We start from the raw sequence: 72,089 nt of genomic DNA on the forward strand, positions 1-72,089 counted from the left end.
CTCGCATTAGGTAATCTAAATTGATCTATCTTCAAGTTTGCCAATTCTTTCTTATGCCAGTTCAAATATACTATGAGACATCTAGTGATTTTTTTTAAAATTTTAGTTATACTTTTCAATTCCAGAATTTCTATTAGGTTCTTTTTAATAATGTCTATAAATTTATTGTCATCCTTTATTTAGTGAGGCATTGTTCTCATATTTTCCTTTAGTTATTTAGATATGTCTTCCTGATTTTGTCATATTTAAATTAAATAATGTAATGGTTTTGTTTAGAAAATAATATCTTTTGTATATGAACCATACATTCTAGTTTCTTAGCGTGTTTCATTATTTCCTGTTGAAACCTGGACATTTTAAATAACAAACTCTTGAAGTCAGTTTTTTCCTCTTCCCCAGGAATAGTTGTTGTTGTTTTTAAGTTATTTACACTTCTTATTCAAAGCGTGTATTCTTTGTTATGTGCAATCTCTGAGTTTCTGCTCATTTAGTTTAATGGTTAGTTAGTGAATGAAGAAATTTCCTTCCATTCTTAGAACCAATAAGTCTCTTGGTTTTTGCTGAGGGCTTCTCTCTGTATTGAGGCATACTGTCAATTCTCAGATAGGAATTTAGTTACAACTCTGTGTTAGCTTTCACTTCCTTTTTGTGCAGATCCTCAAGGAGAGCCAGAGCTGAGAGTTTAGGGCCTCCTCATGTCTTTCCTGAACATGCATACAGCCTTCCATGTGTGCATGGACTTCTTGATCCCCAGAAATAGGTCTTCTTTTCAAAGTCCCCTGTGGACATCTTATTTACTAGCTTTACTTTTGAAGTTTTTTGCTGAGTTTTTTGTTTGCCCCAACTGTTATCACTGCCTCAGAAAGCTGCTATATTAAACAATTTCTGCTGATTGTTTCTGACAAGCACCACTGAGAACAAGTTGTTCACACAGGAGGAGCTTCAACACAGATGAAATAAAATCAACTTTTAGGAGTGGTGGTGGTTTCAAGGAAATTTTCAGGCAGGTTAAGCAGTGACAGTCCTCAGAGAGTGGAGCTTTGGGGAGATCCAATTCATTTCTACTCCTTTCAGTGGCTGCTAGATTGCTGACTTTCACCATGATTGTAGATGAGGACAGTTTCAAGGTTACTGTGGGACTGAGGAAAGGAGGACAGAACTAGTGTTGGTTAAATGCCACAAAGTTCAGTTTTCTTAGAGTTATTTTTCTTCAAAAAATGCTCCCTGGAATTTTGCAAGCCAAGGGTTAATTTCCAGAGTTTTTAAAAAGTTTTGACAATTTTCGTCATTCTAATAGTTTCTATGAAAGGGAGATTTTTCTGGAGTTCAGACTCCATTGTTCCCTCTAACATGCCCTTATATACTTTTAAATTTCCTCCATGAGGTTCACTTCAGCATTATCAAGTAATTTTGTTTAGTTTAATATCACTTCTGTAATTTAACTTAGTTTTATCAATAATGTAGATAAGAGAGACAGTTAAGACTCCTTACCTGATGTAACAAAATGTAGATTGTGGTAAAACAATTATTCATCACTCTGATAGACAAATAATTTGAAGGGGTGTAGAAAACTGTCTTACAGTGTCACAGTTTTGACCACTAGAAATTATAAAGTTGTGGTATCATGAGATAATTATAGAAGAATTTAATTAAAAACACTGAGATAATGATTGATAAAAATTTGTGCACAGTGTGACATGGTAAAAATGAACAAAATAAGCCAAATCAGACTGAAACTGGGTCATGCAGTATCAGAACCTCAATAGTAGTGAGTGGGTGTGTGTTCCAAGAGGTATTATAGTGGAAATGTTGAGAATCAGGATATCTTTGGAAAAAGTAGCAATCAAAAGAAAAAGAGAAGGCAGAGCTACAGAAATCAATCACCAAAGTCATATTTACTGACCAAAGATAAGGGTTGAAATAATTAAAGACAGTTTTAACAGATGATCATAGAACCAGTTCACCCTAATTCTGCCATCCTATACATTTTTACCTAGGGCTGATATTAACTAAAATTGTTTATAGATAGATTCTTAAGGCACATGTCCTTTAAAAAGCCTTTGTTCAACAGACATGATACACTTATATGTTTTACCTTAAACACTTTTTAAAAATTTAGTCTACACTTTGTACAGGTGAGTGAAAACAGGAGGTTAACTCCTAGTGGTCAATCAGCATAGCACAGAGGAAACAGCATACACTTTAGTCTAATGATAATATAGGAAAATATTATATGTATTGAGCACTTATTATATGGCAGGTTATGCATTAAATGCTACCTAACTCAATCATCATGGCAAGTTCATTGGGTAGGTTTTATTATTATCTTTATTTTAAAGATATGGAAATTGCAGTTTAGAGAGATTAAATAACTTGTAAAACGTGTAGTAAATGGAATCATCATTCAAATCCATATCTGTCTGATTCCAGACCCCAAGCTATTATTTACTAATATTTATGGCCTTTCAAATGAAGCATTACAAAAAGTATATGTTTAAATCTGAATTCCTATAATTTCCAAGGGAAAATAAAATTACTTAAACCTTAGTTTCCACATCTTTCCATTGTGGTAATATTCAACCTCAGTATTTTGTTTTGGAGGAATTAAATGAGATCATGCATGTGAATTGCTAGACACAATAAAAAAGATTATAAATATTTTTAACCCCTTCATTACATGATTAGGAGCCTTAATATTAAAAACAATTTGGACTTAAAGGGGAAAAAAAGGAAGTACAAAATTCAGAAAATTCTCAGAAAACTTTGATTGGAAACTAGCAAATAACTTCAATATTTGCCTCACAAACTCCCCCAAAATGCATTTATCTGAAAAATAGCCTGCTGAGCTAGCCCCCTTATCAGGAAAATAGGTTGCTTAACTGGTCAGTCATCCTCAGTCTGATAATATTTTGCTCAACTACTCAATTATTACTCAAATATGTACTCATCAAGACTTGTTTCAACCAGAGACTTTGTTAAGAACCTTCACACTGGTGCTCAGAAGATGATTCTGATCACATCAAGACAGCAGGATAGAAGGACCCGAGCTCACCCTCTTCTTAAAAAACACAAAAATCACAACTAACTGCTGAACAACCATCAACAAAAAAATATTGGAACCTACCAAAAAAAGATACCCTACATCCAAAGACAAAGAGGAACCCACAGTGAGATAGAAGGAGGGGCACAATCCCAATAAAATCAAATCTTATACCTGCCGGGTGGGCAACACACAAACTGGAAAATAATTATGCAACAGAAGTTATCCCACAGAAGGGAAAGTTCTAAGCCCCATGTCAGGCTTTCCAGCCTGGGGGTCCAGCATTGGGAAGGAGGGGTTCCCAGAGAATCTAGCTTTGAAAGCTCATGGGTTTGAATGTAGGACTTCCATAGGACTGGGGGAAACAGAAATTTCACTCTTGGAGGGTACAAACAAAGTCTCATGTGCACCAGGACCCAGGGGAAAAAGGAAGCGACCCCATAAGAGACTGGGCCAGACCTCTGCTAGTATTGAAGGGTCTCTGCACAGGTGGAGGGCAGCTGGGGCTTACTGCAGGGACAAGGACACTGGTAGCATCAATTCTGGGAGGTGACCATTGGCGTGAGTCTTCCATTAGTTCCACCAAAGTGCCTATAGGCTCCAGTGCTGGGTTGCCTCAGGCCAAACAACCAACAGGAAGGGAACACAGCCCCAACTATATGCAGAAAAACAGATTAAAGTTTTACTGAGCCCTGCTCACCAGAGGGACAAGACCCACCACCACCAGTCCCTCCAATCAGGAAGCTTGCACAAGCCTCTTAGATAGCCTCATCCACCAGAGGGCAGACAGCAGAAGCAAGAAGGACTACAATCCAGCAGTATACAGAATGGAATTCACAATCACAGAAAATTAAACAAAATGAAACAGCAAAGGTATATGTCCCAGATGAAGAAACAAGATAAAACCCCAGAAAAACAACTAAGTGAAATGGAGTTAGGCAACCTTCTGGAAAAATAATTCAGAATGATAGTGAAGATGATCCAGGATCTCAGAAAAAGAATGGAGACAAGGATCGATAGATGCAAGAAAAGTTTAACAAAGACCTAGAAGACTAATGAACAAACAAGCAGAGATGAACAATATAATAACTGAAATGAAAAATATACTAGAGGAATCAATAGCAGAATAACTGAGGCAGAGGAACAAATAAGTGACCTTGAAGACAGAATGGTGGAAATTATTGCTGCAGAACAGAATAAAGAAAAAAGAATGAAAAGACATGAAGACCATCTAAGACACTTCTGGAACAACATTAAAAACAGCAACATTCACATTATGGGTCCCAGAAGGAGAAGAGAGAGAGAAAGGACCGAAGAAAATATTTGAAGAGATAATAATTTTTGATAAATAAAATATTTGAAGAGATAAGCTGAAAACTTCCCTAACATGGGAAAGGACACAGTCACCCAAGTCGAGGAAGCACAGAGAATCCCAGGCAGGATAAACCAAAGGAGGAACACACCAAGACACATAGTAATCAGAAGGATAAAAATCAAAGACAAAGAAAAAATATTAAAAGCAACAAGGGAAAAAAGACAACATACAAGGAACTCCCCTAAGGTTATCAGCTGATATTTTCATCAGAAAATCTGCAGGTCAGAAGGGGGTGGCACAATATATTTGAAGTGATGAAAGGGAAGAACTTACAACCAAGAATACTCTACCCAGCAAGGTTCTCATTCAGATTTGACAGAGAAATAAAAAGCTCCATAGACAATCAAGCTAAGAGAGTTCAGCACCACCAGACCAGCTTTGCAACAAATGCTAAAGGAACTTCTCTAGGCAAGAAAGAGACCAGCAACTTAAAACAACTTTGTACAGATATAGACTGCTGTATCAAAACCTCATGGGAAAAGTAAATCCAAAAACTACAATATATACACACACACACACATACACACACACACACACACACAAAAACCCCAAAAATACAACCCAAACACAACACTAAAGATTGTCATCAAAACACAAGAGAAGAGAATAAGAGAGGAAGGGAAGAAAAAAAACGCTACAAAAACAAACCCAAAACGATTAAGAAGATGGCAATAGGAGCTTACATATTGATAATTACCTTAAGTGCAAATGGATTAAATGAACCAACCAAAAAACATAAACTGGCTGAATGGATACAAAAACAGGACCCATATATATGCTGTCTACAAGAGACCGACTTCACACCTAGGGACACATACAGACTGAAAGTGAGGTGATGGTAAAAGGTATTCCATGCAAATGGAGATCAAAAGAAAGCTGCAGTAGCAATACTCATATCAGATAAAATAGACTTTCAAATAAAGACTGTAACAAGAGACAAAGAAGGACACTACAGAATGATCAAGGGATCAATCCAAGAAGAAGATATAACAATTGTAAATATATATGCAACCAACATAGGAGCACGTCAATATATAAGGCAGATTCTAACAGCCATAAAAGGAGAACTCAACTGTAACACAATAATATTGGGGGACTTTAACACCTTGTTTTCATCAATGGACAAATCACCCAGACAGAAAATCAATAAGGAAAAACAGGCCTTAAATGACACATTAGGTCAGAAGGACTTAATTGATATTTATAGAGTATTCCATCCAAAAGCAACAGAATAAGGTTTCTTCTCAAGTGCTCAGAGAACACTCTCCAGAAGAGATCATATCTTGTGTCACAAATCAAGACTCGGTTAATTTAAGAAAACTGAAATCATATCAAACTTCTTTTCTGACCACAATGCTATGAGATTAGAAATAAACTACAAGAAAAAAAAAACTGTAAAAAACACAAACACGTGGAGGCTAAACAATATGTTACTAAACAAAGAGCAGATCACTGAAGAAGTCAAAGAGAAAAATCAAAAAACACCTAGAGACTAATGATAATGAAAGCCCAATGATCCAAAACCTATGGGATGCAGGAAAAGCAGCTCTAATAGGGAAGTTTATAGCAATACAATCTTACCTCAGGAAACAAGAAAATTTTCAAATAAATGACCTAACCTTAAACCTAAAACAACTAGAGAAAGAGGAACAAGCAAAACCTAGTTAATAGAAGGAAAGAAATCATAAAGACCAGAGCAGAAGTAAATGAAATAGAGATGAAGAAAACAATAGCAAAGATCAGTGAAAGTAAATGCCCGTTCTTTAAAAAGATTTAAAGAAATTGATAATCCTTTAGCCAGACTCATCAAGAAAAAAAAGGAGAGGACTCAAGTCAATAAAATTAGAAATGAAAAGAAGAAATTACTATGGACATGACAGAAATACAAAGGATCATAAGAGACTACTACAAGCAAATGTATGTCAATAAAACAGACAACCTGGAAATATGGACAAATTCTTAGAAAGGCACAATCACTCAAGACTGAACCAGGAAGAAATAGAAAATATGAACAGACCAATAACAAGTACTGAAATTGAAACTGTGATTTTAAAACTCCCAACAGAGAGATGGGCAAGAGCTGCGGCTAAAAGCGCGGACCCAAGAGACGGGCATGAGCTGCGGCTAAAAGCACGGACCCCAGGGACGGGCGGGAGACGCTAAGGCCGCTGCTGCCACCACCAAGGGGCCTGTGTGTGAGCACAGGTCACTATCCACACCCCTCTTCCGCGGAGCCTGTGCAGCCCGCCACTGCCAGGTCCCCGGAATCCAGGGACAACTTCCCCGGGAGAACACACGGCAGGCCTCAGGCTGGTGCAATGTCATGCCGGCCTCTGCTGCCGCAGGGCCGCCCCGCACGCAGTGCCCCTCCCTCCCCCATAGCCTGAGTGCGCCAGAGCCCTCGAATCAGCGGCTCCTTTAACCCCGTCCTGTCTGAGCAAAAAACAGACGCCCTCCAGCGACCTAAACGCAGAGGCAGGGCCAAATCCAAAGCTGAGCCCCTGCGAGCAGTGAGAACAAAGAAGAGAAAGGGAAATCTCTCCCAGCAGCCTCAGAAACAGCGGATTAAAGCTCCACAATCAACTTGATGTACCCTGCATCTGTGGAATACATGAATAGAAAATGAATCATCCCAAATTGAGGAGGTGGGCTTTGAGAGCAAGATCTATGATTTTTTCCCCTTTTCCTCTTTTTGTGAATGTGTATGTGTATGCTTCTGTGTGAGAGCTTGTCTGTATAGTTTTGCTTCCACCATTTGTCCTAGGGTTCTATCCGTCCATGGTTTTTTTAAAAATTTTTTTTCTTAATAATTAATTTTAATTTTAATAACTTTATTATACTTTACCTTCCTTCTTTCTTACTTTCTTTCTTTCTTTCTTTCCTTCCTTCCCTCCTTCAGACAATGAATCATCCCAAATTGAGGAGGTGGTCGCTGAGAGCAAGATTTATGATTTTTTTCCCCTTTACCTCTTTTTGTGAGGGTGTATGTGTATGCTTCTGTGTAAGATTTTGTCTGTATAGCTTTGCTTCCAACATTTGTCCTAAGGTTCTATCAGTCCCTTTTTATTTCTAAATAATTATTTTTTAATTCAATAACTTTATTATACTTTATTTTATTTTACTGTATCTTCTTTCTTTCTGTCTCTTTTCCTGCCTTCCCTCCTTCCTTCCTTCCTCCCTCCCTCCCTCCTTTCTTTCCTTCATGCCTTCTTGCCTTCTTTGCTTTTTTCTTTCTTTGTTTCTTCCTTCCTTCCTTCCTTCCCTCCTTTCTTTCTTTCTTCATATTTCTACTAATTCTCTCTACTTTTTCTCCCTTTTATTCTGAGCCGTGTGGATGAAAGGCTCTTGGTGCTCCAGACAGGAGTCAGGGCTCTGCCTCTGAGGTAGGAGAGCCAACTTCAGGACACTGGTCAACGAGACCTCCCAGCTCCACATAATATCAAACTGCGAAAATCTCCCAAAGACCTCCATCTTAACACCAGCACCCAGCTTCACTCAATGACCAGCAAGCTACAGTGCTGGACAACCTATGACAAACAACTAGCAAAACAGGAACACAACCTCACCCATTAGCAGAGAGGCTGCCTAAAATCATAATAAGGCCACAGACACCCCAAAACACACCACCAGACGTGAACCTGCCCACTAGAGAGACAAGATCCAGCCTCATCCACCACAAGTCCCCTCCATCAGGAAGCCTACACAACCCACTGAACCAACCTTAGCCACTGGAGACAGACATCAAAAACAGCGGGAACTACGAACCTGCAGCCTGCAAAAAGGAGACCCCAAACACAGTAAGATAAGCAAAATGAGAAGACAGAAAAACACACAGCAGATAAAGGAGCAAGATAAAAATGCACCAGACCTAACAAATGAAGAGGAAATAGGCAGTCTACCTGAAAAACAATTCAGAATACTGATAGTAAGGATGATCCAAAATCTTAGAAATCAAATGGACAAAATGCAAGAAACAGTTAACAAGGACCTAAAAGAACTAAAGATGAAACAAGCAAATATGAACAACACAATAAATGAAATTAAAAGTACTCTAGATGGGATCAATAGCAGAATAACTGAGGCAGAAGAACGGACAAGTGACCTGGAAGATAAAATAGTGGAAATAACTACTGCAGAGCAGAATAAAGAAAAAAGAATGAAAAGAACTGAGGACAGTCTCAGAGACCTCTGGGACAACATTAAACGCACCAACATTCGAATTATAGGGGTTCCAGAAGAAGAAGAGAAAAAGAAAGGGACTGAGAAAATATGTGAAGAGATTATAGTTGAAAACTTCCCTAATATGGGAAAGGAAATAGTTAATCAAGTCCAGGAAGCACAGAGAGTCCCATACAGGATAAATCCAAGGAGAAATACACCAAGACGCATATTAATCAAACTGTCAAAAATTAAATACAAAGAAAGCATATTAAAAGCAGCAAGGGAAAAACAACAAATAACACACAAGGGAATCCCCATAAGGTTAACAGCTGATCTCTCAGCAGAAACCCTACAAGCCAGAAGGGAGTGGCAGGACATACTGAAAGTGATGAAGGAGAAAAACCTGCAACCAAGACTACTCTACCCAGCAAGGATCTCATTCAGATTTGATGGAGAAATTAAAACCTTTACAGACAAGCAAAAGCTGAGAGAGTTCAGCACCACCAAACCAACTTTACAACAAATGCTAAAGGAACTTCTCTAGACAAGAAACACAAGAGAAGGAAAAGACCTATAATAACGAACACAAAACAATTTAGAAAATGGGACTAGGAACATACATGTCCATAATTACCTTAAATGTAAATGGACTAAATGCTCCCACCAAAAGTCACATATTGGCTGAACGGATACAAAAACAAGACCCTTATATATGCTGTCTACAAGAGACCCACTTCAGACCTAGAGACACATACAGACTGAAAGTAAGGGGATGGAAAAAGATACTCCATGCAAATGGAAACCAAAAGAAAGGTGGAGTAGCAATTCTCATATCAGACAAAATAGACTTTAAAATAAGGACTATTAGAAGAGACAAAGAAGGACACTACATAATGATCAAGGGATCGATCCAAGAAGAAGATACAACAATTGTAAATATTTATGCACCCAACATAGGAGCACTTCAATACATAAGGCAAATACTAACAGCCATAAAAGGGGAAATCGACAGTAACACATTCATAGTAGGAGACTTTAACACCCCACTTTCACCAATGGACAGATCATCCAAAATGAAAATAAATAAGGAAACACAAGCTTTAAATGATACATTAAACAAGATGGACTTAATTGATATTTATAGGACACTCCATCCAAAAACAACAGAATACACATTTTTCTCAAGTGCTCATGGAACATTCTCCAGGATAGATCATATCTTGGGTCACAAATCAAGCCTTGGTAAATTTAAGAAAATTGAAATTGTATCAAGTATCTTTTCCGACCACAACGCAATGAGACTAGATATCAATTACAGGAAAGGATCTGTAAAAAATACAAACACATGGAGGCTAAACAATACACTACTTAATAATGAAGTGATCACTGAAGAAATCAAAGAGGAAATAAAAAAAATACCTAGAAACAAATGACACTGGGGACAAAACGAACCAAAACCTATGGGATGCAGCAAAAGCAGTTCTAAGGGGGAAGTTTATAGCAATACAAGCCCACCTTAAGAAGCAGGAAACATCTTGAATAAACAACTTAACTTTGCACCTCAAGCAATTAGAGAAAGAAGAACAAAAATACCCCAAAGCTAGCAGAAGGAAAGAAATCATAAAAATCAGATCAGAAATAAATGAAAAAGAAATGAAGGAAACAGTAGCAAAGATCAATAAAACAAAAAGCTGGTTCTTTGAGAAGATAAACAAAATAGATAAACCATTAGCCAGACTCATCAAGAAAAAAAGGGAGAAGACTCAAATCAATAGAATTAGAAATGAAGAAGGAGAAGTAACAACTGAAACTGCAGAAATTAAAAAAAATCATGAGAGATTACTACAAGCAACTCTATGCCAATAAAATGGACAATCTGGAAGAAATGGACGCATTGTTAGAAATGCACAACCTGCCAAGACTGAATCAGGAAGAAATAGAAAATATGAACAGACCAAACACAAGCACTGAAATGAAACTGTGATTAAAAATCTTCCAACAAACAAAAGCCCAGGACCAGATGGCTTCACAGGCAAATTCTGTCAAACATTTAGAGAAGAGCTAACACCTATCTTTCTCAAACTCTTCCAAAATATAGCAGAGGGAAGAACACTCCCAAATTCCTTCTACGAGACCACCATCACCTTGATGCCAAAACCAGACAAGGATGTCACAAAGAAAACTACAGGGCAATATCACTGATGAACATAGATGCAAAAATCCTCAACAAAATACTAGCAAACAGAATCCAACAGCACATTAAAAGGATCATACACCATGATCAAGTGGGGTTTATTCCAGGAATGCAAGGATTCTCCAATTTATGCAAATCTATCAATGTGATAAACCATATTAACAAATTGAAGGAGAAAAACCATATGATCATCTCAATAGATGCAGAGAAAGCTTTTGACAAAATTCAACACCCATTTATGATAAAAACCCTGCAGAAAGTAGGCATAGAGGGAACTTTCCTCAAAATAATAAAGGCCATATATGGCAAGCCCACAGCCAACATCATCCTCAAAGGTGAAAAACTGAAAGCATTTCCACTAAGATCAGGAACAAGACAAGGTTGCCCACTCTCACCACTCTTATTCAACATAGTTTTGGAAGTTCTAGCCACAGCAATCAGAGAAGAAAAGGAAATAAAAGGAATCCAAATCGGAAAAAAAGAAGTAAAGCTGTCACTGTTTGCAGATGACACGATACTATACATAGATAATCCTAAAGATGCTACCAGAAAACTACTAGAGCTAATCAATGAATTTGGTAAAGTAGCAGGATACAAAATTAATGCACAGAAATCTCTGGCATTCCTATATACTAATGATGAAAAATCTGAAAATGAAATCAAGAAAACACTCCCATTTACCATTGCAACTCAAAGAATAAAATATCTAGGAATAAACTTACCTAAGGAGAGAAAAGACCTGTATGCAGAAAATTATAAGACACTGATGAAAGAAATTAAAGATGATACAAATAGATGGAGAGATATACCATGTTCTTGGATTGGAAGAATCAACATTGTGAAAATGACTCTACTACCCAAAGCAATCTACAGATTCAATGCAATCCCTATCAAACTACCACTGGCATTTTTTACAGAACTAGAACAAAAATTTTCACAATTTGTATGGAAACACAAAAGACCCCGAATAGCCAAAGCAATCTTGAGAACGAAAAACAGAGCTGGAGGAATCAGGCTCCCTGACTTCAGACTATACTACAAAGCTACAGTAATCAAGACAGTATGGTACTGGCACAGAAACAGAAAGATAGATCAATGGAACAGGATAGAAAGCCCAGTGATAAACCCACGCACATATGGACACCTTACCTTCGATAAAGGTGGCAGGAATGTACAGTGGAGAAAGGACAGCCTCTTCAATACGTGGTGCTGGGAAAACTGGACAGATACATGTAAAAGTATGAGATTAGATCACTCCCTAACACCATACACAAAAATAAGCTCAAAATGGATTAAAGACCTAAATGTAAGGCCAGAAACTATCAAACTCTTAGAGGAAAACACAGGTAGAACACTCTATGATATAAATCACAGCAAGATCCTTTCTGATCCACCTACTAGAGTAATGAAAATAAAAACAAAAATAAACAAATGGGACCTAATGAAACTTCAAAGCTTTTGCACAGCAAAGGAAACCATACACAAGACCAAAAGACAACCCTCAGAATGGGAGAAAATATTTGCAAATGAAGCAACTGACAAAGGATTAATCTCCAAAATTTACAAGCAGCTCATGCAGCTCAATAACAATAAAACAAACAACCCAATCCAAAAATGGGCAGAAGACCTAAATAGACATTTCTCCAAAGAAGATATGCAGACTGCCAACAAACACATGAAAGAATGCTCAACATCATTAATCATTAGAGAAATGCAAATCAAAACTACAATGAGATATCATCTCACACCAGTCCGAATGGCCATCATCAAAAAATCTAGAAACAATAAATGCTGGAGAGGGTGTGGAGTAAAGGGAACACTCTTGCACTGCTGGTGGGAATGTGAATTGGTTCAGCCACTATGGAGAACAGTATGGAGGTTCCTTAAAAATCTACAAATAGAACTACCATATGACCCAGCACTCCCACTACTGGGCATATACCCTGAGAAAACCAAAATTCAAAAAGAGTCATGTACCAAAATGTTCATTGCAGCTCTATTTACAATAGCCCGGAGATGGAAACAACCTAAGTGCCCATCATCGGATGAATGGATAAAGAAGATGTGGCACATATATACAATGGAATATTACTCAGCCATAAAAAGAAACGAAATTGAGCTATTTGTAATGAGGTGGATAGACCTAGAGTCTGTCATACAGAGTGAAGTAAGTCAGAAAGAAAAAGACAAATACCGTATGCTAACACATATATATGGAATTTAAGAAGAAAAGAAGAACCTAGGGGTAAGACAGGAATAAAGACACAGACCTACTGGAGAATGGACTTGAGGATATGGGGAGGGGAAGAGTGAGCTGTGACAGGGCGAGAGAGCGTCATGGACATATACACACTAACAAACGTAAGGTAGATAGCTAGTGGGAAGCAGCCACATGGGACAGGGATATCGGCTCGGTGCTTTGTGACCGCCTGGAGGGGTGGGATAGGGAGGGTGGGAGGGAGGGAGACCCAAGAGGGAAGAGATATGGGAACATATGTATATGTATAACTGATTCACTTTGTTAAAAAGCAGAAACTAACACACCATTGTAAAGCAATTATACCCCAATAAAGATGTTAAAAAAAAAAAAAAAGGTTGGCAGGACACAATGAAGGCTTACCTTTGTTAACATAGTTAAGTCTCTCTCTCTCAGAACTAGCCCACTTAGCTCCAGGTTCTTTAGCACACCCGACGCACTTACACAGCATTTATGAGCTCTACACAACTGGAAGGTCACATCTTTATTTCTTATCGCAGGAGCACGACTTCTGTAAACTTCATTTCTGTCACAACCTAAAGCAAAATTATTATAAAATGAGTGATTTAAACCATACATTTTATCATCACTAAAAAGCACCTAAATAAAAAGAAGAAAAGCATCTGCTCTGTGCTAAGGATTAGAAACGACTCCTGCCCTTAAAGCCTTCATTCAGGAGGAAGATGGATAAACTCAAAATTTCAATCACATGAGATAAATAAACATAACCTTTATGCACAGAGGTGCCTATGGAGGCAAAAAGTTGTTTCTAAGTGACGGCTTCATGATAACCCTGAAGTAGAATCTAGAAAGATGAGGCTCTGCAGAGTTGGAGTAGGAGGTGCATTAACGGCAGAGGGAACATCTGTGAAAAGACACTGAAGCCTGACTCCTGCCGGGCACTGTTAATACTGCAGGTGGGGATGACTAAAGGCCAGGGGTCCAAGTGTGAGGAGAGATACAAAGGAAAATAGAGATGCTGGCCGAAGCAAGCCTGGGCGAGAGCGTGGCTTGAATCCCACAGGTGATGAGGCCTGGGACTACCACTGGCTGAGTGAGGGTGCCTCCACTGATTAGAAAAAGGCGACCCGCTGCTGAAGGACCAATTAGATAAAGGGAGTGATCACAAAAAGCTCCTCTTCCTCAGGGCCAAAGAGCCCCAGGACGGGGCTTCCCTGGTGGTGCAGTGGTTGAGAGTCCGCCTGCCGATGCAGGGAACACGGGTTCATGCCCCGGTCCGGGAAGATCCCACATGCTGTGGAGCGGCTAGGCCCGTGAGCCATGGCCGCTGAGCCTGCGCGTCCGGTGAGGCTTGGCCCAGCACAGTTCAGACTACACACCTCTGGGCAGGGCAAACGCTGGGCGGCTAGTATGCACTAACTCTGTGTGGGCAAGCCACTAGCAGCATTATTTGAAGCATAGCTTTTTATGTTACAAGATCACTCAACCCGAGTAGGCATATGAACTTAGAGGAGCTGAGCCCAGGAGCCGCAAAACCACCCAGGAGTTTCTGCCATAGTCCGGGCAAAATGTAATATGGATGCAGAAGCAAATTTAAGAGGAGGCCAAAATCTACAAGCTAGCCCCACTGGATGCAAGACATAAAGGAAGTTCAGTGAAGGAACTCTGAAGAGAATGGGCTCAACAATAAATTTTTCTTACATTCAATGTAAAATATGTGGCAAAATTAAGTACAGTGGCCTTTAAGGTCCCTTCCAGCTCTAATTTCTTTTGATTTCTAACTTATTACTCTGCTTAAGTAAAGTCCCTTCAGAGGTACAGAACAGTTCTTACACCTGAATGGGATGCAAAGAATAATCTGACTTCTGTTCACCAGGGGATGAATTGAACCGTCCTTGCAGGAGAGATAACAGATGGTGTGAACCCCAGATCCTAGAAAAGGGCCAGGCATACGAGAAGTATTCAACTTTTCAAAAACAAATGAACAATCATTTCCTTTCCTATATCTTCACACCCTTCCTCTGCTGGCTACTTTCTCTCAGCTTATAAACATCCTCAAATATACCCACTTAAAAAACTCTCAGACTTACGATTCTTTGGATATTCTTGTGGATAACCTAAGTCTCTCCCATGCCTTCAAACACCTGTCCTTCCAAAAAGCCCAGATCTGTATCTTGGGCCCAGACCTGGCCCCTCTACCAGGCCCCTCTAAAGCACTGAAGATCAAGTAAGATCCTCTCCCCACCCCCAATCCCTTCCTACTGTGCTCTGTATTTCACAAAAAGATGCAGCTGTAAACTGTCACCCACGCTTGCTGCCCTCGCTTTTCTAAGTGGTCACCGGGCCCCACCCATTCTCTCTCGGATCTGTAAAATCCAGTTCAACCTTTTATAACTTAAGTGGGACCCTTAGATTACAATTCATCCTGCACCCAATCAAGTGCCTTCCACATGGAGGTCTGAGTGAGTCTCTAAACTAGAAGCCCATCTCACTGTTCTTTAGGGTTTCCCACAGCCTTCAGGATAATCATCTAAACTTCTGACAGGACAAACAAGGCCCCTTTCTGTTGGGCCCCACTTGGTTTCCAATGTCAACTCTCATTTCTTTCCCAAACCCTGAGTTCCAGTCCTGTACCTTAGTTTTGCCATATTTTCTTATATTTCTCCAACTTTGACACACACTGCTCCCTCCTGCCACCCCAGGAGCTTCTACATATCCTTAGAAAGGATGGCACCTCCTCCAAGGAGCCTATCCTGAACTTTCCCTTCCAAGATTCTCTGCTCTGCATAGGGGAAGGGTGGTGGGGAGGGATACATTAGGAGTTTGGGATTAACATTTACACACGACTCTATATAAAATAAATAATCAACAAGGACCTACTGCATAGCACAAGGAACTCTACTCCATGTCCTGTAACAACTTGTACGGGAAAAGAATCTGAAAAAGAATGGATATATGTATAACAGAATCACTTTGCTGTACACCTGAAACTAACACAATATTGTAAATCAACTATGCTCCAATATAAAATAAAAATTAAATTAAAAAAAACAAGATTCTGTGCTCTGTAGCACCAGAACTCACTTCTTCCAGAGCACTGACTCCTGTGCTTGTGTTTACTTGCTGCCCAGTAGAAGGGAAGATTACCTAGGGCAGAAGCATCGTCTCCAGCAGCCCTTCGTTCTGACAACTCATTCAAGTGCCAGGATACTTTACACACATAACCTGCTTAATTAATTCTAAGAACCCACAGAAAGGGTGGTTTTTAATGTCATTTTACACGTGTGGGGATTGTAGTGCAAAAGAAATCTGCCCAGGCCACAGAGAGCATAAACTCTGGAATTCAAACCCTAAGCCGCCTTCACACCGGTGCTCTTTCCACTATAGGATAGGACTATTGAAAAATAATTTTTTTTTCCTGAGCCCTGTTTTAATGAAAAGGAAATGAAGCTGGGATATATCAATTTCCTAATCGCTTTGGTGTGTAGCAGGCAAAGTCATTCAACAGACCAGGTAACATCTGTGGAACAATGAACGATGCTCCTAAATGTGCTAAGTGTTCTACATTGTAGAGTGTACAAGCATTAACAGAGTGTGACCTTGTAACCGCCACACAGAGTGAGTCCAGTTAAGCCCATGCTACAGATGAGAACACTGAGACCTAGAAGCCTTAAGGCACTCGGCCGGGGTCACCGAGCCGGCAGGAGTCCTAGGCCGCACGCCCCGTCTAGTGCACACACACCCGGGCACTGGGCACCAGTTCTAGTGCCCACCCTCCACCTTGTACCATCTAAAACCCCGCTTCGCAGCGCCCACACGAGAGCCCCTGGAAGCGTAAGTACAAACCCGTCTCGCCAAGCCATGGCTGGAAGAAGCTCTGGATACAGATCGGGGGCAGAGGGTGCTCAGGGGCGGCACCCAGTCCACCCCGCGCAGGCGGTGGGCGTTGAAGTCTAGCAGGCCCTCCCGCAGGGAGTCGCCCACGGCGGGCAGAGGCACCGAATCCTGCAATGTGCACAGGTCCTCACAGCGCCAGAAGAAAGTCGGCCGCGCTGTCGTGGCGTAGCTTCACTCAGTGATGATGGGCCGAGCGCGTCCTCAGGGACACTGGCTGCAGACACGATGCAGACACACACGCCTGGAAGCCCCGGCTGGCCTCCCGGCCCCTCGGGCGGCCATCGCAGTCCAGGGAGTGGTAATAAGGATCAAAGTGGTAAAGGTCCTGCATTCTTCATCTTGCATTATTTCGAAACCTGCATCGCTGGCGTCAGGCAGCGTCAGGCAGTCCGGTAACTGGGACCGGTAATTGGGTTCATTTGCCTCTGCTTTATCTGCCTGCCATCTGCTTCCTGAAATGCAAATAGCTACACAGGGTGATTTGCTACAAGACAGTGCAGGGAGCTTAAGCACAAGATGCAGGATGTAATTTACATTGACAGCTAGGGAGTGATAGGAACAGGATGTAATTTAGTTTTGTGAAACATACATCTAGTTACAGACACTACAGATTAGTAACAGTTTAAATAAAACTAGGATCGATTAACCCTTTCAGGCCAGTTTATGTGTCTTCTCTAGCCTGTTCACTGTCCCCTTTACTTTCCTTATTTTCAGGAGAGGAAAAACTTCATTTCTATTTTTGCTGCAACACTATTATGCTTAGTGAAATGAGTCAAACAGAGAAAGACAAATACAGTATGTTATCACTCGCATGTGGAATCTAAAAAATAAACAATAAATGTAACAGAAAGGAAATGAACTCACAGATGTAGACATCAAAGCAGTGATTACCAGTGGGTAGAGGGAAGGGGGGAGGGGCAAGATAGGGGTAGGGGAGGGGATGAAGAGGCACAAACTACTATGCATAAAATAAATAAGCTATAAGGATAGCCAATGTTTTATAATAACTTTAAATGGAGTATAATCTATAAAAATATTGAATCACTGTGTTCTAATATATTTTTATTACAATATAATACTGTAAATCAACTATACTTCAATTTAAAAAATGATCACCACAGTATGTCTAGTTAACATCCATTACCATACATGGTAGAAATCTTTTTTTCTTGTGATGAGGACTTTTAAGATCTACGCTCTTAGCAAATTTTAAATATGCAATACGGTTTTATTAACTATAGTCACATCCCCAGGACTTATTCATCACTGGCAGTTTGTACATACTGACCACCTTTACCCATTTCACCCACCCGCCACCCCCTGCCTCTATGAGCTTTTTTAAAAATTCCATATAAAGTGAGATCATACAGGATTTTTCTTTCTCTGCCTGACATATTTTATCTAGCATAACACACTCACAGTCCATTCATGCTCTCACAAATGGCAGGATTTGCTTCTTTCTCATGGCTGAATTATATATATATATATAAATAATTTGGCATATATATATGCCAAATGTCCTTTATCCATCGATGAACACAGGGGTTTCCAAGTGTTGGCTACTGTAAATAATGCTGCAATGAATATGGGGGTACAGATTTCATATTGAATTAAGAGTTTCTGTTTCCTTCATACAAATACCAAGTAGTGGAATTGCTGGATCGTATGATAGTTCTATTTTTAATTTTTTGAGGACCTCCATACTGTGTTCCATACTGGCTGCAACAATTTACATTCCTACCAACAGTGTCCGAGGCTTCCCTTTTCTCCACACCCTTGCCAACACTTGTTAGTTCCTGTCTTTTTTTTTTTTAACATCTTTATTGGAATATAATTGCTTTACAATGGTGTGTTAGTTTCTGCTTTATAACAAAGTGAATCAGTTATACATATACATATGTTCCCATATCTCTTCCCTCTTGAGTCTCCCACCCTCCCTATCCCACCCCTCTAGGTGGTCACAAAGCACCGAGCTGATCTCCTTGTGCTATGCGGCTGCACGAATTTGCGTGTCATCCTTGTGCAGGGGCCATGCTAATCTTCTCTGTGTCGTTCCAATTTTAGTATATGTGCTGCCAAAGCGAGCACGTTCCCGTCTTTTTGATATTAGCCATTCCAACAGGAATGAGGTGACACCTCTTTGTGGTTTGATTTCTCTGCTGATTAGTGATTTTAGGTGCCTTTTTAACTATCTGCTGGCCATCTCTGTATCTTCTTTGTAAAAATGTCTATTCAGATCCTCTGCCCATTTTTTAGTTGGATTTTTTTCTATTTTTTTTTTGTATGAGTTCTTCATATAATTTGAATACTAACCCCTTATAGGATATATGATTTGAAAAATTTTCTCCCATTCGGTAGGTTGCCTTTTCATTTTGTTGTTGGTTTCCTTTGTTGTGCTTTTTAGTTGGATGTAGCCCCACTTTATTTTTGCTTTTGTTGCCTTTACTTGGATCAACGTCTTTGCATAAGTTCTGGAAACAACTCTTTCATAGTTTCCATGGATCGTTTTTAGGGGAGAGGGTGAGTTGAGATGAACTACTAGTGAAAGGAGGGTCAATGGGTCGAACTATAGCTTCTGTTACTGTAGGTGGCCTCAAGGCCACAACTGATAGTCATTGTCTCCCTCCTGTGCTATCCACTCTCAATTCCCCTCATCCTTGGATAATATCTCTGCTAAAATGGATGGCTTACTTCGTGCGGTGACCCTCATGCTCGTCCCCGAGTGAGTGTTCTGAGCCCTGGTCATCATTTCTTTCTCAAACCATGGCTGCTGTACTTGACCATTTACTGTGTACTTGACCATTTACTGTCAAAATTGGGAAAGGCAGTACCAAGAAATACCCCACAGACTTGTTTTTAAACAATCATTTTCCAATTAAAAATTTTTTCCCCCAGACATTTTTATCACCCCAAAAGGAAACTCTGTACCCATTGAGAAGATACTACTTCGCTCTCTCTATCAGGCCCTGGAGACCACCAATCTGCTTTCTTTCTCTATGGATTTACTTATTCTGGATATTTCAGATAAATGGAATCATACAGTGTATGACCTTTGTGTCTGGCATCTTCAACTTAGCATGATGTTCGTGAGAGTCATCCACACTGTAATATGTATTAGTATTGCATTCCTTAAAAAAATGTTTTTGGCCGTGTAACTGATATTTAATTGCTCCATTCCTTTTTATGACTGAATTACTATTCCACTGTATGTATATACCACAATTTGTTTATTCATTCATCCAATGATGGACATTTGGGTTATTTCCATGATTTTTCTATTGTGAATAGTGCTGCTATAAACGTGTGTACGTAGATTTGAGTGTTTGTTTTCAATGATTTAGGAGTGGAATTGCTGAGTCATATGGTAATTCTATGTTTATCCCAAAAAACACACCTCAAGAAACTTCCTGAAACTCTGTCCTTGTCTCAGAAGCAGCTTTTCAGGAAACATGACATGCAACAGTATGGACAGTGTCCCATGAGACCTTATTTGTGATGCCTGAGGGTCTGGAGTTGGAAAGGGCTTCCCTTAGGAAGTGGCAGCTAAACTGAGAGCAAATTCAATGTTTTTTCCTTCCTTCCTTCCTTCCTTCCTTCCTTCCTTCCTTCCTTCTTCCCTCCTTCCTTTCTTCCCTCCTTCTTTCCTTCAGAGGGATGACATAGATGTTTTACACAGTATATCCTTTGAAAACTTTTGCATTTGAACCCTGAACTTATTCATAAGACGAATGATTATTTTAAGCAGGGTATTAGGGCTCAAATTACTAATATCATAGAACCATTACAGTGACAACTTGGATTGGAAACAATTTATTAGGAAAAAATATGGAAGCTTTTTTTATAACAATTTTGATAAATAAAAAAGTTGACAAATCAGTGTATAGAAAGAATATTGGTTATTTGGGAAATTGTATCATAAAATGGATGGGTTCCACAAGTTCTTTGATGTACTTGAAGAAAAGAGTGCTAAGTCAGTTTGGGCTGCTGTCACAAAGTACCATAAACGGGGTGGGGTGGGGGCTTGTAAACAACAAAAATGTATTTCTCAGTCCTGGAGGCTGGAAGTCTGAGATCTAGGTGCCGGGATCATCGCCTTCTGGTGAGGACTCTCTTCCGGGTTGCAGACTGTCCACTTCTCATTGTGTCCTCACAGGGCAGAGAGCAGAGAGAAAAAGCCAGCTCTCTCATAACTCTCACAAGGATAAGAATCTCATCATGAGGGCTCCATCCCGATGAGCTCATAAAATCCCAAAAGACCCACCTTCTAATACCATCACATTGGAGGTACGGTGTCAACATGTGAATGCTGGGGGGACCCAAATATTCAGTCTATAACAAGTACTAATGGGGAAATGAGAGCTTCTCTTGAGGATGTTAAGGGCTGCTACAAAGATCAACGGTACATGTGTTTCCAGAGAGAACTACAATATAGAATAAGTTCTATAAGGCATTCACAGAATGGATTCATCTTTCTTCCCGAAAACAGTCCTTGGTAACCAGGGACCCATTCCTGGAAATTCACTCTTGCTCAAGGAAATCCATCCTCTCATTAAAAAAAAAATCTTACGAAGCTACATGAATGACACAAAGGACTTTTCCCAGCTCTAAGATTCTGTGTGTAAAACCTCTTAGCCTAAATTTATTTCCAAAAGATAGACCCTCCGCGGCGTCTGCTCCTGCGGGGAAGGTGGGGCCCCCGCTTGTGTCCCGGCCCCCAGGTGTGGCTTCAAGTTTGGGGTGAAGCCCCCAGCCCCCTTGGGCTCTGCAGCGGGGCGGTGGGCTCGGGGGAAGGAGCACGATCTCCGGGGTTTCTCAGCAGGAGATGCCGGGGCTGCCACGCAGAAACCCAGCGGCCCTGGGTGGGGCACAGACTCGCCAGGCCTGGGTGTCCCTTGAAGCTCTGCCTGGCAAACGGGGACTGTGGGCGGCTCCATCCTCCCCTTCCGTCGGCACAGGCCCATCGCAGCCCTCCCTTCCAACAGGCAAAGACTGTGACCTGCGGCCGGACAGCTCCACACCCTCACGCCCCGGTGCTCGCCCCACGCCGGGAACAGGCACAAGCCCTGGGCCGGCCTCTCCGGACGGCTCGAGCGGGACGGCTTCTTCGGCGTGCCCGTCACCCACTCCGAGCCCAGGGGCCGGCAGGGAGGTCTGAGGGCCGCTCGGGCCGGGCGGGGCGGAGGCACGGGCTTCGCGGCTGGGCCGGCCCTCCTCGCCGCCTCCTGCCTCTCCGCCCCGGCCCGGGGTGGGCTTCCCGTGGCACCGTCTCCTTCCCACCCCCGTCGCGCCTCTTGCCCCCCGGCCGCGGGATCCACCCGTAGCAGCACCGAGTCGTGAGGGTGCGGGAGGGCGCCCGCTCTCGGGGCTTCCCCGACACCTAGCCCCTGAGGAGGGGCCGACCGGCACCGCGCACGAAGCGGCCCTGGCGGGAGGGAGACCGGGGGGAGGGGGTCGATGGGGAGGTTGACTCGCAGTCACTTCCGAGGGGACGCTGAGCCCCCAGGGCTGGGGGTTGACCGGCCTCAGCACTCCCACGAGGGGGTGGTCAGGAAGGAGGGACCCTGTCCCTGGGGCTCAGGGCGCTCCCGGGTCAGGCGGAGTCGCCAAGTGTGTCGGGTGCCGTGGACAGCTGAGGCACATTTTGCCCAAAGGTAAGTTCCAGCGCATCGCAGAGAGCAGACGAAATACACACACAGTGGTGAAAACTCCCTGTTGCTAAGGGTTGAAACGAACCAATAATTCCTCTCGTTTCTCAGGGTGTTCCGTTTGGCTGTTAATGGAATGTATTTCCAAGGAATGCAGGCATGTGGCTAAAAAGGCCAGCAGTGCCTGGGGTGGGGGGGGGGCGGTCACAGCGAGACCCTCCAATCTCGCCCCCCTGGGCCATCCTGTGCTCTGGGAACAGAGCTCTCAGCCAGAAGTGAAACATAGCAGCTTCCATATCCGGATTCTAAGATTTTCTAAAGCCTTTTAAAGGCCCCTTTCTCTGAGTGGTGCTTGACCTGCTGGTGTTTGGGGCGGGAGGGTGGACTGGGTGGAGGGTCTGAGCGCCACCCCGAGGGAAGGGCTTTGGAGGACTGTGTGAGCCTGAGACCGGGGACCCAGTGCCCATGGCCGAGGGGAGGCTAGCGCTGACTCCAGCCATGCTGAGCCAGACGTCGCCCTCCTTCCCGACAACCCAGCAAAGCCTGTCGCTCGCATTCCTGGCTGTGCTGCTTACACTTGCCCTCTGGGAAGGCCAGCCTGGCAGAGCTCTGTTCCTGCCCTCTGGGCTGCTGGGAACTGAGTACCTAGCCTGGGTGCTGGAGGGGAGGAGCCATAGATGGTGGAGGCCCAGTCCCCACCCAGGGTGCTGCCTCTCTGCTGAGCTGAAACTTCTAATCAATGTCTTAATAAAACCAAAAAGGACGTGATATTGTTCTACCACCTGTGCCCGACCAATGTTAGCCCTTTGTCATATGGGGCAGTGCTGTCTAATGGTAAAGCTTCCACTATCAGATCCCCAGTAACTTCTCCTACCCCCTCCTATGGGGGTTCAGTGGGTACATCTGTATTTCATTGAACCTGAAACTCTGATTTTACAAAGGAGCTGGAGGTCTGGGGAAAGAACTGGTCTGTTCTCAGTTAAGAATGCAACTTTACACCTGGACGATACTAGAGCACTTTAGCACCTCATGTGTTTGAAAATGAGATCTTCACAAAGACCTCATGGGCAGGAGATGCAGACAGGAGAGGGGACAGACTGAAGCTCTGTGACTGACTGATCAAGTCGAAGAGGTCCAGCTGACTTCCAGGCCTACCGCTGATTTACTATCACCAGAGCCACGTAACACACCTTCCACATAGAGAACCAGCAGAAAAATGAGTTTGAAGAGGATTTTAGCTAAATTCAAGGTCATTTTGATCATTAGTGAATGTCATTCTGTTCCTACATGCTGCCCACACCCTGACCCCCCCCTTCCTAGAAACAAATGGGTTCTGAGATTAAAGTGGAAGTGACAAACCTGGGGGTGACCAGGCTTTACTTTATCATCTCTTTCTTCTTCTTCCACATGTGTTCCTGGTGTTACTCTTCCTGGTTCTTCTGCAGGGAGCAGTCCAGCAACCCTGTCAAGCAAAATCACATACCCTAAGGATGACTTTCACAGACTCCTCCCGTGGAGGCAGTTTTCAAAAGGTCTTCCTTCTTACCTACACACCTCCCCACCCCCCAAAAAATCAATCTTCATCTCAGGAGCCCTAAAAGGCACATATTACCTCAAGATTTAATATTTAATACAACCTTTAGATCTAGTTCTGGTAACTGCCAGTTGCCCCCAATTCACTCTTTGCAAGAGAATTCTACCTGAATCACAAGGTTAATAACCTGACTGCAAACCCAGCATCCTTAAGGTATCTATGGTCACCCTGGCAACTCACTATAAAGTTCTTCTTTTTAAAAGATTTCAGAAAAGTAATTTCAGTCATCAAGATTACATATTGAACAGAAAAAAAAGCTTTATTATTCTTACCGTTCTCCGGATGTAACTCTACGTCTCTTTTCCTCCTATGTGGAAAGAAGGGAAAAAGAGAAAAACAATATTTCAAAAGAAGATCAAAACCAAAAGCAAAGGGCTTCCCTGGTGGCACAGTGGTTGAGAGTCCACCTGCCGATGCAGGGGACGTGGGTTCGTGCCCCAGTCCGGGAAGATCCCACATGCCACGGAACGGCTAGGCCCGTGAGCCATGGCCGCTGAGCCTGTGCGTCCGGAGCCTGTGCTCCACAACGGGAGAGGCCACAACAGTGAGAGGCCCGCGTACCACCAAAAAAAAAAAAGCATGAGTCAAAGTATTAAATAAATACATTTGACGTGGTTAAAAACAGGGGTTGGGGGTAATCTCGGTTTGGGGGAGATCTGGGCAACCTTCAGTCTGCTGTTGATGTCCCACCACCCTCAAAACAAAGAGAGGCCCAGGAACTGTCCCGGCACACGTCTGTGCACTACAGGTCATCTAGTGATGCTACGTAAAGTCAAAGATCCACCTCATGTCAGGAATTCGTTAACACTAGAAAAAAACCAAAGGAGTAATTTGGGATTCACATCAGGAAGTGATGATGACAACCTAAACTGGACACCAGCTCTTCTCTGATGAATACCTTAGTACACTACTTCCCTAAGTTCACAACACTTGCCATCTCCAGGATATCTGTATTTATGTATTTAAGAGGGATAAAAATATTGTCGTGATGAAACCGATCTATGTCTTGTCTGAGGTGGAGGTTACAAGAATGCATGTGTGCATACACGTGACCATACATGCACAGTGAATAAAGTCTGCAGATTATGCCGATGTCCATTTTCTGGTTTTGCTATTACAGTTATGTGCGACGTCACCATTGGAGAAAGTTGGGTAAACTACACAGAACCCCTCTGTACTATATTATATGGAATTAATCTGTATGTGTATACATAAAATTCTGCCTCCAGACTGCTTTTGGACTTGAGCTACAACATCAACTCTTCCCTCGGTCTGCCTCTCTTGGCCTGTCCTGCATATTTCAGACTCGCCAGCCTGAAGTTGTGTGACTCAGCTGCTTAAATTAATCTCATATACACAGACATCACTGGGTCTGTTTCTCTGGAGAACCCTACGATAGATTTTATACTAATATACTACAGTAATATATACATACATATAATCTGAAACAATACAGAAGAAACTGATACATGCTCGCCTCTTGCAGGAAGGACAGGACGGAGAGGGGGGAGCACCACCCCTATGTACCAAACAGCCTTTTGTGCTGCTGCCAGCCCGGCCGCCCCAGGTTCAAGCAGATATAATGGCGTGTGGCCCAGGCAGTGGCTACACAGCTAAGGATTTTAAAGCACAATGCAGCGAGATGCCAGGGCCACGGTCACACACATGAAGCAGTCGCAGGATTCTGCGCATGGGCCCCCGAGGGCACTCTGGAGGCCATCGCAGACCCTCAGGTCCCACGTGAGGAGACAGCCCACTAGAACACAGCAGGCAGCCCTCCTCCCAGATCTCACCCTCACCCAGCCTCCTCTGCACAGCACGGGGCAGGCTCACAGAGGGAAGAGCGGCCCAAACCCAAAGGTCACACCAAACCCCACAGGAGAAGAGTAAACCAAGGTGATGAGGGGAGAGGGGAGGGGTCCCTCTGGAAGCTGGCCACTCAGGACTTCCAGCCTCTTCCACAGGAAGTCAGCTCACGAAGCACCAAGGCCTGTCCTGGGTCACACTCAGAGGACTTGACCCCTGACCCCACAGCCCCGATTCCCAAGCCTCCTCGATGCTGACGATGCTGACGCGGATCGGCACGGAGGAATGGGGGACTGCACGGCTGGGGGGGCTGCTGGGAACTCAGGACTGCCCCACCCCGAGGCCCCGCGCCAGCAGGCGCCACACTCACTGGATGGTCTCGATGATTTCGTGAGCGGCATCGTGGGGTTTGTCCTGAAAGACAACGGGACAGGGTTCAGAGCCGTCCCTCCCCGCTCCGGTGATGGGGGCGACCAGAGGAGGCGGGTGCTGCAGCCCCCGGACTCCCCGACCCGCAGGACCTACCAGAGAGCTCCACCCACAGCGCTGGGGCCATGTCCTGCCACGTGGGACACGCTGGCTCCGGGAGCGCCTGTTCCTGCAACGCCCTGCCACCCAGCGGGCTGCGGGGAAGGGACCGGGAAGGACTCTAAGTCCCCGACCCGCCTGCCCCAGGACTTCCCCCAGGCGTTCCTGCAGCCTGGAAGCCACAGGCCTGCCTCTGAGTCCCTGAACCGCCGCAGGCCTCGGTCTCCATCTGTAAAATGGGGAAACACCACGCGTGCAACCACCGGGAACGGGCGAGCAGCGGTCCTCCCTCCCGGCCACGGCGGCGCTCTCCTGGTCTCCACCCGAGGGCTGGCCTCGCCGCTTTCCCCGAGGAGCACGTCAGGGGTTGCTCTGGCTTTTCGCCAGGGTCTTGGCGGCCAGCTAACCCAAGACCCCGCAGAAACCAAGTGAGGACGACGCATCGTGTGGACGGTCTGTAACTCTAGACTGCACCTCCGCCCCGCCGGTGAAGGTTCCTATCGCGGTGAGGAGGGGCCTCGAAGAGGATGCACAGAGAGAGGAGGGCCCGCGAAGAGCACGGGCTGAAGCCGGAGGTGAGATGGTCAGGCCCAGAGCTGCCAGCCCTGCCCCGGGACAGCGACTGCCTCTCTCACTCCAGGCCACCATTTCCACACTTCACAGTGGAGGACGGCAACGCGGGCAGAGCCCTACGGGCCAGGGCACGGATGCCCGAAAGGTCCCAGGACAGGGTCCCCCACGGTGCAGCGGTCCTAACAGGTCAAACAACTCCGGAAACACCCTTTGTGTCCTAAGCCTCATCTTTGCAACAGCAGCCCTACTGGGCTCTAATTCACACAGAATGGGCCGCCGCTTCAAGTATACAGTTCAGTGGGTTTTAATACATTCAGAGCTGGGCAACCACCCCCTCTATCTAGTTCCAGAACATCCCATCACCCTATTAGCAGACGTGCCCCAATCCCCTCCCCAGCCCCTGCCCACACTAATCCACTCTCTGTTTCTGTGGACTTGCCCGTTCTGGACGTTTGTAAATAGAATTATGGTATGTGACCTTTTGCCCAGAATCTTATTTTTTAAGGCAAAGGAAAAAAACAATCTTCTATCGTTCTTAATAATATCCTCCAACTTACCAAGGACGGAGCAGTAAATATCCATTGAACTCATATTACTTAGACAAGGCCGGAGGCGGGAGATGGAGCATGTGCGGTCCAGCACAGGACAGCCCTGCAGACCAGTGGTTCCCGACACGGGGGAACCAACCCGCAGCTTCAGCACCACTGCTGACCCAGAAACCCTGGGGAAGAACCACTGATGGGAACAATCGGCCCCAAGGCCTCCTGGCAAACGGCAGAAAACAGTGAGGACAGCTGGGTTTGGAAAACAGTCTGGCAGCTCCTCAAAAGTTAAACAGTTAGCAAATGACCCAGCAATTCCTCTCCTGGGTGTCTGCCCAAGAGAAATGAGAATATTCGTCCACACAAAACCCTGAACATTGGGCTTCCTTGGTGGTGCAGTGATTATGAATCTGCCTACTAATGCAGGGAACACAGGTTCGAGCCCTGGTCCAGGAAGATCCCACATGCCACGGAGCAATGAAGCCCATGCGCCACAACTACAGAGCCCACGTGCTGCAACTACTGAAGCCCACGTGTCTAGAGCCTGTGCTCCGCAACAAGAGAATTCACTGCAATGAGAAGTCCGCGCACTGCAACAAAGACTAGAGCCCACTCACCACAACTAGAGAAAGCCCGCGCATAACAATGAAGACCCAACGCAGCCAAAAAAATACCACACCAAAAACCCGAACATTAATGTTCACAGAGGCATGATTCACAACCGCCAAAATGTGGAAACCACCCAAATGTCCATCAACAGATGAACGAATAAACAAATGTGTCCCTCCACACACTGAAATATTATCCATCCACGAAAAAGAGTGAAGCAATGACACTCGCTACAACGTGGGTGGACCCTGAGAACACAATGCTCAGTGAGAGAAGCCAGATGGAGGACACACAGGGTGTGTGATTCCATTGATGGGAAACGTCCAGAACAGGCAAGTGCACAAGTGCACAGAGACAGAGAGTGGGTTCCTTGTTGTCAGGGGCTGGGGAGGGGGATGGGAGGGATGCTAATGGGGATGGGGTTTCCTCTCGGGGTGATGGAACGTTCTAAAATTGGTAGTAGTGACGACTGCACTCAATGAATACACTACAAAGCAGGGAACGGCACGCTTTAGGTGGATGAGGTGAAGAGTGTGGGAATTACACCTCAAAATAGCTATCAACAACAACAACAGCAACAGGGATTTCCCTGGCGGTCCAGTGGTTAGGACTCTGTGCTTTCACTGCCGAGGGCCCAGGTTCAATCCCTGGTTGGGGAACTAAGATCCCACAAGCTGCACGGCGTGGCAAAAAACAAACAAAAAACCACAACACAATCTATAGGAGGAAATGTGAGGCATTGTTAAAAGCACCTCCACCTCAGTAGGAAAATACTGAGCATCTAAGACACTCATGTGGCCGACGGACTCTGTTCCTGGTCCACAACATTCAGTGAGTCCAGACAGACAGTCCTGGCAGCCCTGAATTCCCTAGGCTCCTGTACCCACTGAAAGCAGAGAAGATGCCACACTTCCCGCAGGGTCTGCTCAGAGACAAACGCACACAGCACAGTGTACAAGATGCTGAGGTAGCCACAGGATGAGGAGGAGGGTCTAGAACTTTCCACCAACGCTCTCCCGCGTCACATTCCTCCTGAGGAGAGCCGGCCCCCGTGCACTGAGGAGCCTCAGCAGCCCTGCGGGGCCTACGTGCAGAGGAGCCACAGGAGGAGCCTCCTGGAAGCCAGGCATCCCGCCCGGTCCGGCCATGGGATGGGGAAGCCCCGGCTGAAGCCCCTACTGCAGCCTCCTGAGAGACCCTCGGCCGGAATCCCCTGGCCCTCCTGCTCTGAATCCCTGCCCTCAGAAACCACGGGAGGTCATCAGTGTGCGTCGTCTCAAGCTGCTAAATTCATGTCTGCGTTTAGGCCGATACCCTATCCTGCGGGCACGGCCCGTAAGAACAAGTCTTAGAGCCACGGGAGGACGTGACAGTACCCAGGAGAGTCTCATTCTGGTCACCACTGTGGAGTTACAAAACAGCGTGCTCGCTCTGAAAGGACCACGTGAGCACACGCGTGTGCCTGAGCGTGAGCCGCGTGGCAGCCCCGTGCCGGCTCGTTCTGCGCTCCCTCCCTCGGCTCCCTCAGGAGGCTGGATGTGCCCCAGAGACGCTCCTCCTGCAGGGGCAGCAGGGGCCCTCATGACACGCGGGCCGCAGCCCTGGCTGAGCCACTGCGTCTCAGGCCGCATCACACAGACCTGGGAAGACAGGGGCCTGTCTTTTGTGCCAGTATGGTACTGGCACAAAAACAAAAATATGGGTCAATGGAACAGGATAGAAAGCCCAGAGATAAACCCACACATATATGGTCAACTTATCTTTGAAAAAGGAGGCAAGAATATACAATGGAGAAAAGACAGCCTCTTCAATAAGTGGAGCTGGGAAAACTGGACAGCTACATGTAAAAGAATGAAATTAGAACACTTCCTAACGCCATACTCAAAATCAATTAAAGACCTAAATGTAAGGCCAGGCACTATAAAACTCTTAGAGGAAAACATAGGCAGAACACTCTATGACGTAAATCACAGCAAGATCCTTTTTGACCCACCTCCTAGAGAAATGGAAATAAAAACAAAAATAAACAAATGGGACCTAATGAAACTTCAAAGCTTTAGCACAGCAAAGGAAACCATAAACAAGACAAAAAGACACCCCTCAGAATGAGAGAAAATATTTGCCAACAAAGCAACTGACAAAGGATCAATCTCCAAAATATACAAGCAGCTCATGTAGCTCAATATCAATAAAACAAACCACCGAATCCAAAAATGGGTGGAAGACCTAAATAGACATTTCTCCAAAGAAGATATACAGATTGCCAGCAAACACATGAAAGGATGCTCCACATCACTAATAATTAGAGAAATGCAAAGCAAAATCACAACGAGGTTACACGTCACACTGGTCAGAATGGCCATTATCAAAATATCTATAAACAATAAATGCTGGAGTGGGTGTGGAGAAAAGGGAACCCTCTTGCACTGTTGATGGGAATGTAAATTGATACAGCCACTACGTAGAACAGTATGGAGGTCCTTAAAATTCTAAAAGTGGAACTGCCATATGACCCAGCAGTCCCACTACTGGGCCTATACCCTGAGAAAACCATAATTCAGAAAGAGACATGTACCTCAATGTTCATTGCAGCACTGTTTACAATAGCCAGGACAAGGAAGCAATCTACACATACATCGACAGATGAATGGATAAAGAAGATGTGGCACATATATACAATGGAATATTACTCAGCCATAAAAAGAACCGAAATTGAGTTTTTGTAGAGATGTGGATGGACTTACGGTCTGTCATACAGAATGAAGTAAGACAGAAGGAGAAAAATAAATACTGTATGCTAACACATATATATGGAATCTAAAAAAAAAAATGGTACTGATGAACCTAGTGGCAGGGCAGGAATAAAGACATAGACATAGAGAGTGGACTTGAGGAGATGAGGGGAGGGGGAAGCTGGGGTGAAGTGAGAGTAGCATGGAGTTATATACACTACTAAATGTGAAATAGATAGCTAGTGGAAAGCAGCAGCACAGCACAGAGAGATCAGCTCTGTGCTTTGAAAGACCTAGAAAGGTGGGATAGGGAAGGTGGGAGGGAGGCTCAAGAGGGAGGGGATATGAGGATATATGTATACATATAGCTGATTCACTTTGTTATATAACAGAAACTCACACAACATTGTAAAGCAGTTATATTCCAATAAAGATGTTAAAAACTAGAAAACATTTATCATAACTATTTTCCTTTCATCTGCAGAGTTCTACACCCGTTATTCCAAATAAGCAGGGTTAGGGAAGAATTTTATTGTAAGTTTTGAATCATTCTGTTAATATAACCTTAATTATCCAGTGCAAGTTTTCAATCAGTGTATTTTAGATGATTTCAAAGTATTTTGTTTAATCATAAACAATAAGCATTCAGATTGGGGTGAGAGTTGGAAGACAAAAGTCAATTGCTGTATTGGCAATTTATATTATGCAAATCAGAGGAGAATAAGGCAATTAAGAAACAACGCTGTGAACCAGAGAAAATGATTTAAAAATATAGACAATAGGACACAATGAGGTTCAGACCCTTATGAGGGAGATACTCATACTGGCACAGACACTGAATAGGGTCTGTTCAAGAGCTATGCTGATGTTAGCTGTCTGCCATTGTGGCCTTTTTACATGTGGGCTTGTATGTCTTTCCAGATCTTGGTTGAGAAAGACTCTGCATCTAAGGCCTACTGATAATTTATTTTGATATGTTTTCCCTTAATTTTAGGATTGAAGAAGCTGCTTTTGCTTTTTCTTGATCTATGCTTACATATTTGTGGAACACGCCTCTGGGAGATGGGTGTGTAACAAGTCCTTTTGTGATTCAAGCTATTTCAAAAGCCACTATACCTCTTGAATGTGTTGTGTAGTCTTTTGAGAGGAAGATAAAAATCATCCTTCAGAATCTGTAGACTGGTAACATGAAATCTGGTCTGGCCCAAGACCAGGGACAATCTTGCACCAATGTTTCTCTATGTAAACTGAAGGAGGTGATTATTAAAACTGATAGAAACACTTTAGGCTCATGTTCATGAGGACATAGGAGCTTCAACATGAACAGGGCTCTGAAGAGTGTTCCTGAGGCAGGCTGGGACCTGGGACCATTTGCTGCAGTGCTGGCACCGGGACAAACATTTTCTTGAGCAACAAACTACAAAGAAACTATAAGGGCTTAAAAATAACTGTGTGCATGCTCAGTTGGGGCAAATTATGAACAACAAGATACAAAAAGATCAAAAACTCTACCACTTCTGAGGAGCCGGGAGCAAAAGCAGGGCACTGTACAAGCACCCTGCACACAGTATCACCAATGGTTTGGGCAAACTACCTAAGTAGACCTCCAGCTCGACTCCCAGACCCACCCCTACCATCACCCCATATAAGGAGGCAGATCAACCCACCTCAGGGAGCAAGCGAGCAAGGGAACCTGTTAACATGTTGCTTGTTCTCCTTCCCTCCTGCTGCAGCAGGAGTCCCAATAAAGCCTTGCCTGAATATTTTGCCTGGTCTCTTATCAATTTCTATTCATTAAGGAGGCCAGGAACCCTGGTCAACAACATTCCCCATGCCTCCTGGTAGCTTTGAAACATTGGGCCTCAGCCACTTGCTCTAAATTCATTGATGCCCTAACTGCTCAAGGATCTGGAATTCTCCTAGCAACAGTCAAACTCACATTCCTGAGCCACTTTGGATATCATCTACCGTGTTGACACAGAGCAACAGGCTTGGCAAAACCCAGTCCCTGCCCTCTCATTCCTGTAATAAAGGGAACTGACAGAGCTGGAATTTAAATGATGCTGGCCTCCTTTCCTCTTTTGTTTATGGTACTGTGGCTGGTCAGACTCAGATCTCATCCAGTAAATATAACACTGGTGAGTAGGAATTCTACCCTCTAAGATTCATGATCACAAGGAGACAATCCATGGTTCTACTGGAACAGGGACGGCATAAGGAAATTTGTGATTTTAGACATGATTGACCATGGCCTGCCTCTTTCTTTAGTAGCCAATTCTATTTCACCAGAACATGTATTAAGATAGAATTGAGCTGAATTAATTTTCCCTTCAAGACATTTATAAGTATTATGGGAACCCTGAGTTCATAATAGGAAAGGGGTAAACAGAGACAGTGGGTAAATAGAGACAGTGGGTCTTCTTGATATTTTTGGAAGCAGGTGACTCAAGCATTGCACTCTAGGGAAATCTCATACTCTGTTATTTGCACCTTAAACTTTTTGGATATATTCTCCAGCTCTGTATGTTTGAAGGCTTAGCACAACAGAATTAACACTATACCTCTATTTCTAGTTTGGTAAATTTTATGCAAAGGTAATCTTTCATTACTGGTCAATACTTTGATCTAAATTTGTTTTAAAAATCGCAGTACTTTGCTATTAAAACACCTTTTAAAAAATGGAAGTACATTGAGAAAGTGAGTGTTAACTTTTAAGCATTTTTAAGACAAACGATACACATTTGTGCAAATGAGTGGAAGAAAATCATTTGTATTAAATTAAATAACTTGATTGGGACATCAAGATTTGTATCTTTTTTTTTGCGGTACGCGGGCCTCTCACTGTTGTGGCCTCTCCCGTTGCGGAGCACAGGCTACGGACGCACAGGCTCAGCGGCCATGGCTCACGGGCCTAGCTGCTCCATGGCATGTGGGATCTTCCCGGACCGGGGCACGAACCCGTGTCCCCTGCATCGGCAGACGGACTCTCAACCACTACACCACCAGGGAAGCCCTGTATCTTTTCTTTAGAAGAAATAAGAACATATGAAGGGTAGCAATGAAGGTTCCAGGTCTGACTCTCCCATAAATAAATATGTTCCCTTAATCTAGTAAATTAAACCTTCTACATCTGATATTTTGGGAAGTTGATTTTTTTCAGTTTCTTTTTATTCCTTAACAGTCTGTGTTTTTAATTCTAAAGTCTTTCTTGTAGTTCAGGTAGTATATTCATCTACTAGTTTGATAAATGTGCTGAATAAATTTTGCAAGGTTAAAAGTCAATGTAATGTGCATACAAATTGCTTAGCTGTGCCATATTATAGGGACATAGGGAATGGCCTATTTATACTTTCTGGCATTCTTGTTCTATAAATATCAAGTCAGCTCTAATACACAAAAGGTTGAATTATTATTTAAATCATTTGTATTGCCCTAGACTGTCAAACAGGTAAATTTAAACAAAAAAAGTCCTTGGTAAGTGTAAGAATTATTCACATGTCTATCTAAACTATTCCAAATAGTTGTTTATTTGAGCCATGTGTCTGCTTTGAAAACAATGTGTCTAATTTGAAAAAGAAATTTCTCAATTTTCTTTGATAAAAGAAGCTAGAAGCCATAAGTCAGATAAAAACTGACTGACTGCCATCACCACTTACAGAAAATGTTTTTGTTAATGTTATTTTCTGCTAACTACTATAGCCAAAGGCTAAAATTGTGTTTTATTTAATTATCCTAAAGGTCTTAAGTGTCTCTAACAGTATTGACTCACGCTATTCCTAAAAGTCTTTTTTCTACTCTTTGTTTTCAAAGTAGTTTTTTTCTCCTTTACTTCAATACCTCTGACTATTCTACCATGGTCTCCCCTTCTGTTCCTCTACCTCTGCCCACCCTTTCAAGGTGAAATTTAAGGTGAAATCTCCCACTCCTCTGTTTTTACTCTTGGTTCTTCTTGGAAGATGTCATCCACTCCCATGGCTGTGATTATATCTCAGTATCCAATCTTTATCCCAAATTTCATTGTCACATAGGATTAACTGTCCCTATTTACTTAAATGTTCTATATAGGGACCTCAAACTGAAATCAAAAACCAAACTTATTTTTCTCTCACTGAAGCATTTTCTTCAGTTTATAATTTCAGTTATACTAGTAAAGTGATCATTCCACTCTCTCCTATGCTGGAAAAACTGGCTGCATCTTAGATTCTCCATTCCTCATTTCTACTTCCTACATCATCAAATCCTATCTAGTCTACCTCACTAGGAGCCTTAGAATCTCTTAATCCCTATTTATTGCCTTCCTAGGCCCTCAATCTCTCCAATTTACAATCTTGTTGAGGTCAGCAGTTTCCTAAAATTTTTCTTGGTTACTAATCTTTTCTCAGGTCATTTTTCATATAGCCACCAGAATGGTTAATACCCTACCTTATAATCATGCTGATCACCTCCAAGTTAATATCAAATCCCATTAATGCAGCAAAGAGAACTATTCATATTCTACATTCAGCCCACCTCTTTATCATAAACTCTTTACCATGCCATCATCCTCTCTTCAACTTGCCACTCACAGAGTCACCCCACCCTACTGAACTTCTCATCACCCTCACAAACCTACCCAGTACTTCATGAATCTGGATTTACCACTGCAAAGCCTGACTCAGCTCAAATATCTCCTCCCAGATAATACATTTTGTGACTTCACAAGGAAACTAAGAAGGTGTTGGAAAATGGTACATATCTCTTATTGGGAAGCCACAAATATGGATCCAAGACAAAATGAGAGTCAAGGATTAGAATTTGTGTTCATGTATGAGGCTTCCTGTACTATCACAGTCATTTTCTCTGCTGATTTAACATCAGCTTCTACTATTGAACTGAAACAGAAAAAATGGACTCAAGTGAAGGCAGACCTTTCATCTGCAGGTGGACATGTGAAATGGATTCATCAGTGATTACTTGGGATGCTCAGAAATGGAGGCTTTGCTACTTTGTGTTGTCTGGTACCATGCATAACTGTACCCTACTGAGCTTGAAAGGATCATATAAGGTGCATGTATCTTTATAATTAATGTGGCTACTATCTATATTCCTAACGAAATGAAAATGTAATTCACCTTGAAAGTATATTTCCCTTGTTAAAATGATCAGAAAACATTAAAATATTGGTTCAGTTCATATTTATAATGAATTAATGTGTTAATATAATTTTCTTACTGATTAGTATTAATTAGCTAGTTAAGTTTATTGGGTTCTGTTAAATATTCAATTCAAGGCACAATACAGGTGAATTGAAATTGTAATGTTACTACTATAATGGTCAATTATGTTCTGCTTGAATTATTCATAACCCAAATACCAATGCCTCATTCTGTAGCACATATCCATGGGAAAACCAGGTTTTCAAATACATATTTGGTCAGTACAAAGTATTAGCTGGTTACTGATAACTCTGCTATAGGAGCCACAAATAAAATTACCATGACAAATATGCTTAATGGTTATTCTGCAGATGTTCCATTGTAAAACCTTACTCATGCTATTAATCTTCTGAAGCCTATTACCATTTCTGCAGACAAGACCATCAACTATACTAATGCTGTTACTTGTCTAATTCCAGGAGTCTTGAAAATAGAGGTTAGAAGTAGCCTTAGATAAAACCAAAAAAGCCTGACAATAGCCCTAATAGATAGCTTTAAGTTACAAAATGAAAAAACTCTAGACAATTTATAAAGTGAGCTTTCTGAATTTACACACTGAATTGTCACTAATGCTGGACATATCACTGTAAATCAGTTTCAAAAAAATTGTACTTTACAATTCCTAAATTAATAAAAGTTTAAAATTGTAATATTTTATTCCCCAAAACATAGTGAATAGATAAGTTTTTTTTCTTATCAGCTAATTCAAATGACAGTTTTCCCTTCCTGAAGTCTGCATATATCTATGAAATGTTGCATACATCTCTCTATATGATTTTATATAAATAATATACATTATATATAAATGAATTATGCATATAACTATAAAAACAAGAATAGTGGAGGGTTCGTGGAGGAAATAAATAGAATCCAGGAGATAAAAAATATCTTTTTTCTAATTGCCTTTTTATTTGCAGAAGAAAAAAATAATATAAAAAAATGTGAAAGAAAAATGTGTTGATCTGGGTACTAGCATGCCTAGCTTTTTTCTAAGAATTTTCTTCTATTGTTTCCATCTTTCTCCTTTGGTACCTCTAAATATAACTTTCAGCTTTCAAAGACTGACCTAAGCTCCTGAAGGGATATTTTTTTTCCCACTTAGCAATGTAGAATGCTGGATAGATGTGTGTTTTCTCAATGCCAATGTGATATTTAAATATCATGTGTAGTACATGTATCACAGACACAAGTGGCCCAATGTGTGTACCTGTTAGCTGAATGAAAGGTCATAGTCTCCTAAGTTCCTGTGTATTTAATTAATCGTTCCTGCCTTAAAGTCCATACAAAACAATTGTGATCTGGCCCTTGCTCTTTGCCTTCACCATTTCCTCCATAAAAATCCAGATTTAAACCATAGTTATCTTTCTTTGTGTCTTCCCGCTTATTGTTTTATTTTGAGTTTTTGTTTTTTCTACCTGAAACACTCTTCCCAAGCATTGACTATCTAGAATCCTAGTAATCCTTCAGTTGCCAACTTAGACTCCTCTTTCTTTGGTCAGCCTTTTGTGATTTCCAACAGTCATTTTGCATATTTGCTTCTATAGCACCCTTGAATTTCATTATTACGTATACTGCAAACTACCTGCTTGTTGAGTTTGCTTACACTTTTATATCAGAAGCTGCATGAAAAAAAAGAGAACTTGACAGCCTAATTTTTTGTCTCCTTCGTGTTTGGCACAATTCCTGACACAGAGTGGCCACCCAAGATATAGGTGCTTGAATAAATTAATGGAAGACTAAGTGGAAGAATGAATGAATACCACCGTAGGAAATGATAGTGTTTATGCTACTTATGTTCATTGCATTGAATTATATCAAAGATAAACATTTGATTTCAATTCAATGACTCAAAAAAGGCATGACACAATAAGAAAAATCAGGAAAACCTTCCAAATTCGTTTTGAAAAATATCTGCATTCTTTAATATTGGACTATATTAGATGTTTGAAGAATAGCAGAGAAGCCAATTTAGAAGAGAAAAAAAAAAAGCTTTTGCAATACTTTCTCCCGGATCCATCTATGAATCACACAAGCCTTCTTGAATTTAACTATGTTAATAATTTATTTTGGGACAGGGAGCTGTATATCTACTGTAATTTGCATTGTTCACTTGAAAATTAATAGTATAATTATGCATTGTGTAATATGTATAATTCTAATATATGTATAATTTATAATATATCTAGGATTAAAAAAACAGTAAAATCTCTGGAACTGTCTTGCAGAAACATAGACCTTTTGTCCAGTTTTATTTTCAGCTTGTTGGTCTGCACTGAGGGTATGACCATTCAATCATGATAGAGAATGACACCAAATGACCTTATAAGTTTAAGTTGCTTCCATGGTGTTGGCAATTTAATGTTAAAAATTATTTTAACACATTGGTAATACCCACTTTTTCTAAAAATGTTAATCCACGGGGAATTTTACTTTTAGCCTTTATTCTGTTTGTCAATTATGGCCACGTTCTTATAAAAATGTCAAGAGAAGCCTCTGAAAACACTGGTTTTTAATGATTAAAAAATTGATAAAGGAGGTAGGTGATCTCAGGATGCATTTCTTTACCACATTTTTCTCTAAAACAGATCAACCTCAAGTGAACTTATCTGGAATCCTGCAGTGAACCTGTTTCAATTTTAATGCTTAAAAATAAGGCCTTAAATATTTTATATCAATAAATGATGGTTAGCTCTTTCTTGAACTTCTATTTTACCACAGAAATATCGTCTCCATTCAAGCATATAAACCCCTTCTGTCTTGCAGGTTATCATCAACCCTAAGAAAAAAATAAGAACACTTTGAAGAAAACTAAAGGCAAAAAAGCATTTTTATGAGCACTTAAATAAAATTCACGCATAGAATTATTCTAACCACTTGAGAGATGTATACATACAATAAGTAGCAGAAAGTTCTAATGAAATATTAAAGGTTCAGTGGGCCCCTTTCAAAGGCAAATTCTAAGACCAAATCCTAACTAAGAGGCACTTCCTTTGCAAATGCAGATCAAAAGGTCAGCAAATGTATAGAGTCAAATGGCTCTTGTTTTATTGCCCCATGGAGGCAACACACATTTAATTTATGTCTTTCTGGATCTTAAAACCCTTTAATTTGTTTTATTGGGGAGACTTTAGTTCGGAACTTAGATCAACGAGGTACAGGGGGACAAATGATAAAAAAACTAAGTGTAAGTGGCTCTGAAGCAAGTCAGTGTTTTGAACACTGAGGAGGGAAAGGAGACTTCCCTTGGGGGCTGTATAATAAATAAACAGGTGATGAAGGACAGAAGGGGTAGGTGAGCTTTTCTTTCTCCAGTTAGTGATAGCATTTGTTTGCAAATGTAATCAAAACAACAGTAAAATAAGTTAATTAATAAGCATATTTTTTTTCTGATTCTGTTGTGTCATGAATAAACAATATGAAAACATAGGATGGCATTTATTTATGAGGTCCATGTTCTAAGCACAAAGAGAGGGTACGAACCAGTGACAGTAAAGGACCTGAGTCCAAGTTTGGAGTTTGCATTCGTTAACTCTGAATTTGTCATTAATCTCCCCAGTCTATGACTCAAAGAATGAGGCAACACTCGAAAGCATAATGACTATAACCTGATTGGTAGAGCTAAAAATGCCCCATGATCTTAAAACACTTTCAGGTAATATTTTAAATCTTTTTAATTAATTACTTAAATTCTTCTCTTTTCTTTTTATTGCCACATTCTTTACTCACGGTAGCCCAGGCATCTGCTACTCCTGCCCAGGCATCTGCTACTCTTTTTCTGTCTCCCACAATACGATTGCCTTGACTCTAGGACAGATAGGATTCCTGTTTTGATCTAGGACCATTTGCACACTGAGGTCAGGGAAGGGAGTGGGAGCAAGACTCAGTGGTCTACGTCTGGGAGAGGATGGGGGCCAGGCGTGGGGTGTGGAGGCACCATTTGTCATCTGTACAGAATTGAACAACAACAATAAAATCAGGGAAAAGCTGGTCTGCTTTTCACCTTGACCTGGTAGTTTAAAACAATGTCAGTAATAAAATACTCCTCCTCCAGAATAATCTTTTGTTGGTTTAAGTTCTAAACAGTTGCCTGCTGTGTGCTACCCAGCCATTGTCTGGGATTAGCTTTCCTTCCGTCATTTCCCACTTCAAATGTAGAAGAGAAAATATCACACTGCAAAGATGAAGATGTCTCATATAAAAGTACAATGTGAAAGGAATTAATCAGCTAGACAAGTGCAGGAAAGAAGATTACTTTGTATTTAAATTAAGTCTAATAAATATGGGTTGTTATTTTAAAATAACATAATTTAATGAAGTATATAAATGTGATTAAATTTATCTTTTCTAGTCTTTATTGTTCATGAAAATGCAACCAAAATAAGCGAGATGGTAATGAGATGAGAGTTTTGATCCTACCTGTTTATACATAGAACTTCCTGAAAGTTAATCACTAGATGGAAATAGATATTTAGCCATAACTACTTTTGGATCCAAACGTAAGTCCAACCTTAAATAATTTAATTTCAGCTTTAATTTTGAGATCACTGTGGATACACATGTACTTTTAAAGTTTATAGAGATCTTGTATACCCTTTACCCAGTTTCCATTGATGATGACATCTTGAAAACCAGTACAATTTCATAACCAGGATATTGACATTGATACAGTTGACAGATACCAATCTTGTTTAGATTTCCCAGCTTTATCTGTACTCATGGTATGTGGTGTATGTGTGTGTGTGTGTGTGTGTGTGTGTGTATACTTAATTCTATGCATATTTGTCACATGTTTGGTCCATGTATGTATATCCACCACCACAGTTAAGATAGAGAACTGTCCCATCACCATGAAACACACCTCATTCTAACCCATTCCTTAAACCTAGAAGTCACAGATCTGTTCTCCATGTGTATAATTTTATAATTATATGAATGCTATATAAATGGAATCATACTGTAGTTAACCTTTTGAGATTGGCTTTTTTCACTTAACATCATTCTCTGGTAATTCATCCAAGTTGTTCCACACATCAGTAGATTTTTCCTTTTTATCCCTGAGTTGTAATCCATGGTATCTTAGTTACTTTTAAAATAACACTTTTTGGGGGGCATGAGGATTCTCAGAATATTTTATTTTTATATTAATATTTTAAATTGGGGAGAAAAATCCTTACTGCTTTATAGAGCAGCTTTTTCCATGTTAATGATAATAGGAAATACTTCTATGGCATGTATTACTGCTCGGTGTTGTCTAAGCTCTTTAAATAAATTAATATTTTAAGTCTGATTACAATTCTAAAAGATAAAGACTATCATTATCATCTTTTTATCAATAAGAAGCAACACAGAAATGTTAGGAAAATTGACCACCTAGAGACGAGTGGTCAGTATTTTCACCGAGGCCGTCAGGCCCTGGAGCCTGTACCTCCTACACAAGCAGAAAGCCTGAGGATGCAGATTTTACATTATACAGCCTCTTCTCCTCTCTGTCTCAAATCTATTTTGATGCATAAATTACTGTACTATTATATCCTTGTCCTATATCAGAAGTTTATTAAACACTATCATGTGCCCAAGATTATGTTCAGTGCTGGGAAACTGTAATGTGAAATGTGAGCTGGACATTTAAATAAGTAAATATATAGCAAAAGGTTATAATAATTAGAATTAGATAAAACATTTATGAATATATAGAGAACAACTAATTTTTGGAATCGAAACATGAACAACTTTTGAGAAAACAATCTTTGAACTAGATCTTGAAGGGTTAGTAGAAATTCAAGAGGGTTTCTGATTTCAAGAACTAGAAGACAATTCTTGAAGATATGATTGTATATGCCATGACTGGGGATTATTTAGTAGTTTGGCTAGAGCTCAGAATGCATTTTAAAGGTCAGGAGCTCTTGAAAATTCAAAGAGTTAGACTGGCACTAAGGAATAAATAATCCTATATATTATTCCAAGTTGATTGGAACGTCTTATATACAATGAAAATCTATGATTATTTTTTTTACAAGACATCTCATGGGCCTGACAGTGTACCTGAAATCTTCTATTATAGTTATGCTTTTAGAACGGGAACCAAAATCTACTCAGAAAGCAACTGTTTAAATGCATGTATGTTACCTGTTATATGAAGGAGAAAAGATATTCGTTAATTGAGAATCCAAGAATTCCTAGAGGTACACAGAAGTATTTTTGTAACCCCTGAATTTTCAAGTAACAATTTAGGAACTATTTGTCAAATTATACTTTTTAAAGTGAAAATGTAGGCACATCACTTTTCCTGGAACAAAAAAATTTTGAAGAAGTGTATCATGTTGGATAGATTTTAAATAAGAGTCACAGATTTCTGTTCCTAAGGGGGCCTAGAAGTTACCTTGATATTAAGTGCACAGAAATATTGTTCACTGACACAAATTCATAAGCTGTTTCTCATTTTTCTGCTACTGTGTTTTCTTGATCATTCATTTTTGAGAGAGACACAAGGACAGAGAAAGAATTCACTTCTCTAGGGAAGAGTAACACCACTAATGTGATAATGTGATAACTGACATATAGGACCATTTTCAGAAATCCAAAAAGCAGTTATAAGAAGTTTGAGGAACTAGTCAGACATACTTAATCTAAATAGGGCAGCAACTACTCAGCTCTAAGCTGATAGCTGCTGTGCAGAAATCAGACTTGGCATTTTTATAGATAATTTTTTAATTAAAAACGATAAACGAGGATTATTACATTATTTTTATCTGCAGCATTTACAAGATGGACTGAAATATGCCCAGTGGTTAATGGTCTGCATTATGAGCCACTGATTCAAAGTTTGAAATTGTCAACAGGATGGGACATTGCTGCAGAACAGAAATATGGGGTGAGAATATAGTGCTGGCTTGGAGGTATCTGGAAATAGTGATGGGAGAAAGACAAAATAAAATAAAGATAAAAAAGTAAGAGGAGAGTTAGGTATAAAGGCGGGTATTGCCAAAGACAAATAAATTTCAGTGCTTTTTATTCTACATTTATGGGATAAAACCTAGTTTAAATCTAGACCCACCTCATTTTTAATAGGCCGTTGTTTGTAATACTTCCGTTAAGCCCTAGTTTGTTGGCTAATTAAATATAAACATTTGAAATGGAATATTATATTTTAATACTTATTGTTTACTTGAAGGTTTTATCAGAAATATAGGGCAATATACATACCTCTATCAGTATATTAATGATACAAATATCATTTTCACATGCTCAATTGAACTAAAATAAAATTAAACACCTTCTTATTGAAATTAAATGTAAACTTATCAGGAAAGTATCATAAGTATGTAAATGAGTCTCATCTGTTATATCATAGAGTGTAAACTCTGAAATATACCCTATTTTTTACTACCTATTTTTGCCCAAACTTCTTTGTCAGAACATTGACCAAAGCTGATCAATTTGTGAATATTCTTGTCCATAGAGAACATAAAAATATAAAAAAGAAACTTCTTGAAAATTTAAAACATCCTGTTTTATGAGAGTATACAATAAAAAAAAGAACTAAAAAAAACTTGCTCTAGAATGCATTGGATAGTTCTCATAAAAAAAAAAACCTCTTGCAATAATTTTTCTTTTATTCTTGAGGATAATATCAATGAACATATTAAAGAAATTTAATTGGCAAATGAAAAAAAAATCCTCTCAAGAACCTCAGATTGTACACTGTAAAAATTTTAAACATCTAAAATTTTATATGAACAGACCTGTGAAGACAATTAAATGGAGTAAGTTAATCATGAATTATAGATATGTGTCAAAATGAGGAATAATTTAAAAAGAGTGGAAGAGTCAGAAAATATGAAATTCATATTTACTTGAGACAAAGGCCTGCCCTGGAAGTGTAGCCTGACACTTTCTCCATTTCACTCACATTTCTTCCCAGCAGGGTCACGGGTGCATATTGTACCCAATATGAAAATGTTACAAAGCCCTTCTATGCTTTGAAACAATTACTTATGCAATGCTGCATATAAAATTATTGATATAACATTAAAATCATTTCAAACTTTTTGTACATTCATAAGTCACTTCCACATAATAAATCCTTTCATTCTTTTTATGAACATTATACATAATACAAATAATATATATAGCACATGTAAATACAGTATATAGTATATTTTCCCGAATATTTTTAATAAGAGAAAACTTAGCAAATGATTGCTTAGCTGTTTAATCCTCTTTCCTAAGTGTTCTTGTTCATGCTTTTTAAAAATTTAAAAGCTGAGAACTATTCCTTCTATTATTTACTGCTTTATGTCTAGGAAACTTAAGGTCCCAGTAACTTCAGTCCTATATTTAGAAGTTGATATTTATACAGAAGTTGGAAATTATTCATAATATTTGGGTATGAAAAAGACTGAAAAGAGCAAAAACTTAAAACTGCCAGGAACACAACTATATGAATGATATTTAATATTAGTTGATTGTCTACCTCCATCTGGTGGTAGTATGTGGTATTACACAGTTGAGACACCTGATATCGTTACTAATATTTCAATATATAAGCACATTTTAAATGGATTATTTAATTTGATTATTTTTGAAAAGGTAAAGTTTCCCCCTCAAATATTTTTTCATTTTTTTCAAGTTCCAGTAACTGAAACAAAAATATACTTAAAAATTCCTTTCTTTTAACTTATTTGAAATATAATTTGGATAAATTGGCATTCACATTGTCCAAAAACTGTTGCTTTAAGTGATTTAATTCATGTTTAAGTTTTAAAATGTTGTATACTTTGATAAATTGTCTATCAGAACAAAAGCTTAAGCTTAAAAAAAAGTTTTTTGCTTTCATTTGCTTTCATTGTAATAGCTGTGGAAATCAATAAAATAGACTCTTAGCAATGTATATGATTACAATCAAATTTAACCCTAAGAAAATATTGCTTTTAACTTACTAACCTACTCTGGTGGGTGACTTTTAATAATAACTGTATGACGCGTATTATTTAGTGCACAAATTATATTATCATCTTACTATTTGATTCCTCCACACTGTAAGGAAACAGATTCAAACAAATGTTGCCAGGATATTGATACAAATTTCAAACCTATCAGTGTTATTTTTTCCATTGGAAAGGTTTGCCCTCTTCTTTCCCCTGCCCAGCTTCCCAAAGTAACATATAGATTCAGAAGAAAGTTTATGTAGGTTCATAGAGGGACAAGGGAGAGGCATGGATCATCCACTTATTGTATTGCTGTTTTGAGCCTCTGCTAAAATATGCCTCAGGCCACTCTATCAGTGTTTCTGGTGCTGGATTACAACAGTGTAGCAGATCCTGCCTAATATGGGGGCATTGTGATGGCAGCTGTTACTGAAATCTGAAAGCCCTGTGGAGTCTTTATTCAAGAAATTTCCCAAATTTGATCCATCTTATCTCAATTCCAGGCTTATTCCAATGAAGATTTTCTCTGCATTTCTGAGTTCCCTCTACATGGCACATAGGAACTTCTGGATCAGTTGCATTGTTGATCTTAGACTGTTAAGAATATAGAATTACTGGGACTTCCCTGGTGGTCCAGTGGTTAAGACTCCGTTCTCCCAATGCAGGCGGCACGGGTTCAAACCCTGGTTGGGGAACTAAGATCGCACATGTCTCAGAGTGTGGCCAAAAAAAAAAAGTAAGAATATAGAATTACTGCTCAGGACACTCTCTAGAGACATCCTCTAGAACACTCCAATGATGATGTCCTGCCCGGTGATAATTTGGACAATCCTGGAGACATGCCTCATATCCCAGTGACAGGTGAGCAAATGGAGAGCTTTGCCACGTCTTCTAAAATTTCCCTAAATATGCACTTTTTTTTTTTTGGCGTTACGCGGGCCTCTCACTGTTGTGGCCTCTCCCGTTGCGGAGCACAGACTCTGGACATGCAGACTCAGCGGCCATGGCTCACGGGCGCAGCCGCTCCGCGGCATGTGGGATCTTCCCGGACTGGGGCACGAACCCGTGTCCCTTGCATCGGCAGGAGGACTCTCAACCACTGCACCACCAGGGAAGCCCCTAAATTTGCGCTTTTGTTGAAGACCAAATAACCATAATTGTGTTGGTCTATTTCTGGACTCTTCTGTTCCCTTCACCTATATGCCTATCCATGTGTTAATACCACACTATTTTTTTTAGTCAGTACCTTTATTCTTAAATATTCTTAAAATTGGGTTTTGTGTTTCTTCAAAGGTTGTTCTATTTCAAATTATTGTTGCTAGTCAAGTTCCTTTGTTTTCCATATAAATTTTAGATTCTATTTCTATATATCTATTAAAAAAATCATCCTGAGATTTGGATATGTACTGCGTTAAGTCTATCACTTGGGGAAAAGCTGACATCTTTGTTATGTTGAGTCTCTCATGGAATCCTTCTCCATTTATATAGGCTCTGTGATTTCTGAAATATTTTGTCTTGTATTGTTTAGTTATTGTGAAGGGAATATATATTTTAAAATTCTGATTTCCAATTGTTGATTGCTTGATTATAGAAATATGACTATTAGAAATATTAATTTTTGAGTGTTCACATTGTATTTCATACCCTTATTGAACTCACTCATTATTTCTAGGAGGGTTTTTGTAATTCCTGAAATTTCTACATGGAAAATCATGTCATTTGTGAATAGGAGCAGTTTTATTTTTACCTTTCCATTCCCTATGCTTTTAAATCCTTTTCCTTGTCTATTAGCCTGGTTAAGGCATACATTGCTGTGTTAGATAGGAGTGGTGAGAATGAATATTCTTGTCTTACTCCCAATTTCAGGGGGAAAGCATTTATTTCGTCTTTCACCGTTAAGTATGATATTTGCTGTAAGAATGTTGTCAATACCCTTTATTGGGTTAAAGAAGTTTCTTTCTAAATCTGGATGCTAAGAGTTTTTATCATGAATTGATGTTGAATCTTCATCAAATGTTTTTCTGCATCTGTTGATATGATATGTGCTTTTTCTTCTTTAATTTGCTAACATTGTGTATCATATTGATTGATTTGTGAAAACTGAACCAGTTGTACATAACTGCAAGGATTTCAATTTGCTGAGGTGCATTCTTTTTATATATTTCTGGATTTTATTTGTTAAGACTTTGTAGAAGATATTGGTATCTATATTATTCAAAGATATTGGCCTATACTTTTATTTTTTGTACTGTTTTAAAATTTTGATATCAGGGTAAATCTGGCTTCATAAAATGTTTTTGGAAATGTTCTTTCCTCTTCTACTTTCTGGAATAAATTGCATATAACTGATACTATTTTTTCCCTAAAGATTTGGTAAAATTTACCAATGAAATCCTCTATACTCGGAGATTTTTTTCCCAGATCTTTACCTATGAATTAAATTTCTTTAACAGTTTAGGGTTATTCAGATTATGTATATTTGTACTTTTTAAATTATTGCTCTCTATTTTATCCAAGTTGTTGAATTTATGTGTGTAGAGTTTTTCACAGTATTCCTTTATCATTCGTTTGATGTCTCTGGGTCTGTAGAGAATTTTCTCAGTCTTGGTATTGGGAATTTATGTCTTTTCTTCTATCAGTCTTGCTAGAGGTCTTATCAATTTTATTGAATTTTTTAAAGAATCCACTTTTGGTTTCATTGATTTTCTAAACTGATTTTCTGTTTTCAACTTCATTAATTTATTATCTTAATGATTTGTGTTCTTAAGTTTCATGTTCATTTATTTTACTTTTCCCAGGTTCTTAAGTTGCAATTTTAGGTTATTGATATTAGACCATTGCTTTTTCTAACAAAAGCACTTATTCCTATAAATTTTCTTGAAGTACTGCTTTATCTATGTCTCACAGATTTTGATATTTAATGTCTTTCTTTTAAGTTAGTTAAAAATATTTTATAATTTCCTTTGGAAATTCCTTCACTTGTAGCTTATATAGAAAGCAGCAAATTGAATTAATGCTACTGAATTGTATTGTTTAAAAGAATAAAATGGCAAATTTTATAATATATAATAAAATAATTATAATATATATGAAACATTAAAAACAAATTGTATTTCTATATTCTACCAGTGAACATGTAGATGTGAACATGCAATCATTCAATAAATCAAATACATAGAGGTGAATCTAAAAAAACATATGCAAGACTTGTAGGCTGAGCACTGTACAACACCAGTGAAAGAAACCAAAGATGATCTAAACAAATAGAGAGACATACAGTGTGCATGAATTAGAAGAGTCAACATAAAAATGGATGTCAATTTCTTGAAGTTGACATACAGTTTAATGCAATTCATGTCAAAATCCCAGCAAAGACTGTTGTAAGTATAGAAAAGATTATTCTAAGCTTGACATAGAAAGGCAAAAGAACCATTCTATTTTTTTTTAAATTTTCATTTTTTGACACATGAACTATTGTTCTTTTTTATTTTTATTTTTTTTAAACATTTTTATTGGGGTATAATTGCTTTACAATGGTGTGTTAGTTTCTGCTTTATAACAAAGTGATTCAGCTATACATATACATATGTTCCCATATGTCTTCTCTCTTGCGTCTCCCTCCCTCCCACTCTCCCCATCCCACCCCTCCAGGCTGTCGCAAAGCACCGAGCTAATATCCCTGTGCCTTGCGGCTGCTTCCCCCCAGCTATCTACCTTACTACGTTTGTTAGTGTGTATATGTCCATGACTCTCTCTCACCCTGTCAAAACTCACCCTTCCCCCTCCCCATATCCTCAAGTCCGTTCTCCAGTAGGTCTGCGTCTTTATTCCTGTCTTACCCCTAGGTTCTTCATGACATTTTTTTTTCCCTTAAATTCCATATATATGTGTTAGCATATGGTATTTGTCTTTTTCTTTCTGACTTACTTCACTCTGTATGACAGACTCTAGGTCTATCCATCTCATTACAAATAGCTCAATTTCATTTCTTTTTAAGGCTGAGTAATATTCCATTGTGTATATGTGCCACATTTTCTTTATCCATTCATCCGATGATGGGCGCTTAGGTTGTTTCCATCTCTGGGCTATTGTAAATAGAGCTGCAATGAACATTTTGGTACATGACTCTTTTTGAATTTTGGTTTTCTCAGGGTATATGCCCAGTAGTGGGAGTGCTGGGTCATATGGTAATTCTATTTGTAGTTTTTTAAGGAACCTCCATACTGTTCTCCATAGTGGCTGAACCAATTCACATTCCCACCAGCCGTGCAAGAGTGTCCCCTTTTCTCCACACCCTCTCCAGCATTTATTGTTTCTAGATTTTTTGATGATGGCCATTCTGACTGGTGTGAGATGATATCTCATTGTAGTTTTGATTTGCATTTCTCTAATGATTAATGATGTTGAACATTCTTTCATGTGTTTGTTGGCATTCTGTATATCTTCTTTGGAGAAATGTCTATTTAGGTCTTCTGCCCATTTTTGGATGGGGTTGTTTGTTTTTTTGTTATTGAGCTGCATGAGCTGCTTGTAAATTTTGGAGATTAATCCTTTGTCAGTTGCTTCATTTGCAAATATTTTCTCCCATTCTGAGGGTTGTGTTTTGGTCTTGGTTATAGTTTCCTTTGCTGTGCAAAAGCTTTGAAGTTTCATTAGGTCCCATTTGTTTATTTTTGTTTTTATTTCCATTACTCTAGGAGGTGGGTCAGAAAGGATCTTGCTGTGATTTATATCATAGAGTGTTCTTCCTATGTTTTCCTCTAAGCGTTTGATAGTTTCTGGCCTTACATTTAGGTCTTTAATCCATTTTGAGCTTATTTTTGTGTATGGTGTTAGGGAGTGATCTAATCTCATACTTTTACATGTACCTGTCCAGTTTTCCCAGCACCATTTATTGAAGAGGCTGTCCTTTCTCCACTGTACATTCCTGCCTCCTTTATCAAAGATAAAGTGTCCATATGTGCGTGGGTTTATCTCTGGGCTTTCTATCCTGTTCCACTGATCTATCTTTCTGTTTTTGTGCCAGTACCATACTGTCTTGATTACTGTTGCTTTGTAATATAGTCTGAAGTCAGGGAGCCTGATTCCTCCAGCTCCTTTTTTCGTTCTCAAGATTGCTTTGGCTATTTGGGGTCTTTTGTGTTTCCATACAAATTGTGAAATGTTTTGTTCTAGTTCTGTGAAAAATGCCAGTGGTAGTTTGATAGGGATTGCATTGAATCTGTAGATTGCTTTGGGTAGTAGAGTCATTTTCACAATGTTGATTCTTCCAATCCAAGAACATGGTATATCTCTCCATCTATTTGTATCATCTTTAATTTCTTTGATCAGTGTCTTATAATTTTCTGCATACAGGTCTTTCGTCTCCTTAGGTAGGTTTATTCCTAGATATTTTATTCTTTTTGTTGCAATGGTAAATGGGAGTGCTTTCCTGATTTCACTTTCAGATTTTTCATCATTAGTATATAGGAATGCCAGAGATTTCTGTGCATTAATTTTGTATCCTGCTACTTTACCAAATTCATAGATTAGCTCTAGTAGTTTTCTGGTAGCATCTTTAGGATTCTCTATGTATAGTATCATATCATCTGCAAACAGTGACAGCTTTACTTCTTCTTTTCTGATTTGGATTCCTTTTATTTCCTTTTCTTCTCTGATTGCTGTGGCTAAAACTTCCAAAACTATGTTGAATAAGAGTGGTGAGAGTGGGCAACCTTGTCTTGTTCCTGATCTTAGTGGAAATGCTTTCAGTTTTTCACCATTGAGGATGATGTTTGCTGTGGACTTCTCATATATGGCCCTTATTATGTTGAGGAAAGTTCCCTCTATGCCTACTTTCTGCAGGGTTTTTATCATAAATGGGTGTTGAATTTTGTCGAAAGCTTTCTCTGCATCTATTGAGATGATCATATGGTTTTTCTCCTTCAATTTGTTAATATGGTTTATCACATTGATAGATTTACATATATTGAAGAATCCTTGCATTCCTGGAATAAACCCCACTTGAATGGTGTATGATCCTTTTAACGTGCTGTTGGATTCTGTTTGCTAGTATTTTGTTGAGGATTTTTGCAACTATGTTCATCAGTGATATTGGCCTGTAGTTTTCTTTCTTTGTGACATCCTTGTCTGGTTTTGGTATCAAGGTGATGGTGGCCTCGTAGAAGGAATTTGGGAGTGTTCCTCCCTCTGCTATATTTTGGAAGAGTTTGAGAAGGATAGGTGTTAACTCTTCTCTAAACGTTTGATAGAATTCACCTGTGAAGCCATCTGGTCCTGGGCTTTTGTTTTTTGGAAGATTTTTAATCACAGTTTCAATTTCAGTGCTTGTGATTGGTCTGCTCATATTTTCTATTTCTTCCTGATTCAGTCTTGGTAGGTTGTGCATTTCTAAGAATTTGTCCATTTCTTCCAGATTGTCCATTTTATTGGCATAGAGTTGCTTGTAGTAATCTCTCATGATTTTTTTTATTTCTGCAGTGTCAGTTGTTACTTCTCCTTTTTCATTTCTAATTCTATTGATTTGAGTCTTCTCCCTTTTTTTCTTGATGAGTCTGGCTAGTGGTTTATCTATTTTGTTTATCTTCTCAAAGAACCAGCTTTTAGTTTTATTGATCTTTGCTATCGTTTCCTTCATTTCTTTTTCATTTTTTTCTGATCTGATTTTTATGATTTCTTTCCTTCTGCTAGCTTTGGGGTTTTTTTGTTCTTCTTTCTCTAATTGCTTGAGGTGCAAGGTTAGGATGTTTACTCGAGGTGTTTCCTGCTTCTTAAGGTGGGCTTGTATTGCTATAAACTTCCCCCTTAGAACTGCTTTTGCTGCATCCCATAGGTTTTGGGTAGCTGTGTCTCCATTGTCATTTGTTTCTAGGTATTTTTTTATTTCCTCTTTGATTTCTTCAGTGATCACTTCATTATTAAGTAGTGTATTGTTTAGCCTCCATGTGTTTGTATTTTTTACAGATCTTTTCCTGTAATTGATATCTAGTCTCATTGCGTTGTGGTCAGAAGAGATACTTGATACAATTTCAGTTTTCTTAAATTTACCAAGGCTTGATTTGTGACCCAAGATATGATCTATCCTGGAGAATGTTCCATGAGCACTTGAGAAAAATGTGTATTCTGTTGTTTTTGGATGGAGTGTCCTATAAATATCAATTAAGTCCATCTTGTTTAATGTATCATTTAAAGCTTGTGTTTCCTTATTTATTTTCATTTTGGATGATCTGTCCATGGGTGAAAGTGGGGTGTTAAAGTCCCCTACTATGAATGTGTTACTGTCAATTTCCCCTTTTATGGCTGTTAGTATTTGCCTTACGTATTGAGGTGCTCCTATGTTGGGTGCATAAATATTTACAATTGTTATATCTTCTTCTTGGATCGATCCCTTGATCATTATGTAGTGTCCTTCTTTATCCCTTTTAATAGTCCTTATTTTAAAGTCTATTTTGTCTGATATGAGAATTGCTACTCCACCTTTCTTTTGGTTTCCATTTGCATGGAATATCTTTTTCCATCCCCTTACTTTCAGTCTGTATGTGTCTCTAGGTCTGAAGTGGGTCTCTTGTAGACAGCATATATAAGGGTCTTGCTTTTGTATCCATTCAGCCAATCTGTGTCTTTTGGTGGGAGCATTTAGTCCATTTACATTTAAGGTAATTATCGATATGTATGTTCCTATTCCCATTTTCTATATTATTTTGGGTTTGTTATTATAGATCTTTTCCTTCTCTTGTGTTTCTTGTCTAGAGAAGTTCCTTTAGCATTTGTTGTAAAGCTGGTTTGGTGGTGCTGAACTCTCTCAGCTTTTGCTTGTCTGTAAAGGTTTTAACTTCTCCATCAAATCTGAATGAGATCCTTGCTGGGTAGAGTAGTCTTGGTTGCAGGTTTTTCTCCTTCATCACTTTCAGTATGTCCTGCCACTCCCTTCTGGCTTGTAGGGTTTCTGCTGAGAGATCAGCTGTTAACCTTATGGGGATTCCCTTGTGTGTTATTTGTTGTTTTTCCCTTGCTGCTTTTAATATGCTTTCTTTGTATTTAATTTTTGACAGTTTGATTAATATGCATCTTGGTGTATTTCTCCTTGGATTTATCCTGTATGGGACTCTCTGTGCTTCCTGGACTTGATTAACTATTTCCTTTCCCATATTAGGGAAGTTTTCAACTATAATGTCTTCAAATATTTTCTCAGTCCCTTTGTTTCTTTCTTCTTCTTCTGGAACCCCTATAATTCGAATGTTGGTGCATTTAATGTTGTCCCAGAGGTCTCTGAGACTGTCCTCAGTTCTTTTCATTCTTTTTTCTTTATTCTGCTCTGCAGTAGTTATTTCCACTACTTTATCTTCCAGGTCACTTATCCGTTCTTCTGCCTCAGTTATTCTGCTATTGATCCTATCTAGAGTACTTTTTATTTCATTTATTGCATTGTTCATCGTTGCTTGTTTCATCTTTAGTTCTTTTAGGTCCTTGTTAACTGTTTCTTGCATTTTGTCCATTCTACTTCCAAGATTTCGGATTATCCTTACTATCAGTATTCTGAATTCTTTTTCAGGTACATTGCCTATTTCCTCTTCATTTGTTAGGTCTGGTGGGTTTTTATCTTGCTTCTTCATCTGCTGTGTGTTTTTCTGTCTTCTCATTTTGCTTAATTTACTGTGTTTGGGGTCTCCTTTTTGTAGGCTGCACGTTCGTAGTTCCCGTTGTTTTTGATGTCTGTCTCCAGTGGCTAATGTTGTTTCAGTGGGTTGTGTAGGCTTCCTGGTGGAGGGGACTAGTGCCTGTGTTGTGCTGGATGAGGCTGGATCTTGTCTCTCTAGTGGGCAGGTTCAGGTCTGGTGTTGTGTTTTGGGGTGTCTGTGGCCTTATTATGATTTTAGGCAGCCTCTCTGCTAATGGGTGGGGTTGTGTTCCTGTTTTGCTAGTTGTTTGGCATAGGTTGTCCAGCACTGTGGCTTTCTGGTCGTTGAGTGAAGCTGGGTGCTGGTGTTAAGATGGAGGTCTCTGGGAGATTTCCACCATTTAATATTATGTGGAGCTGGGAGGTCTCTTGTTGACCAGTGTCCTGAAGTTGGCTCTCCTACCTCAGAGGCAGAGCCCTGACTCCTGGGCTGGAGCACCAAGAGCCTTTCATCCACACGGCTCAGAATAAAAGGGAGAAAAAGTAGAGAGAATTGGTAGAAGTATGAGGAAAGAAAGAGGGAAAGGAGGAAAGGAAGGAAGGAAGGAAGAAGCAAAGAAGGAAAGAAAGGAGGGAGGGAGGGAGGGAGGGAGGAAGGAAGGAGGGAAAGAAGGAAAAAAGACAGAAAGAAAGAAGATACAGTAAAAATAAAATAAAGTATAATATAGTTATTGAATTAAAAAATATTTAGAAAAAAAAAAAAGGGACGTATAGAACCTTAGGACAAATGTTGGAAGCAAAGCTATACAGACAAAATCTTACACAGAAGCATACACCTTCACAAAAAGAGGTAAAGGGGGAAAAAATCATAAATCTTGCTCTCAGAGACCACCTCCTCAATTTGGGGTGATTTGTTGTCTAAAGGAGGGAAGGAAGGAAGGAAAGAAAGAAAGAAAGAACGAAGGTAAAGTATAATAAATTTATTACAATTGAAATTAATTATTAAGAAAAAAAAATTTTTTTAAAAACCATGGACGGATAGAGCCCTAGGACAAATGGTGGAAGCAAGAGTATACAGACAAGATCTCACACAGAAGCATACACGTACACATTCACAAAAAGAGGAAAAGGGAAAAAAATCATAGATCTTGCTCCTAAATTCCCCCTCTTCAATTTGGGATCATTCCTTGTCTATTCAGGTATTCCACAGATGCAGGGTATATCAAGTTGATTGTGGAGCTTTAATCCGCTGCTTCTGTGGCTGCTGGGAGAGATTTCCCTTTCTCTTCTTTGTTCTCATAGCTCACAGGAGCTCAGCTTTGGATTTGGCCCTGCCTCTGCGTGTAGGTCGCTGGAGGGCGTCTGTTTTTTGCTCAGACAGGACGGGGTTAAAGGAGCCGCTGATTCGGGGGCTCCGGCTCACTCAGGCCGGGGGTTGAGGGATGGGGGAAGGAGGGGCACTGCGTGCGGGGCGGGCCTGCGGTGGCAGAGGCGGCGTGACGTTGCGGCAGAGGCCGGCGTGACGTAGCACCAGCCTGAGGCCCGCCGTGCGTTGTCCCGGGGAAGTTGTCCCTGGATCCCGGGAACCTGGCAGTGGAGGGCTGCACAGGCTCCGCGGAAGAGGGGTGTGGAGAGTGACCTGTGCTCGCACACAGGCCCCTTGGTGGCAGCAGCAGCAGCCTTAGCGTCTCCCGCCCGTCTCTGGGGTCCACGGTTTTAGCTGCGGCTCGCGCCCATCTCTGGGGTTCGCGCTTTTAGCCGCGGCTCGCGCCCGTCTCTGGGGTTCGCGCTTTTAGCCGCGGCTCGCGCCCGTCTCTGGAGATACTTTAAGCAGCGCTCTTAAACCCCTCTCCTCGCGCACCAGGAAACAAAGAAGGAAGAAAAAGTCTCTTGCCTCTTCGGCAGGTGCAGGCTTTTCCCCGAACTCCCTCCCGGCTAGTCGTGGTGCACTAACCCCTTCAGGCTATGTTCACGCCGCCAACCCCAGTCCTCTCCCTGAGCTCCGTCCAAAACCGAAACCCGAGCCTCAGCTCGCAGCCCCACCCGCCCCGGTGGGTGAGCAGACAAGCCTCTCGGGTTGGTGAGTGCCGGTCGGCACCGATCGTCTGTGCAGGAATCTCCCCGATTTGCCCTCCGCACCCGTCGCTGTGCACTACTCCGCGGTCCCGAAACTCCCCCCTCCGACTCCCGCAGTCTCCGCCCGCGGAGGGGCTTCCTAGTGTGTGGAAACTTTTCCTCCTTCACAGCTTCCTCCCACTGGTGCAGGTGCCGTCCTTATTCTTTTGTCTCTGTTTTTTCTTTTGCCCTACCCAGGTACGTGGGGAGTTTCTTGCCTTTTGGGAGGTCTGTGGTCTTCTGCCAGCCTTCAGTAGGTGTTCTGTAGGAGTTGTTCCACGTGTGGATGTATTTCTGGTGTATCCGTGGGGAGGAAGGCGATCTCCGTGTCTTACTCTTCCGCCATCTTCAAGGTCCCCCTATTGCTCTTTTTTAAAAAAATAATTTATTGAAGTATTGAAAAAATTTTTATTGAAATTTAAAACATTTTTTTAAATTAAAAAAAATTTATTGATTTACAATGTTTCAGGTGTACAGCAAAGTGATATATATATATATATATAAAATTTTTTTCAGATTCTTTTCCCTTATAAGTTATTACAAGATATTGAATATAGTTCCCTGTGCTATATAGTAAGTCCTTATTGCTTATCTATTTTTCTAGTGGTGTGTATCTATTAATCCCAAATTCCCAATTTATCCCTGCCCCTGCTTTCCCCTTTGATAACCATATTTTTTTTTCTATGTCTGTGAGTCTATTTCTGTTTTCTAAATAAGTTCAGTTGTATTACTTTTTAAAATTCCACATATAAGTGATATCATATATTTGTATTTCTCTGTCTGCCTTATTTCACTTAGTGTGATAATCTCTATGTCCAACCATCCTATATAAATGGATGCCAAGTTTTGCCTAAAACTTTGTCAAGTATCTGAGAAATCAAATCCATAGCAAATGTCTATGTCAGACATAGGCTGAAATACATCTAGAACAGTATGTGAGTATTAGTGTGAATGTTGAATTATCAAGTAAGCAATTTAAATTCCCTTGGTAACATGAACTCCTGTAGCCCCCATTATTCAGTTTCCCCCAGTGGTAACATGTGGTAAAACTATAAGACAACACCACAACTAGGACATTGACAGTGATACAGTAAGCTAGAGAACATTTCCATCAGGACAAAGGTCCCTCATGTTGCCCTTATAAGCCTTATCAATTTCCTTCCTACCCCTATTCCTTCCTTAACCACAACAGCCACTACACTTTTATCCATATCTGTAATTTTGTCCTTTAATAATATTATATAATTAAAATCATACATTATGTTTCTGTTCCAGATTGCTTTATACTATTGAGTGGTAATGCTTAATATAGATGTACCACAGTTTGTTTAAACATTCACACATATAAGAACATCCTGTTCATTTCTTCTAATATTTTTACTATTATGAATAAAATTGCTAAACACATTCACGAGCAGATTTTATGTAAACATAAATTTTGATGTCTCAGGATAAATATCCAAGAGTGCAATTACTGGATCACATGGTAGTTGCATGTTAAGTTGTATAAGAAACTATCAGTTTTCAGGAATAACTATACAATTTTATATTCCCATAAGCAAAAATCCATTTGCTCTACATTTTCACCAGTATTTAGTGTTATCACTAGTTTTTATTCTATCTCTTTTCATAGGTGTGTGGTGATATCTCATAGGTGTGTGGCTTTAATTTGCATTTCCCTAACAGCCAGTGATACTGAGGATTTTATCATGTGCTTATTTGCCATATGTATAATTTTTTAGTGAAATGTCTCTTCATGTATTTTGCCCACTTTGTAATTGGATCTTTTGGTTTTTTATTGGTGAATTTTGAGAGTTGTTTATATATTCCAGATACTATCCTTTTGTTAAATATGTGATTGTGTATATTTTCTTCCAGGCTCTTTACAGAGTCCTTCGGAGAGCAAAAGTTTCTAATTTTAATTAAGTCAAAACCATCAACTTTTTCTTTTTTCTTTTTTAATTAATTATGCTTTAGTGTTAAGTCTAAGAACTTTTTGCCTAGAACTAAATTCCAAAGATTTTTTTTCTATGCTTTTTATAAAAAACTTATAGTTTTAAAATTTACATTTACATTTTATAGTTTTACTGTTTGTACCTGTGAGCATGATTCATTTTGAGCTAATTTTTACATAAGGGGTGAGACTTCTTGTATTATTACCCTTTCTAGTCCCTTTGTTTCTGTCATCATTTCTTCCTGTGAACATTTTGGTGTGCAACAAAATTTTAATATCTTTACTTATGCCATCATTACTTTCTACAAAAACACTTCAGCTGTGTGACAAAGTTCACTTTACCATTTTACCATTACACATCTTAACCAAGATCTGATTCCTGGGATTCAGTTCTAATATCAAACATCTGCAAACTAAGACAGACCTGAGCCAAGTACTCCCTAAGAAACTCAGGTTTCTCCCCCTCCAAGAAGCTTACACTGAATAGCCCACTTGGAAAGAAGATCTTTCATTCAAAAATCTATAACAGGGCTTCCCTGGTGGTGCAGTGGTTGAGAGTCCGCCTGCTGATGCAGGGAACACGGGTTCGTGCCCTGGTCTGGGGAGATCCCACATGCCGCGGAGCGGCTGGGCCCATGAGCCATGGCCGCTGAGCCTGCGCGTCCGGAGCCTGTGCTCCGCAATGGGAGAGGTCAAAACAGTGAGAGGCCGCGTACAGCAAAAAAAAAAAAAAAAAAAATCTATAATACATTTTATAGCTTTCATTGGATACATCTTTAACCTGTTTGAAATCAGGATTTTATTTATATAAATTTATAAAAAAACATATATCTTATCTTTCCATGTAACCTCTGAACTATATGATACTTGAGATCAAATCTTGTTTCATTTTATCTTTCATAGTACTTTTCATAGACATCAGAGCAAATATTTGATTATTTACAAATAGTTATCAGAGATAACTTAAATCCATCTTAGATCAGTTCCTCACAAACACCACCAATCATGTGCTTGTATTTCTTCTAGCATATTTTTTGACAAATCCAGCCCATTCTGAACACTTACTGAGATGTAAAACACAGTTTCAAATATAGAACTTTATCTCTTAACACCAGTAATATAGTTCCAGTTTTTTCATTTTTAATAAAACAATTATTCAAAGTTAGGGCCTTTTCATTTCAGGGATATTTTCCATATATAAAAATAAAAATAATAATATAGATAAAACTAAATAAACGATACAGTAAGAGAGTTAACTTATGCATATTAAGCAATTTTATTAGGATAAGACCACACTTAGGCCGTTAAAAGTGCCTCAAATTGGATTTGAATAGGAACTACTCAGTTGGATAAAGAAAGTTAACATTTATGAGAAAGAGGATAATTGATAATTACTTGTTAACAACAGCTTAGAGTAATGAAATGTTTATGATTCAGGAAAGAACTTGTTAGGAACTAAATTTAAAATCAAAGTAACTCCATAAAGATTCACCCTTGCATACCTAGCAAATAGGAGTATGATTAAAAGCTAGACAGATCTACTTAATAAGATTTCACATAGGTTCTTAATTTGGGGAATTATTTCTTTATGTAATACACAAGCTCTTATATAAAATGGTCCACACTGATAAATAGTTAATATTATTTAATAAAGCAGATATTTTGAGAATTCTAAAGAAAGTTCAAAAAATATCAGCTATACAATATTTAAACTTGAAATGTTCAGAAATTAAAGTCTTAGGTGAATTTCTTCCCTTCCTTCCTCCCTTCCTCCTTTCCTTCCTCCCTCCCTTCCCCCTCCCTCCCTCCCTCTCTCCCTCCCTCCCTCCCTCCCTCCCTTCCTTCCTTTCTTCCTTCCTTCTTTCTTCTCTTCCTCCTTTTCTTCCTCCCTCCCCTCTGCCTCAGTTTCTCTCAGTGTCTTTAACTCTTGTTTTTTTCTTTCTTTCTCTTTCTAAAAACAGTTAAGAGCTTGGACAATAATGTAACATTTTATTTATATATTTTCATTATTATTTTAAGTTACTCTGCTTACAGTTATTAATTTTATGTAGTTAAGCAAATATAATAGTGAAATGTCACCTAATGAATAAATCAAGTTTATACGGTAATTGATTTTTCTGTATTTTTGTGCTTACTTTCTTTTGACAGATGCTGGTTTTATACTTTCATTTGTTTCCTCATTTTCATATTATTGATTGAGACTGCTAGAAAAATTGGAATTGTTAGGCTATCGTTTTAAGGTATTAATTAATTTGATTTATATATGGATTACACTTTGAGTAATTACAGTGTGAAGAAGCAATGCTAATGTAAATAAATCACTTTATTTGAATACACTACTTTTGGTGGTTATAGTAAGTAAATCTCTCATTCCATAAAGAATATTTGTGATTAGAACAAAATCAATACCATAATTTTTCACCCTTTCCCTCACACCACAAGATTTTGTCTCTTTTTACATAGCTCTTAATCAGGGTCAAATGAAGAAAAATAGAAAAACCTAAAAATCCAGCAGGGATGATCCTAGACCCTGTATTTAACATTTTAATCAGTAGCCCAATAAAAGAGTAAACATCTTCCTTAGTATTAGGTATATTTCACAAACACTAGATTATGGGAAAGGTACATTCTGAAGTTTTAAAAACATGTTGAATTGGTAATAAGCAAGAAAGCTACCAATGAAAAAATCAGGGCTGAATATCTGCATATATATATATATATATATATATACATATACATATAAATGATAAAAGAGAATGACTTTCAATTTAGATTTCTAAATCCAGAGAATAGGGGAGTTCAGATCAAGATGGCAGAGTAAGGGCTTCCCTTGTGGCGCAGTGGTTGAGAGTCTGCCTGCTTATGCAGGGGACGCGGGTTCATGCCCCGGTCTAGGAAGATCCCACATGCTGCAGAGCAGCTGGGCCCATGAGCCATGGCCATTGAGCCTGCACGTCCGGAGCCTGTGCTCCACAGTGGGAGAGGCCACAACAGTGAGAGGCTCGTGTACTGCAAAAAAAAAAAAAAAAAAGATGGCAGAGTAAAAGGACATGGACCTCACCCCACCCACCCACCAAGAACACATCAAAATTACATCTACAGGGGCTTCCCTGGTGGCGCAGTGGTTTTGAGTCCTCCTGCCGATGCAGGGGACATGGATTCGTGCCCCAGTCCGGGGGGATCCCACATGCCACGGAGCGGCTGGGCCCGTGAGCCATGGCCGCTGAGCCTGCGCGTCCGGAGCCTGTGCTCCGCAACGGGAGAGGCCACAACAGTGAGAGGCCCGCGTACTGCAAAAAAAAAAAAAAAAAAGGAGTAGCCCCCACTTGCCGCAACTAGAGAAAGCCCATGCACGGCAACGAAGACCCAATGCAGCCAAAAATAAATAAATAAATAAACTAATTAATTAATTACAGAAAATCTGGACCAATAAGGCAAGCTTTCATAACATTAAAAAAAAATTACATCTACATGTGGAACAATTCTCACTAAAAACTAACTAGAAAGTCACAGAAGGATTCTTGTACGACCAAGGCTGTAAGAAATATATGCACGTAATCTGGTTGGATGGGAAGAAAAGGGATCAGATTGGCACATGTGCCCTGGGACGGGACTCTGAGGAAAAGGAAGGCTGTGGTGGGGACACCTTCCTTGGGGAGTGAGTGGTTTGAACCACAGTTTAGACACCCCAGTCCTGGGGTCCTAAGTGGGGTAGACAAAACCCCTTGGCTGGTTGGAGGACAGCTGGAACTAATAGGGCTGTGGGGAGCCTGGACTCCACCTGTGAGGAGCATGTGTGCATTGGCTTGGCCCCAAAGTACAGTGGAGAAAGACCTGCTCTAGATGCTGCCAGGTTTCTCAGGCTAGCCTCACTGCAAACCCCTGTCTGAGCCGAGTGAACACTCAGGCCCCAACTCACTCCACACCACAGAGCAGCACAGAGCAGCACTGGATCTGGGGAAGCTAAGATTCTTCTTCTTGGGAAAAGAATCTACCAGGGATGAATCCGGGTGGGACTTCAGCAGTCATTGTTGGCCCTTATTCAAGCAGTGTCTCAGAAGCAGCCCAGAACTCTGACTGTGGGTGGTTCCTCCACCATAGCTCACCATCCCTCCATACATGATGAGAGACCACACAGGCCCTCCTGCCTGACCTGTTGAGTGATTCCACAACAGGGCAGCAGAGGCTGGTGATAGTGATTGGTTGTGAGGAACAAAGGGGACTTGGACCTGAGGCTGTGTTTGAACACAGGCACTGTGCTGAACAGGCACTGCTTTGGACCTCTGTCTGTTGCCACCATGAGCCGAGAGCTTACACAGACCTCACTTGCTTCAGGATTCCCACCTCTCTGAGGCAAAGGTCTCAGTGAAGGGAGAGGGGAAAACACACACTTAAAGGGAACAGAGCCAGCTCAGGCCCAGACTTCATGGTTTCTGCTCCAACAACTTGGTATCAGACCCCACCCCTGATAGGGCAGTGATGGCCACTAAGGAGAAGAAAGTCCTACTTCACACTGGGATCCATCTCTAGGCCCTGAATCTCCAGCCCCACCTCCTATGAAGGTGGTAGCTACCCGTACACTCTCAGGAAGGACATGACTTCATCCACATCAAAATCAAATCTAGTTCTCCAACCAAAGACATTAGTTACACCACACAAAGTCTGTATAAGTATGTACTGATGAAAGATCACCCTTTCAAGACTGTAATAGGTAACTATTGCATCATAGTAACTGAACATCCATCTGAACATGCATGGGTCATGTAGAAAGGTTGAGGTGGTGGTCTGTTGTGAGTTGTCAGAGTGTAAATGGGCTGAAAAAAGTAACTCTGGGTGGTAAGGAGAAGGGACAACTTCAGCAAGGGGAGATTGAATAAATAGAGCTGGATTGATGAATAAGTAAATATATTAAGGATAATGGGAGCCAGGTATTTTACTACTGGAGTTCCATATATAGAAAAGAAAAAAAACAAGAACAATTTCTGTCATGTTGCATTAGAGTTAATCAGTTAGAACTCATGTAGATCAATATATATCAATATAGAAATAAGCACAGATGTTAATGTAGATGTATATATATATATATATATATATATATATATATATATATTCCCTTGCTCTGCCCACTAAGAGGACAGAGGAGAACTGATAGTCCCACAACTAGCATCCAGATATTGGTTTCTAAATTTGATTTGACATACTAAAAGTAAACAGCACTTCTGAGAGAAATGACTGATTCCTAGGTTAGGGAAAAAAAATATAAGATGGACCTGGAAAATGTGCACCAGAAAATAAAGTGCTGAAAGAAAGATGGAACCTCATCTAAATAACATAGAGCAGATTTTAAAAGGCCTCTAGGAGGAGCTTCAAGGTGGCGGAAGAGTAAGACATGGAGATCACCTGGCTCCCCAAAGATACACCAGAAATACATCTACATGTGGAACAACTCCTACAGAACACCTACTGAACGCCGGCAGAAAACCTCAGACCTCCCAAAAGGCAAGAAAAACTCCCCACAAACCTGGGTAGGGAAAAAGAAAAAACAGAGACAAAAGAATAGGGATGGGACCTGCACCAGTGGAAGGGAACTGTGAAGAAGGAAAGGTTTCCACACACTAGGAAGCTCCTTCACAGGTGGAGACTGTGGGTGCAGAGCGGGGAAGCTTCGGAGCCGCGAAGGAGAGCACAGCAACAGGGGTGTGGAGGGCATAGCGGAGAGATTCCCGCACAGAGGATCGGTGCTGACCGGCACTCACCAGCCCGAGAGGCTTGTCTGCTCACCCACAGGGGAGGGGTGGGGCCTGGAAGCTGAGGCTTGGGCTTCGGAGGTCGGATCCCAGGGAGAGGACTGGGGTTGACTGCGTGAATACAGCCTGAAGGGGTTAGTGAGCCACGGTTAGCTGGGAGGGAGTCCGGGGAAAAGTCTGGAGCTGCCGAAGAGGCAAGAGACTTTTTCTTCCCTCTGTTTCCTGGTGCGGGAAGAAAGGGGATTCAGAGCACCGCCTAAATGAGCCAGAGATGGGCGCAAGCCGCGGCTATCAGTGCGGACACCAGAGATGGGCATGAGATGCTAAGGCTGCTGCTGCAGTCACCAGGAAGCCTGTGTGCAAGCCCAGGTCACTCTCCACACCTCCCCTCCTGGGAGCCTGTGCAGTCCACCTCTGCCAGGGTCCTGTGATCCAGGGACAACTTACCTGGGAGAACACACAGTGCCTAAGGCTGTTGCAATGTCATGCTGGTCTCTGCCACCGCAGGCTCACACCACATCTGTACCCCTCCCTACCCACGGCCTGAATGAGCCAGAGCCCCCAATCAGTTGCTCCTTTAACCCCGTCCTGTCTGAGCAGGAACAGACGCCCTCAGGCGACCTACAAACAGAGACGGGGCGAAATCCAAAGCTGAACCCAGGAGCTGTGCTAACAAAGAAGAGAAAGGGAAATCTCTCCCAGCAGCCTAAGGAGCAGTGAATTAAATCTCCACAATCAACTCAATGTACCCTGCATCTGTGGAATACCTGAATAGATAATGAATAATCCCAAATTGAGGCAGTGGACTTTTGGAGCAACGATATATATTTTTTCTTTTCCCTCTTTCTCTTTGTGTGAGTGTGTTAAGTGTATGCTTCTGTGTGCGACTTTGTCTGTATAGCTTTGCTTTTACCATTTGTCCTAGGCTTCCGTCTCTCTGGTCTCTTTTTCTTTTTTTTTTAGTATAGATTTTAGTGCTTGTTATCATTGGTGGATTTGCTTTTTGGTATGGTTGCTCTCTTCATTCTTTCTTTTTTTTTAATGACTTTTTAAATTTTTTAAAATTTCTAATAATTATTTTTTATTTTAATAACTTTTAATTTTATTTATTGTTTTCTTTCTTTTTTTCTCCCTTTTGTTCTGAGCCATGTGGATGACAGGGTCTTGGTGTTCAGCCAGGCATTAGGGCTGTGCCTCTGAGGTGGGAGAGCCAAGTTCAGGACATCGGTCACCGGGGACCTCCCAGCTACACATAATATCAAACAGGGAAAATCTCCCAGAGATCTCCAGCTGAACGCCAAGACCCAGCTCCACTCAATGACCAGCAAGCTACGGTGCTGGACACCCTTTGCCAAACAACTAGCAACACAGGAACACAACCCCACCCATTAGCAGAGAGGCTGTCTAAAATCATAATAAGGTCACAGACACCCCAAAACACACCACCAGGTGTGGACCTGCCCACCAGAAAGACAAGATCTAGCCTCATCCACCAGAACACAGGCACCAGTCCGCTCCAACAGGAAGCCTACAGAACCGACTGAACCAATTGTATCCACTGGGGGCAGACAACAAAAACAACAGGAACTAGAGGCCTGCAGCCTGCAAAAAGGACACCCCAAGCACAGTAAGTTAAGCAAAATGAGAAGACAGAGAAACACACAGCAGATGAAGAAGCAAGGTAAAAACCCACCAGACCTAACAAATGAAGAGGAAATAGAAAGTCTACCTGAAAAAGATTTCAGAATACTGATAGTAAAGATGACCCAAAGTCTTGGAAATAGAGTGGAGAAAATAAAAGAAACGTTTAGCAGGGACCTAGAAAAACTAAAGAGCAAACAAACGATGATGAACAACACAATATTTGAAATTAAAAATTCTCTAGAAGGCATCAATAGCAAAATAACTGAGGCAGAAGGATGGATAAGTGACCAGGAAGATAAAATAGTGGAAATAACTAATGTACAGGAGAATAAAGAAAAATGAATAAAAAGAATTAAGGAGAGTTTCAGAGACCTCTAGGACAACATTAAATGTACCAACATTCGAATTATAGAGGTCCCAGAAGAAGAAGAGAAAATGAAAGGGACTGGGAAAATATTTGAAGAGATTATAGATGAAAACTTCCCTAATATGGGAAAGGAAATAGTTAATCCAGTCCAGGAAGCACAGAGAGTCCCATACAAGATAAATCCAAGGAGAAGCACTTCAAGATATATTAATCAAACAATCAAAAATTAAATACAAAGAAAAATATTACAAGCAGCAAGGGAAAACAACAAATAACCTACAAGGGAGTCCCCATAGGGTTAACAGCTGATCTTTCAGCAGAAACTCTGCGAGCCAGAAGGGACTGGCAGGACATATTTAAAGTAATGAAAGGGAAAAACCTATAACCAAGATTACTCTACACAGCAAGGATCTCATTCAGATTTGATGAAGAAAGTAAAACCTTTACAGATAAGCAAAAACCAAAAGAATTCAGCACCACCAAACCAGTTTTATAACAAATGCTAAAGGAACTACTCTAGGCAGGAAGCACAAGAGAAGGAAAAGACCTACAATAACAAACCCAAATCAATTTAAAAAACGGTAATAGAAACATACATATTGATAATTACCTTAAATGTAAATGGATTAAATGCTCCAACCAAAAGAACTAGACGGGTTGAATGGATACAAAAACTAGACCCATATATATGATGTCTACAAGAGACCCACTTCAGACCTACGGACACATACAGACTGAAAGTGAGGGGATGGAAAAGCTATTCCATGCAAATGAAAATCAAAAGAAGGCTGGAGTAGGAATTCTCATATCAGACAAAATAGACTTTAAAACAATGACTATTACAAGAGACAAAGAATGACACTACATAATGATCAAGGGATCGATCCAAGAAGAAGATATACAATTGTAAATTTTTATGCACCCAACATAGGAGCACCTCAATAAATAAAGCAAATACTAACAGGTTTAAAAAAGGAAATTGACAGAAACGCAATCATAGTAGGGGAATTTAACACCCCACTTTCACCAATGGACAGATCATCCAATATGAAAATAAATAAGGAAACACAGGCTTTAAATGATACATTAAACAAGATGGACTTCATTGATATTTATAGGACACTCCATCCAAAAACAACAGAATACACTTTCCTCTCAAGTGCTCATGGAACATTCTCCAGGATAGATCATATCTTGGGTCACAAATCAAGCCTTGGTAAATATAAGAAAATTGAAATCGTAGCAAGTATCTTTTCTGACCGTAATGCTATGAGACTAGATATCAATTACAGGAAAAAATACAAACACATGGAGGCTAAACAATACACTACTCAATAACCAAGAGATCACTGAAGAAATCAGAGGAGGGACTTCCCTGTTGTCACAGTGGTTAAGAATCTGCCTGACAATGAGGGGAACACAGGTTCGAGCCCTGGTCTGGGAAGATCCCACATGCCGTGGAGCAACTAAGCCCGTGAGCCACAACTACTGAAGCCCGTGTGCCTGGAGCCCATGTATCACAACAAGAGAAACCACTGCAATGAGAGGCCCAATCACCATGACGAAGAGTAGCCCCCGCTCGCTGCAATTAGAGAAAGCCCGCACCCAGCAACAAGGACCCAATGCAGCCAAAAATAAATAAATAAATTTATTTTTAAAAAAATAAAGGAAATCAGAGGAAATCAAAAAGTACCTAGAAAGAAATTACAATGAACCCAAGATGACCCAAAACCTATGGGATGCAGCAAAAGCAGTTCTAAGAGGGAAGTTTATAGCAATACAATCCTACCTTAAGAAACAAGAGACATCTCAAACAATGTAAACTTACAGCTAAAGCAATTCGAGAAAGAAGAACAAAGAAAACCCCAAAGTTAGCACAAGGGAAGAAATCATAAAGATCAGATCACAAATAAATGAAAAAGAAATGAAGGAAATGATAGCAAAGATCAATAAAATTAAAAGCTGTTTTTTTGAGAAGATAAACAAAATTGATAAACCATTAGCCAGACTCATCAAGAAAAAAAGGGAGAAGACTCAAATCAATAGAATTAGAAATGAAAAAGGCGAAGTAACAACTGGCACTGCAGAAATACAAAGGATCATGAGCGATTACCACAAGCAGCAATATGCCAATAAAATGGACAACCTGGAAGAAATGGAAAAACTCCTAGAAAAGCACAACTTTTCCAAGACTAAACCAGGAAGAAATAGAAAATATAAACAGACCAATCACAAGCACTGAAATTGAAACTGCGATTAAAATCTTCCAACAATCAAAAGCCCAGGACCAGATGGATTCACAGGGAAATTCTATCAAACATTTAGAGAAAAGCTAGCACCTGTCCTTCTCAAACTCTTCCAAAATATAGCAGAGGGAAGAAGACTCCCAAATTCATTCTATGAGGCCACCATCACCCTGATACAAGAACCAGACAAAGATTTCACAAAGAAAGAAAACTACAGGCCAATATCACTGATGAACATAGATGCAAAAATCCTCAACAAAATACTAGCAAACAGAATCCAACAGTACATTAAAAGGATCATACACCATGACCAAATGGGATTTATCCCAGGAATGCAAGGATTCTTCATTTTACACAAATCAATCAATGTGATACACCATAGTAACAAATTGAAGAATAAAAATCACATGATCATCTCGATAGATGCAGAAAAACTTTTAACAAAATTCAACATCAATTTATGATAAAAACCCTCTGGAAAGTAGGCATAGAGGGAACTTACCTCAACTTAATAAAGGCCATTTATGACAAACCCACAGCTATCATCATCCTCAATGTTGAAAAACTGAAACCATTTCCACTAAGATCAGGAAAAAGAAAAGGTTGCCCACTCTTAGCACTATTATTCAACATTGTTTTGGAAGTTTTAGCCACAGCAATCAGAGAAGAAAAAGAATTAAAAGGACTCCAAATCAGAAAGGAAGAAGTATAACTGTCACTGTTTGTAGATGACATGATATATCTATACATAGATAATCCTAAATATGTTACCAGAAATCTACAAAAGCTAATCAATGAATTTGGTAAAGTAGTAGGATACAAAATTAATGCACAGAAATCTCTTGCATTCCTATATATTAATGATGAAAAATCTGAAAGAGTAATTAAGGAAACCCTCCCATTTACAATTGCAACCAAAATAATAAAATACCTAGGAATAAACCTACCTAAGGAGACAAACGACCTGTATGCAAAACTGTATAAGACACTGATAAAAGAAATGAAAGATGATACAAACAGATGGAGAGATATACCATGGTCTTGGATTGGAAGAATGAGTATTGTGAAAATGACTCTACTACCCAAAGGAATCTACAGATTCAATGCAGTCCGTATCAAACTACCAATTGCATTTTTACAGAACTAGAAAAAAATATTTCACAATTTGTATGGAAACACAAAAGACCCCGTATAGCCAAGGCAACCTTGAGAATGAAAAATGGAGCTGGAGGAATCAGGCTCTCTGACTTCAGACTATAATACAAAGCTACAGTATTCAAGACAGCATGGAACTGGCACAAAAACAGAAATATAGATCAATGGAACAAGATAAAAGGCACAGAGGTAAACCCACTCATATATGGTCATCATATCTTTGATAAAGGAGGCAAGAATATACAATGGAGAAGAGACAGCCTCTTCAGTAAGTGGTGCTCAGAAAACTGGACAGCCTCATGTAAAAGAATGAAATTATGACACTCCTTAACACCATACAGAAAAATAAACTCAAAATGGATTAAAGACCTAAATGTAAGCCCAGACACTATCAAACTCTTAGAGGAAAACATAGGCAGAACACTCTATGACATAAATCACAGCAAGACCCTTTTTGACTCACCTCCTAGAGAAATGGAAATAAAAACAAAAATAAACAAATGAGACCTAATGAAACTTAAAAGCTTTCGCACAGCAAAGAAACCATAAACAAGACGAAAAGACACCCCTGAGAATGGGAGAAAATATTTGCAAGTGAAGTAACTGACAAAGGATTAATCCCCAAAATTTACAAGCAGCTCATGTAGCTCAATATCTAAAAAACAAAAAACCCAATCCACCAATGGGCAGAAGACCTAAATAGACATTTCTCCGAAGAAGGTATATAGATTGCCAACAAGCACATGAAAGGATGCCCAACATCATTAGTCATTAGGGAAAGCAAATGAAAACTAGAATGAGATATCATCTCACACCAGTCAGAATGGCCATGATAAAAAATCTAGAAACAATAAATGCTGGAGATGATGTGGAGAAAAAGGAACACTCTTGCACTGTTGGTGGAAATGTAAATTGATACAGCCACTATGGAGAACAGTATGGAGGTTCCTTAAAAAACTAAAAATAGAACTACCATACAACCCAGCAATCCCACTGCTGGGCATATATCCTGAGAAAACCATAATTCAAAAAGAGTCATGTACCACAATGTTCATTGCAGCTGTATTTATGATAGCCAGGACATGGAAGCAACTAAGTGTCCATCTACAGATGAATGGATAAAGAAGATGTGGCACATATATACAATGGAATATTACTGAGCCATAAAAAGAAATGAAATTGATTTATTCATAGTGAGGTGGAGGTGGATGGACTTAGTGTGTGTCACACAGAGTGAAATACCTCAGAAAGAGTAAAACAAATACTGTATGCTAACACATATATATGGAATATAAAAAAAAAAAAAGGTCATAAATGACATATGGGCAGGACTGGAATAAAGATACAGACCTACTAGAGAATGGACTTGAGGACATCCGGAGGGGAAAGGGTAAGCTGGAACGCAGTGAGAGAGTGGCATGGACATGTATACACTACCAAATGTAAAATAGATAGCTAGTGGGAAGCAGTCACATAGCACAGGGAGATCAGCTTGGTGCTTTGTGACCACCTAGAGAGGTGGGATAGGGACTGTGGGAGGGAGGGAGACCCAAGGGGGAAGAGATTTCGGATATATGTATACGTATAGCTGATTCACTTTGTTATCAAGCAGAAACTAACACACCATTTTAAAGCAATTATACTCCAATAAAGATGTTAAAAAATAAATAAGTAAAAATTAAAAAAATAAAATGCCTTGGGTTTCCCTGGTAGCGCAGTGGTTGAGAGTCCACCTGCTGATACAGGGGACACGGGTTCGTGCCCCAGTCCGGGAAGATCCCACATGCCGTGGGCCCGTGAGCTATGGCCGCTGAACCTGAGCGTCCATAGCCTGTGTTCTGCAATGGGAGAGGCCACAACAGTGAGAGACCACGAACTGCAAAAAAATAAATAAATAAATAAAAATAAAAATAAATAAAATGCCTCTATTACTTCCAATTCCTATCATCCTCATGACTAGTAAGGGAACCCAGTTACTGCAGCTCTTACCATCAGCCCTGACCTAGAGAGAACTGCCACCTCTGATTTTCTTAGTGATGTTGGTGCCCCTCTTAATAAACAATCTCTTATTGATTTTACAAATCCAATGTTCTCCAGACCCTTTCACAGAACATAGTCATAATGTGAGTTTTTTAACCTTACATCGTAAGTCCACACTAACATACCCAATTATCTGGGCCTTTAGATTCTTTCTTCCACCATCTCTCATAGCAGTTCTGGTATTTTCACTTTATTTAATGTGCCCATCTATTTCTTCATGCTTCTAGTAGCCATACTAAGAGCATCGTCTCTAAGTGTCTTTGCTGGGATATTCAATTCCGTATTGATAATCTCCCTTAACTTTGTTTTCTGCACATCTTTTCTTGATTCAGCACTTGCACAGTCCAGTCCCATATGTATTTTTTTCTGACTCCTATGGGTGCATCTTGGCTAGTTCCTGTACCTTTTTTGGGATACAGATTCATTCCTTCCTTGGGAGGCCTTTCACTATGCTGGGAAGGCTATTTTTTACTTAATCCTATTTATTGATTTAAATATTGAAAATAGTTTCTGAGAATAGGGAATAGTTTATATCTCGCAAGGAAGAGGTCTTGGTCTTGCCTTCCAAAAAGGGGGAGGTTTTAACAGTGAGATGTGGGTCATACCTGTAGAGAAATTTGATTCCCAGGAAAATCTGGAAATTCAAACCAACGAAAATATTCCTATCACATGTGTTAGTCTTCTACTTCTCAGTCAAGTCCCTGGCCTGTCAGGACAGAGGATTCAAGCTTCTGTGGATTCCTGCTGACTCCTATGACCGAGGCCTAGGCCCAGACTTCACTTTTTTCTGCTCTGTGGGTGCAGGAAATGAGTCTTCTTGTAGATTTCAAGGAAGCCTTCTGGCTTTCACCCTCCAGTTGTCTTTCTCCAAAAGTTTTATGCGACAGCTATCTAATTCCACTGTTATTTTAACTAAGATTTCTGGTGCCCCTAATACAACTCAAATGCCCAATATGTTGCCTCAACCAGCACATTTCCTTCTACCATTATGGCAGCTTAGTTCAGTGACCATTTATTTGAATAATTGTTCTGCTCCCACATACCAGGGAGTCTGAACATGACAGCTAGGACTAGTGTGATGGGGCCCTCATTGTCAGCTGACCGACAAAGATCTAACTTCAGAATCCTAGTTTAGAGTCTTTCTTGGACCTCTCCCACAGCTAACTTA

The 72,089-nt window shown here is 40.3% G+C and overlaps 1 pseudogene; it reads right to left on the reverse strand.

Moving 5' to 3' along the window:
- Positions 1-18,883: 18,883 nt before the first annotated feature.
- Positions 18,884-18,973, reverse strand: LOC136137899 (U6 spliceosomal RNA; annotated as a pseudogene).
- Between the last annotated feature and the right edge of the window lie 53,116 nt (positions 18,974-72,089).

The sequence above is a fragment of the Phocoena phocoena genome, chromosome 18, assembly GCF_963924675.1.
Source record: "Phocoena phocoena chromosome 18, mPhoPho1.1, whole genome shotgun sequence".
In the NCBI taxonomy this organism is placed as follows: Eukaryota; Metazoa; Chordata; class Mammalia; order Artiodactyla; family Phocoenidae; genus Phocoena; species Phocoena phocoena.